The following is a 69199-nucleotide window of genomic DNA, read 5'->3' as shown; positions in this document are numbered from 1 at the left end:
TTCAGTCTGGTTTCAATTCAATTTTGGTTTTTTTTTTTTTTTTAATTTTTTGTCCATTCATGTAGAAATCATGCACAAAACAAACTACAAGTAAAAACCTGCATAAAACCAAATTAAAGTCAAACCTCCAATGGCATGCAACACAAAGTAAATATAACCAAAACAAGTTGGAAGAAATTTCAACCCGAATCAAATTAATGTGATATTTGATCCCAATCCATTGTTTAATATATACTTCAGATATAAAAAAAAAAAAAAATAGCAAATGAGAAACAAAATAGCAAAAACGCAACAAATAAATATGAGAAATATGGAAAACCCCAAAATATGAACAATATGCAAAACCTCAACAAAATAATTAAAAGAAAACCCCATTTTAATTCAGCAAAACCACAATATAAATCACATTCGTTTTGATTTGAAAATTACCTGTGAGAGATCGGAAAATCCGGATTAGAATCTTCCAATTTGGAGGGGTTCCAATTCAAAAGGGGCGAGGGAAAATCATGGTTTGGAAGAAAGAATCCGCTAGGAGGATAGAAGAATATTGGAGAGAGAGTGATTTGGAGGAAGAGAGGAAGAAAGGAGAGAGAGAGAGAGACTGAGAAAGGAAGAAAGCAAAGGAGGGGAGAGAGAGGGTTTGAGAAAACCAAGAGGTGAAATGGGAGTGACGGCTAAGATTTTTAAACTTTAGAAATTTTATAAAGCATTAAAGATTAGAATACCTATAAATAACTTACTCGTACAATTATACAATACAAAATCTACCGTCAGCTTGAAGCAACTATTTCCAACTTGAAGGATAGGGGTTCGAATACACACGTCACCAGGTTTACGTAATAATTTTATAAAATATTAGTCTCTTTGAGAGATTGGGTGGGAGCTAGCTAGTGGGAAAGTTGAAAATTTTAGGTACTTCTGAATTTTCTCAGCTACCAAACACAGATGGGTGCTTGAATTGAACTCCATGTTTCATATTGTGAAAATCTTGATTGAGATGATTTGGAATGCAATCCATACGCTAAGTGGGACGAAGTGGAAAATTGACTTGCTGGGAAGAATTTAGTAACTTTAGTTTTAAAACTTGATATGATTTTCTAATGAAGAGAAAAATGATTCGTGTGAAGTAGTAATAGTGGGGGTGTATATAATATGTCTGTTAGCAGTGAATTACTAAACAAGACTAAAACATGAACTACAACATGAGAAGAATTAACCAGAATTCGTATATGCGATGACTGTAAGAGTATGAGTATGATTCTTACAAGTCTTGAGATAATTGATATTATAAAGAAGTTTAAATCTTATAAGGAATGCAGTCTTGAGAGAAGTTCCAATTGGTTTTGGAAAAGAACTTAGTGTTGGAATTTTATAAGGTCTCATAAGTCTTTATGGTTTGTATAACTTTGAATCCTAGTCCAATTCTGATAGGGAATGGACAGAGGAGTACTATATATATGGTTCAAACCACTGCTCTTGCGAAGACCAGCTTATGCTGTTCTAAGTCCTATTGATTAGAGAAGCCATTGTGATCGTAAAAGAGGAGAAGGTTTCAAGCACAGAGGCTGCAATGGCTTCTTCATCAGGATTGAATAATGCAGGTATGTTTTAAAGGCTTTGGTTCTTAAGTCTGCTCAATGCAAAGTTTAGATTAGTTGTGGTTCAATTGGATGAATTCTTGTTCCTTGGATAAGATGTTACAAACTTGTTCTTACAATGACCAAAAAGAAAAGCATACCTGCAGCAGTTCCAGAACTTGAAGCCATGACGCCAAGCTTTTCAGTGAACCTTCTCTTCTCTTGCAGATGATCAAGAACTCGACTTACAAATAGGTTTAAGTCCCCATATGAGCGTGTGTTCTGTGAGAAGAGAGGCCACTATATATATTTACATATAGTCTTTTCCATAATAGGATTCCCGATTAAAACCCCTATAGGAAACAAATAATTGTTTCCTTGTTCCATAAGAACCGATCGCAATGCTATACAAAATCCTTCTTTGTCAAGGATCAGCATTCCCCTTATTAACAAGACTTTTCTATCAAACTGAATACATATAGCCGGTCCCAAAACTTCTCTATCTCATACTCATATTCTTACAATGTCTTCATTACATGAATTGCGAGAAGATTCAGGATATCATTTCCCTCTCTCTCGTAGACCACAAAAGGGAAGGGTTGGATCAATCAGGGAATAAAGGGCTCGGAGTCCCTCGCAGATCATATGTATCGCATGGCTTTGATGTCCTTGATTGCTGGTGACGTTCCTGGCTTGAATAGAGGGTTGGAGCTTGGATGCTATACGATGGCCTATGCCCTTTATCATTTTCTAATCGGACTTGCTTGATTATACATGGAATTGATTTGCCACTTGGACCTTTTTCTGTGCAGTACCTTATTTTCTCGTGTTTTGCCTTCCCTTACCTCAACAGAACAGGCGGAGCAAGATACAAATAGTGCACGACACTGCAGAAGGTATCTTTTGTTCCCTTGTTCTTTCACGTTATTCATCTGTATTATATTTACAATGGATTTAGTGTGATACCTATATATGTGTGTCTGTGTGTGTTTTGATAGTAGATTGCAATTGAACTATTCTCAGCTATTGTCGGAGATATAACACCATCTGATGGCGTACCGAAAGCAGTGAAGAGCAGAATGGAGCAAGCAGCTTTGGATGAAATGTGCTTAGTTCTTGGTGGAGGGATTAGGGTTGATCATTAATTTTTATCTTCCTGGAACTCTTTTTATATCTGAAAATATTCATTTTCAGAATTCTATTAATTGGAAAAGTTCTTATCTGCAGCTGAAGAGATGAAAGGACTTTGGATGGAGTATGAAAATAATTTGTCCATAGAGTCTAATATTGGGAAAGATTTTGACAAAGTCTGTATATTTAGGCATTTGTATTTAATGTTATATCGACATGCTTCAATATATTAGGCATACAGATGAAATGTCTAATTTAGTTCTTTACTAGAAATTAGGCCCGCGCGTTGACTCAGGAATCAGCTGTTTCAGGCGTAATCGGATGAATAAAACACATTTAAGTTGAATAAATTCAACACAATTATGAACAAACAAAAAGATACACGAGTAAATGAGGTCAATAAGATAAGCAGTTTTGCTTTTATATATATTCAAGTGAGTTGACATATAAACACAGTGTACAATGAGTGGGAAGAAACTGAACGTCTTTGATTAGAAAGAGATGGTTTCCAAAAAAGTTATGTTTCCTTAAGAAATAGAAGAAACATTTAGTTCACACATATAATATGTGTCAAGCAGTGTAGGCAGCCATTTCAACAGGTAATTAAAAATAAAAAGCGTTGAGGACTTGGTCAGGTAGCTAATTTTGTAACCACAACTATTCAAAGGCAAAAATAAGTAGAAGGTTTGTTTCCATACGAAACTGAAGAAATAGAAGCAAGCTGCAGTTTACACATAGTTTGCCCCAGCAGTTAAGACGGCAAAATATATGTCCCGCAGCGTACATACCTCACTTGTGCAACATATGCCTTACACTGGAAAAAACATCAAAAATCGAATTCAAATTTGTAAATCATGGATGGATTTGTTTTACATTTTTATAATCAAATCAAGTGGCAGTGTAGCACGTAAAATTACAAACTTAAAGCAACCGGAGAGAGCAGAAATTAAGATGTAGAGATATCCTCAAACTTACAACATATTGTATGGAAGCTAACCGTAGAGGTTTGTGAAGCAAACTGCGGCATGAGTTGCAATCAATTGAACAAAAACATAGTAGTTTAACTAAAAAATGCATGATGAAATGGATTCATTGTTTTCATGCATGACATAACTCTATATTATTCCATAAGTCAACTTAATATCATTCCAAAAGGTGAAATTAGAATGCTTACTTGTCGTAGAAAGGGCAATGCCACAATCAAGGCATATGGCGAAACTTAGTAACTTGTAGCATTCATTGCATTTGTAGCCGATATGATTTTGCCTGTCTGATGGCATCTGCCAACACAAAAAAGGCCACTAAAGGGATGCCAAGTCTATTTTGATTCTTATGACATGCGATAAATAGAACATATAAATGATGTTTTCCATATCAATAGCATACCAAGAAATGTAAAGGACGCAATACGCGGACCCTCCCTCTCTCTCTCTCTCTCTTGCAAACCCTCCCCGAAACCCTAATTGAACAATGGCAAATGATACCTACCCGGTGACCCACCATCTTGCCCAAAATGGAGAGGACAAAATTGCCCTTTGTAATAGACCATTCCCACCATCGGATTGTAATCTTGGATGGGCAAAAATGTAATTAAATAATTTGAGCCTCACTAAGGGCCGGGCTTCCCAGCCAAAACCAACGCATTTGGGCCTGGCTGAGGGCCGGGCTGCTGACCCAAAACCAACAAAAAGATCAGATTGAAACACTATTCATTTCTACAGTGTCATTTCCAACCTTTCTTTAGACTAAATAAAGTAATGTTGCAACACAAGAAATTTACTCATTCCTACTTGCGTGTGTGCGTGCTGCGTGCTTATATGGGATGACATGAGTTACGCATATAGACGTTTCAGACCTTCCACTATTTCTTCAGATTTCCCTTCATTCAATATGGTTATCCAATTCTGTCCAGGTTGAAATGATTCTGCAAGCGTTGGAATACGAAATGGGTAAAAGTGTTTCATTCTTTTGCTGTAACTTTGTTAGCTTTCTTATCTTCCTCTTTTGATAATTTTTATTCCCAAACAGAACATGGAAAGGTGCTGGATGAGTTCTTCATCTCGACAGCAGGGGGATCGATTTATTTTGATGCTAACTAGAGTAGGAAAATTTGTGATTTCTGCTATTTGTAACTGCTCTTATCTTTTTGTTTGTCTTCTTTTTCCCCATGCAAATTCCGAACCGACCTAGGAAAGAGTTGGGCAGCTGAGATAATTGCCAGAAGAAATTCACGATTAGGCAAGAGTAAAAAATGATATTTCTCACGGCATGGTTCGCAGTCAAGCCTCCTTGTTGAAGTTGGCCGCCACCCTGCTGCACGTTCCTTGTTAACCATTTTTTCGTCTTCTCGCATGAAGGGCAAACAAGGATCTTGTATTCTAGAGCACCCCCAACAGGATTATAGGATCTCCAGTTGCAGCTGTGGAATCAAAGCATACATCCATGGAGGCCCGGGTGAAAGTAAAGGTACGGTAATCTCCAAATATATGAAGCTGCTTCAATCTACCAGCTGAACACCAATAAACACTGTAGTTCTTGTAAACTTTTCTCATTTTTCATTTTTTTGAATTTTCAAATGGTTGGTTTTTCTCCTTCGTATACCGGAAACACATCGATTAGATATGTCCCGGAGTGTATCAAGTTAGAGTAGCCCTGAAAAATGAACTTCTCTTGCAACAAACTTGCTTAATTTTCAGTTAAGTTAGTTTGGTGAGATGGAGGTTGTCAGGTTAGTCTTGTATTGTGGATTTCTGAGTTTAAGTTAGGCGGATTGGGCTTAAAGCCCTTTGTTCTATTTTCTTCAATTTTGGGGCAGACTTTCTAGGAATTCCTGCGCTTAAAGTCAAATGTGACCCAAATCGGTAAATTATCAATTAAAAAGCTTAAGCTCAAGGTTTGGTAATATGGTTTGGTTGACATTTTAACGACCAAATGTTAGAACAACTTTTATAGCATAAATATATCAAGAATGTGGTCTCTTATGCTTATAATACAATACCATTTAGAGAATTTTATATGTGTCTTATAATTGGCACGAAATGTTATATTAAATAGTTAACTGTTTTCATTCAACTCAACCTTGTTACAGAGAAATTTTAATGAGACTTAACAGGATGTAATTGATTTGAGATATTACAACAGACTCATGTAATATCTTAGTTGCAAAGGAGTTCTCCAACTCCTCTATGTCTAGAAAGTTGCACCACATGTGGCATCGTTTCAACAATGAAGCGCAAGAATACGAGGTCGATGCGCGGGGAGTAGACTTTGGGAACCTTCATGTCGTGGAGGGATTTTTCGGTATACCCGGCACACCAAAAAAATTTGGTGTACCCTCACTCATAATGGTGAGGGTGCATCAAAAAAATTTGGTGCACCCTCACTTTTTGTACACCAAAAAAATTTGGTGTACCCGGTACACCTAAAAATTTTCCCATGTCGTGGTCATGGTTGCAACTTGCATGTGTGTTTTCACTGGATTTCGGCTTTTCTTCCCACGATCTTATCACTTGGGCAGAATTGATACTGTGCACGCGCGTGCTTCATATTTCGCGGTTTGCCTTTACTTTTCTTCCCCAAGGCCACGTTGACACCTCCTCCATTCTGAGAAAATTTTCAAAGTGATTAGTTTTTAAGCGACTACAAAAGTACGATATTTATTAAGCAAATCAGAATTCATACAAACTGAAGATAGTGTGCTTAATGGGTTTTGATAAAACCCTTGTCAAGGATTTCAACCTGATCAAAGGAAAAGAGTGTCTCGCACAACATAAAACCTATCCTCAAATGAACAATCAAACTTACAATCCTTCATCGAAAAGAATATCTTGAATCAGATCCACAAAAAAAATGAACCTACTTACCGACTTACCCATTAATCTCATGCAAATTTGATTTAGAAATTCAGTCTAAATAACATTAACCCACATATTAACTTTAAAAAAATAAAGGAGTCATTGAAATTTTAAGCAACAGTAAACACTGAACAATATTTTACATATTAGTAATTTAAATTATGACGAGGAAATTCAAACTAAAATATAAAAGAGAAAACACACTACTTTAATCAATTTACATATACGTGATCATTCTTTGTCGTAGATAAATCACATTTTAGGATTTAGATTTCAGGTCTCAAATGATACGATGGTAGCTTTGAAACCGAGCAATCTCGACGTCAAGATCCACAAACAGCAACCGGTGGAGGAGCTTCACGGGCAGCAGCAGCAGAAAAACGGAAACAGACGGGGCATAATTAGGGCACATGACCTGACCCACCACCTCCTCCACTTTCAAACATTTGACAATTCCGCAGACATCCTCCGTGACAGAGAAAATGCTCCTCCAATTAAATGATAAAATCACAACACAAAATTACTTCTCTTAATCCATGCCGGGCCGGCCCCACCGCCACCAGATTAAACCCGCTATTCAATATATTATATTTCATAGCATCCGATCGCTTGTCCATAAACTAACAGATTACTTTAACCCTGCATGTAGTCTTTCCTTCTAATGTGAACAAAATAAAAGATTATGCTCCGAGATTGTCCTTGTTCCCATCGAGAATATGCATATATGTATATAGGGAGTTTTAACGAATATGTATATTGCTGAGTTGCTGAATTGTTGATTTATAAAAGAGTGATGTTATATATACATATTTTTTATCTTTCACACGTCACATTTCTCAATTTTTAACCTTCAAATTAAATGAATTGATGATGTTCAAAAGACAAATAAACAAAAATATATAAATATATTAAAAAATGTAAATAGCACATTCTTTACAAAATTCTAAATGAATATATATATATATATATAATAAAATAATAAAAAAATAAAGTTGGACTAAGCTGGATGGATTTGGATCATCTCCTGAGCAGGGTCCGAATCCTCCTGACTAGATAACATGGACAGTTGGATTTTAATCCAATGGCTACAATTATTATAACGTTAAAGAAACCCTCTGTTTGTAACCGTTGGATCAAAATAACTGCCCTTATTATCTGGTCAGGAGGATTTGAACCCCTGCTCAGAAGATGATCTAAATCCAAGCTGGATTTGGAGGCATTAAAGAATGTTGTCAAACTCGTGGCTCCAAAAGTAAACTCCAAAAAACTACAGACCACAGGCACATTACAGTGATTATTCTATTTGTTTATAGTATTAAATTGTATTTAAGGACGAAATTAACGTTTTAGGGAGGTGAATATTTTACTAATTTAATTATCTTAATGATAGAATAATTCCATTTTATATGACAGCTTACGTAATAACACACTGCAAAAACTAATACATGTCTCCCATATCTTTTCAAACTTCAAAAAATTTGGGCAGAAAATTTTCCACGGACGTATGATATTGCTCGTGTGAAAATCATTAAAAAATCACAAGGGGAAACAGAATGAAAAGCCAAGATTTTGATAATACTATTTTAAAATATTTTGTTTATATTCAATTAATTGATAGTTATTATAACGTATCAAACTTTATAAAAACAAATTTATGAAATCTAAAAATATTTGAAAGGAAACAAATGGAAAAGGTCCAAAACTCCATAATATTTAAATTGCGCTGACCAAATTGCACAATGCGTTTACGTTGCGTAAAAAGCCAACCACATTAATCTGTCAATAATTATGATTATTTTTTCAACCAAAACAATAAAAGAGAGTTTTAAAAAAAGAAAATACCATATAAATTGTCATCAATAAATAATAATAAGAAAATTTTAACGAAAAAGTCACAATACTGTTTATTTTAATAAAAAATTATATTTTTACACTAAAAATTCAATTATACTACCATTCTTTTTATCTTTTATTTTATAATTTTTATTAGAACTCGAAATTTTCAATAGTCTTTCATTAGTACTGTTTCCTTTCATTAGTAATTACTCTTTCCGAGTCGTTTTCAGTTTTCGCGGAGTACATTTGAGACCCCACAAGCCGTGTGTTGAACTTCCTGTGCAGAGTTGGGAGATAAAGAAGTTTCAAGAGATCAAAGTTTAGGGTTTTTGTTTGGCCATCATTGACGAAGTAAAGGTAAGTCCTTTCCAGATTTTACCATTTGGGTTTTGCTTTTTAGTACCAAGTTGTGATAATATTGCTGCTTCTGCTGCATTTGGTCACTAAAAGTTTGGATTTTTGAGTGGTCACTTAGAGAAAGATTGCTACTTTAATATCTGTGAAATTAGAATTATCTCTCACTCTTTGAAGTTAGTGATCTGAAAAGCCTGTTTGCTGAGTTAGGTTTCTGGGATTTTGATCACAGAAGAATATTTTGATGTTTTGGAGGTGATGGTTGGTGGAGTTTGGTGGTGGGGGAATTTCGGGAATTCCATTTTTTGAAGTTTTTGGAGATGTTGGTTTGACAAAGACTTGAAACTTGTCGCTTGGGTTTTTCTCTAAATTTTGGCTTTTTGTATTGAAAGCTCTGGATATTTGTGAAAGGATTGAAGATTTCGTGATTGATTGAAGGTTGTGGTGTGTGAGTTATATGGTATCCATTACTGGATTTTGGGTCTAGTTAGATGGCAACCACGTCGCCATCTCCAAATTCGTCTCCATCGGCTGTGCCGCCAGCTTCTAATACTACTTTAACATCTCCGTCAACCGCCACACCGACACCGTCTTCTCAGCCGAATTTGGATTCACCAGAGTCCTCTAAGGCAACCACTCAATCTCCGCAACCTGTTGTTTCATCAGCTTCTCCTCCAGCCACATCCTCACCACCTCCAACACAAACACCTCCTCCAACTCCACAATCTGCTTCACCGCCAACCTCGCCGCCACCACCTTCATCCAATGTACCTCCACCAGCTTCTTATTCTTCACCCCCACCATCAACTTCTGGTTCTCCACCCCCACCATCATCAAATCCACCGAAAAGTTCACCTTCTCCGCCACCACCAACATCTGATCCACCTGCAAGTTCACCTCCTCCACCGCAATCTCCCGCACCAGTGAGTTCACCTCCACCTCCACCCTCTTCAAAGCCGCCTGAAACTTCACCGCCACCTGAAAAGTCTCCTCCACCTCCATCAAGCCCCCCCAAAACTTCACCACGACCGTCACCATCAGACCCACCACCGAATTCAGCCCCATCTCCAGCAATTGTGCCACCCATAAGTTCACCTCCACCATCAGCATCAACCCCCCCTGAAAGTTCACCTCCACCACCAGCATCAACTCCCCTTGAAAGATCACCGCCTCCACCAGCATCAATACCTCCCAGAAAAGCACCCCCGCCTCCTAGCCGTACTACTCCAGCCCCACCTGGCTCTCAACCAACCCCTTCACCTGCACCACCCATCATAAGAATGTCACCACCTCCCCCCTCACGGGCTTCTCCACCAGTTCCTTCTCAAATTCCAAGTCCACTAACAAACACTTCCAGTCCGAATGCACCACAAAGTTCAAATTCCAACGGCATTGGTACCGGAGGCATAGTGGCAATTGGTGTAGTGGTAGGGGCAGTAGTGCTTAGCCTCGTTGGATTGATTGTATGGTGCATGAGGAGGCAAAAGAAAAAAGTATCCGGGCTTGAAGGTTATGCTATGCAATCCACTATGGATTCTTCTCCACGATCAGGTACCTTCAATCATACATGACGCAGTTGATTCCTTGTTGTGTTATTATGAATGTGGGATTTTCTGTTTAATCGTATTTCTAAATTTCAATAAGTTCAACATACTATTTTAAGAATATATTTAGCCTCACTCAGATCAGGGTATGGGATAAATTAATCAGCTCATTTAAGCCGTTATATTTAAGAAGGCTTTTGTAACTTGTTTCCAGATTCATCCTTCTTGAAGGCGCATTCTTCAGCTCCCCTTGTTGGAAGCCGTTCTGGCAGTGAGTTCATGAGTCCTCCGCCAGAACAAGCAGGAGTTGGAAATTCAAGACCATGGTTTACTTTTGAAGAACTAGCTAAGGCCACAAATGATTTTTCATCTCAGAATCTTTTGGGCGAAGGCGGATTTGGTTGTGTTTATAAGGGATGCCTACCAGATGGGAGAGAGGTGGCAGTAAAACAACTAAAAATTGGAGGGGGTCAGGGTGAGCGAGAATTCAAGGCTGAAGTTGAGATTATTAGTCGCATACATCACCGCCATTTGGTTTCTCTGGTTGGCTACTGCATCTCTGATAACCGAAGGCTGCTCGTCTATGAATATGTCGCTAACGATAGCCTTTATTTTCATCTTCATGGTATATCTATAACAGAGCTTTTAAGAAACAGTTAGTGATAATGGTTCTGTAATCTCATGTTTTGCACCTCGCAATTTTCAGGAGAAGGTAGGCCAGTTCTGGACTGGGCAACGCGTGTTAAGGTTGCTGCTGGTGCAGCTCGTGGGATCGCTTATCTTCATGAAGACTGTAATTATCTACCCTTAGTTTCTGGATTCTGATAGCTGAATGTTTGGGTTACTATATCCTCATACGATTGTTTTATCGGTTACATAATTTAACTGGAAGTGTTTTGTTGACCAAGTTTGGTTTTATTTGTTTAATGTCAGGTCATCCTCGAATTATTCACAGGGATATAAAGTCGTCAAACATTCTTTTAGATAACAACTTTGAAGCTCGGGTATAGCATGATTTCACTCAGAGCACATTTCAGTACTCCTATATTTTGGTTAGGTTGTAGCTCATGGTTTCCTTCTTTACTTTACAGGTTTCAGATTTTGGACTTGCCAAATTAGCGCTTGATTCAAATACGCATATAAGCACACGTGTGATGGGAACGTTTGGGTATGTCAGCAATCCAGTGTTGGCCCATTTGCTTTCCACTTGTATCAAACCTATTCTTGAGGTTTCTTCTAGATTTTAATTTATACTGTCATCACAAACATACCTTTCATGCCTGATAATGTATGGATTCCGCTTGATTTTCAGATACGTGGCTCCTGAATATGCATCAAGTGGGAAATTGACTGAGAAGTCTGATGTTTACTCTTATGGAGTTGTGCTTCTTGAGTTGATCACTGGACGGAAGCCTGTAGATACATCCCAACCCTTGGGAGATGAGAGTCTAGTTGAATGGGTAAACTTACATCCTCTTTTCATACTGGACATATCATGCTGCAGTGTTTATATGACTTTGCTTCTATTCGATAATAATGTTTTGATATTTCCAGTTGAATATTTTGAATTCCCCAATTTATTGAGTGAGATCTTCTGGCCCTATAGTTTTTAAACAAGGAATGCATTGAAACTCCAGAACCATCTTACAGAAAGAAATCTCAATGCATGAAATCTTTTTAACTGTCTGATTATGCTGTCAATATTTGTCTGGATTCAGGGGGCACAATTTAGTCTCGCCTTAGTTGTGAATCATTTCTTTTTTTTCAAAAGTACGTGGATAAATGCTTAATAAAGATGTGAGACCGTACTTAGGAAATATTTATGTAACAAATTGACGATATGTTTATAGAATGAAATAAAACTGTATAGTTGAGCAACTGAATGTTCTAAGGTCAAACCCAAGCTTTCCTGACAAGAGACGCATTTTACTATCCAGGCTCGGCCGTTGTTGAGTTATGCTCTTGATAATGAGGATTTTGAAGGCGTGGTAGATCCAAGGCTCGAAAAGAATTATGTGGATACTGAAATGTTCAGAATGATCGAGATTGCTGCTGCTTGTGTGCGACATTCTTCTGCTAAGAGATCACGAATGGGACAGGTAATAAGAAGCTGAAATTTTTTTTATAATGTGAATTCATTCACTACACCAGCATAAGCTAACATCATCATTCTCACTGTCCTCAGGTTGTTAGAGCTTTCGATAGTTTTGTTGCTTCCGATATAAACAACGGAATGAGAGTGGGGGAAAGTGAGGCATTTGACTCGGCACAACAATCAGCTGAAATTAGGTTGTTCCGGAGAATGGCATTTGGTAGTCAAAATTACAGTACAGATTTTTTCAGCGAAGACGTATAGTACACATTTGGAGCGTTAAACACTGAACTGAAAAGGGTTTTGCCAGATTGAGCTAGATTTGGATTCGCTCAGCTGGGACCCTGATCTTTCTGCAACTGGAACTGACTGCATCGGATGTATAGAGTGTTCCATCGTTCCTGTAAAGGTCCATTTTTAGCTTCTGCCTATATTATACGTTTATGGACCGCCATTTTTTGCCCCTGTAATTACTTAGCCTATGTATGATGATCTTGTTGCATCCACCAATATTTTTGGTGGTGTTATAAAGGTAATAATTCAATTTTGTTAACCATGGATCCTATTCTTCCCTCTTTTGCTTCCCCTCTTTCACAACTCCATGTTTTGTGATTTATACGCGACAATCTCAGATCGAAAATACGTACCCCTCTTTTTCGAGCTTGTTAAATCAGCCTGCAGGCTGCCCCGTCACCCTCAGAAACGTGGAAATCTTGAGTATAGCCGAGGATATATTCTTACAAGTGTCTCACTCGTCGCGTGCTAAAATATTTGGGGTACAATGTAAACTGGGTTTGCAAATATTAATAAATCTGGAAGTCTTCCCAGAAAGACAGCTCTGTGACAGCTTCTATGGAAATACTTAAAGCTATCAAAGAAATCTTCCACCAAGGAGAAGTAGAAGCCAAGCAACAACAGCTTTTATGTTTCCTTTTCATATCCTAATATTTTAATATACTACAGAACGGGATAAGCTTGTTTTCCGTATTTTAGATTAAATTAGAATATCGCTTGAAAAAAGAAATTCGATTATATTGGATAACCCCTATTGGAAGCTAGAGTTTTTTTTTTTTAATGTTAGACAATGATTGAAGTTATGACTCATGTACAACGCCACATATCATTCCAATTGCTTCACCCTTTCTATTACCTCCCACAAAGGCAAGGAACTTATTCCTTAAACACCACCACCACCGGGGCATGAAGATTTCTTTTAACTGTTTTCTCCACCACCACCACCCCCTTCCTCCCGATTTTCGCAGCCATGGAAGACTGCAACATGATTGCCGCAGACTGCGTCGTGATTTCATGCTGCTGCCAGTGCTTGATCCTCCAAATCACCATCTTCATCTTGTACAAGCTCCCTTGCAAGTTGATCCGAAAGACGAGAGAGTACACCATGAAGAAACTTCAACAGAGAAGGAGAAAGGAGATTATAGTGTTGGATACATGTAAAGACGTTGATTTTGCGAGTGTTGTCGGAGAGTCCATGAGATCATCCATGGAGGCAGGAGGAGGACATAGTTGCAGGCGCTGCATGGAGGAGGTGGAGGAGGTGCTGCAGGAGTTTTCTCAGAGAGGAGAGTTTGGATTTGGAAGCTTTTGGGGTAGGGGAGAATTGGGTTGCTCCCCAAGTCATCATTCACCAAATCATGATCCATTTGATACTAGTTTTGTACAATATCACTTGATTGAAATGGTGGCTCTGTCATCTATTGATCATAAAGCTAGGTAGCTATTCAATCGCAAAAAATCTTACCTGCAACATGTTTTGTATGTTCCTCATTTCTCTGCATTTCTAGTCACGTAACATGTCTTATCACATAATTAGTCGCTTGACAACAAATGTAAAGTGACGGGTATAATCGAAACGGGTTTTAGTAGCCATTGATCAAAATATTGTGGCTCATTCATTTCGTTTTATGATGAAAATGTATGAAATTCAAATGGAACAAACGTTGAAGAAGGTTATGCATATATATGACATCACTTGTTATATATCAAAGGCTTAGATTCTTAAACCTTATCTTAGATCTCGAATATAATGACATCATGCTTATAAATGTCAAATAATTCTTTATTGTCACGCGTCTACACGACCAAACTATGTCAACTATGTAAATATGTTGTCATTGAAGCTCTGCATATTCTAAGAAAATGCCACTTACACATAGATTCCATTCCGCACATTGAATCTCAAATGTTCTTCACCTAATTATGTTAGCTCCAATCATGCGATGGTGACCAAAAGAGTCTGAAATGATTTTATGAATCTTTTCAATCTCTAAAAAAATGGATTGTCGTGGCGAAACCACCAACTGATTCTCTTTTTTAAAGAAGGAAGAAAAATGATTGAACACTCATCACAGCTCGGCCATGTTCTTGATAAAAGCAAAACAGAAGTTGTTAATTAATCAATTAATGAATCCGGCATAATCGAAAGTTTATTTTAGTTAACATTGGACTAAACACGTTAGAATAAGTTTAACTTTTATGGGAATTGAGATCAAACTTGAGTGCATAAAAGCAAATGTATCATCTTAACCAACTGACTTAACTCACATATGTCAGCGCGTTGAATTTATTTCAAAACTTAAACAGACCCAAATCAACACTCTATTACCAAAATAGAAAACACATGTTTAAGTCATAAATATGGAAAGATTTTTCATTGTGCTGGAATACAGACTAAATATACAAGTGTCATGATACAATTAGTAGAAATATTTTTTTCAAGTTTTTAATCAACTGTATCCTAATATTTTATGTACCAAAAAATATTCTCGATACTCTTGAAAAATTTCTCCTAAATATAGTCAATCAACAAACAACCCCTAAGTAGCATCCACCCAATATATAACCTCGTACTCGTAGCAAAAAATTGATCAACTCTTAGCAAAAACGCGTTTTCAGTTTTTAAACTTTTAATCCAAACACAAGAAAAATTAAAACTCAAAAAACCAAAAAAAACCCAAAAACACAAACCAATCAGCGCCCCACACAAAAAACCCCAAATTAAACTCCCAAAAACTCACAAAATTCAAATCGTCTGGATCTATCGATCCCTTCCTTTTTCTTCTTCTTCTTCTTCTTCTCGGCCGCCATTATACTAATGATGGCCGCGCTCGGATCCGATCAGCTGAAGCAGCTAAAGGACATCTTCATGCGATTCGACATGGACTCCGACGGCAGCCTCACCCAGCTCGAACTCGCCGCCCTCCTCCGCTCCCTCGGCCTCAAGCCCACCGGCGACCAGCTCCACGTCCTCCTCTCCAACATCGACGCCAACGGCAACGGCGCCATCGAGTTCGACGAGCTCGTCACCGCCATCCTCCCCGACATGAACGAGGAGATTTTGATCAACCAGGAGCAGCTCATGGAGGTCTTCCGGTCATTCGACCGCGACGGCAACGGCTACATCACCGCCGCCGAGCTCGCCGGATCCATGGCCAAAATGGGCCACCCCTTGACGTACCGGGAGCTCTCCGATATGATGAGGGAGGCCGACACGAACGGCGACGGCGTCATTAGCTTCAACGAATTCGCGACGATCATGTCTCGGTCCGCCACTGATTTTCTCGGGATTTGATAGGGTGTGGCGCGGGTATGATCGGATCTGCATGGTTTGACTTTCCTCGCTGACTTTTATTTTTATTAATTTTTTGTTTTTCGTGTGTGGGATTTTGTGGGCATGTCTTTGATTTCTTGTGGATGAAGGAAAGAAGAAGGAAGAGGATCTGCACAGACAATCATATACATTGAGACATGCTCTCAAGGCCCTCTTAGTTAATTAAGATCAGAATTACCAACTAATTATGAACACATCTTGTAAATTTTTTTGTATAAATAATAATTTGTGTTATTAGAAACGTAGAATTTATTGTTAATCTGCATGTTATTCTTAATGTCAGAATATGATTTGGTAATTCCACGTGAACCTGGTTTCATGCACGGTGAGAGAGATTTGAGAATTTGCATGGTGAGATAGATTCGAGAATCTGTCTTGTAATCGGTTGTATATTCTGTGAGAAGTAAACAGACAGACATATAACTAGAGATAGCTAAGAATCTCTTCATGCCCGGACATTAGAGTACGAATTTACTTTTTGAAGAAAAGGAAAAGGAGAAAATGGAAAATTTTGGTTTAAAACACATAATGGCATTGGATTTTCTTTAATGTTCAAACCAGAGATCGCAAAACAAGATATTTTTCATGCTTAATTCTCACTGCACAAACAGTTTAACAACAACGAAGTCTTATTTCATTAAATGAGATCGGCTATATGAATTCTAGAACCATCACTGCACTTGGTTTTGCGTCAAGTCTTCTATTAGCTTCAAGTACCTTATGTCGTTTCTTGGAGTCTCTTTCAAGCTTTCTTGGGTCGTCCTCTAACCCTTTTGCCATAAGTCTCTACCTCATAATCGCATCTTCTAACTAGAACATCGGTAAGTCTTCGGTTCACAAATAATTCGTTGTTAAAAAATTAATAGCTCGCTTGATAACCATTTCGTTTCAGTTTTTTGTTTTTATTTTCGCTATCAAGAAAAGGAAAAGGGAGAATTCATGAGAACAAGAACAGAAATGCAAGAAGAAAACACAAGTATTGAACCCCGCGATAAATTATTTCACTATGTATTACATACATTGGCCAATGACTCAAAATTTACAATCTCTAAATCTAACAGAGCCGAAAGCTGCTTCTGTACAGAGTCATCTGGCTACAGGGGCCAACTCCTAAGAACAAATTGAACCAAAAAAATCTTCTTGTATAACATATATGCAACCCATCGATGTACAAAACGCAGCGTTTTTCAAAACTTGGGAGAGACTGAAGCTGTATCCTATGAGACCTACTATACCAAAGAACAAACTTACAAAGCTTATCTACGGTTACGATGTCTGTCTTTTACACGGTTGGCCCTCGCTGCTAATCGCGCCGTGAAACCAACAGTCTGCGGCCGCAAAGATCTCTGCCGCACCATGTCACAAAATTCGGGATCATTTGATGTGCCCTCGTAGCGTATCCACTGTATCATTCTATGGTACATTGGGAAGAACCGCATTTGAATGGCTGAGTATGTGAAGTATGGGATTAGAGCGGCGATTGGCACGAAGATTGTGAGGAGCCAGAACGAAGGGGCGGGGGCCAGGGCTTCAATGAAGATTTTGTAGGCAGTGGTGGAGAATGTGGGTGACATGGCGCCGTACGCCAAGAGAAAGAGGTACCATAGTGCAATTGAACCCCAGATGAAGAGGTGCTGTATTAAGGTGAAGTAACTGATGGCAAGTGCCATCTGCAAGTTCACAACCCAAACTGTGCACGTGTACATCGTTGCCCCGAGAATATCCATTCCGGCAGTTTTGCCCTCATTGTTGAAGGCCTGCTGATTTAGCGCTTCCGTGCAGAAGAAGAAAATAATCACGGCAGTTGTAAACCCATTCAACATCCATCCGAATATTCTACGCCAGCTGAAGAGAACATTTTGCACCCCTTCTTGGTATAATAGAGGAAACTGTCACACAAAACAGGATAAACAATTAATACCAAAAGTTTCAAAACAAGGCTTGAAATTAAGTATGTTAATCCGAACAGAATTTCACATGTAACCCAGTGAGCTTACCTTGAGACAAAACCGCGCAGATACATCCTGGTCGAGAACTCCCAAAGCAACCACCGGAAGTGATGAGAAGAATACATTATAAAGAGACAAAAACCAGTCGTTGTATGCAGGCTGTCCAGAAAAGGATGTGTTTGCCTCGTATAAGAAGAGAGTGAAACCAAATGCGATGTTCTTGTAGAAGAAGTAGCAAATCTGCGAGGACAAATTTGCACACGTGAGTTTTAGCCTGTGATAATTTAAATTTTTTTCGCCACATTGTCAAAGATTCTGGTCTCAAGTTTGTTTCATAGAATATGACATGCATACCATTGATGAGATCCTCCTGTAACACCAATGCCCATGGACAAGCAGGAGACGCTCCAAGTATCGAAATTGTGCAATCGCAATATCACTTGACATGACCGCCTGTGAAAAAATAAGCATGAAAAGTTCATGAGAACAAAAGTTAAGAGGAAAATACAGTGAAACAAGAATTAATTTCGGTAAAACAATTGGAAGAATCTGTACAATACCTGCATTCCTTCAACACCACTAATTCCAACCCCGATATCTGCTTCTTGGAGCATGCCCACGTCATTGGCTCCATCACCGATCGCTAGTGTTGTTTTCCCAGTTCCAGATTTTACCAGTCTAGTGACCTATTTTACATTTCACCATTGAAAACAAATTAATTCTTTTCTGAGCATGATATAAGAACAAAACTGCAAAAGAAAAAAATCCTTATGTTATAATTTGTCAGCATACCAGTGCCTTCTGTTTAGGTGATGAACGGCAGCAAATAACAGATGCACAGCCAATTGCAAGATTTAAAAACAAGTTCTTTATATCATCCTCCAAAGCGTAAGCAAGCGATTTTCCATCAATGATCAATGCAAATGCCTCAGAGTTCCCGCTCGATGCTTTAAGCTGAGCCTTTCCCCTATTTATCTGATCGAGAACACTTCCTTTTGACGCCTAATGATGAATCAGCAAATATCGTATCAGCATCATTACTAAGGTACTATTATATTGTTGAAGTAAACTGTTTTACTTCCTTGAGTATTAAGCTACAGATTCCGTTTTCGATACACAAACAAATTCAACTATATGTATATAGTTTCACCTTGGCGATGGCCTCCTTTTCTCCTGCCTTTTCCAACGCTTTAATCTCCGGAGACTCCAAAGTGATTACAATTTGCTTCATTCCTTGTCTAAGCAAGCTACATGCAAACCCAATATTGATGGCAGTCTCCATCTTATCTCCAGTCAAAACCCAAATCTTAATTCCTGCTTGGGCAAGCTTGTCAATGCAGTCAGGAACCTAACCAAAAAAGAAAGAAAGAACATTAATTTAAAATCTGATATCGTCTATAAAGAAACTTCCATGTTACCCCATCAATATATGACTACATACCCCATTTTGTAGTTTGTCCTCAACAGCAGTTGCACCAAGAAGAATTAGATCTCTCTCAATCTTTTCTGTTACTTCATCAATCACTGTTTCACGATCTGCACTAATTGAATTCTTGGCCTTGATAAAATTTTCATTGAACTCTTTGTATTCGTCTTCCTCAAGTACACGATAAGCAAGTATCAAGGTCCTCAGCCCTGCATCAGCATACTCATTTAGATGATCCATGGTTTCTTCTTCAAAATCCGAACCATTTTTGGCAAGCCTTTCAAGCATAACACTGAACAGAAAAGAAGTTATGCTGGTTAGAAAAACAGTTTTAAATTTGCCGTAAGAAGTAAGAAAAGATTCAAGTTTAAGGCAGCAAGCACTTACTTGTCGGCACCTTTGGAAAGTAATAATATTTTTCCTTCCTCACTTCTGACAATCACAGACATTCGCTTCCTTGTGCTGTTAAACTCTAAAACATTGAGAAGGCTATACGTCCTGCAAAAATGACTTCACTCAATGAGTATACTCTCTACATTACTTACTAAGAGTACCAGCACAGATTTAAAAGTCCTAATAATCAGAAAAACAATGCAATATACGAACCTCTCAACTTTTTTGCCAGACACTGGATCCAACTCTCGCAGTGATATGGTTGTTTGCGTTCTTTTGTAGAATTCAAAACCAAGTTCTCTTGCTGCAATCACAAATGCTGCTTCATCAGGAGATTCAGCCTCATATGAAACATTCCCAGTAGCTTCATCAACTTCCGGAATTGCTGTATGACAGATTGCTAATAAACTGAAAAACTTCTGGATGTATTCTGCATTAGGCTCATTAACCCAGTTTCCATTCATGACCCTTTTGTCTGTAAAATTAAAGCCTTTGATGGGTGCCTTTGTTTCAGTAGAGTCCTTGAGATTGTCCCCTCCACTTAGTTGATGAACCAATGGTGAACCATTTCGTCGACCCATAGCCCTCTCAACCTCAGTAAAGCCTCGGCCATAAGCTGTCCCGGCCACAGAACACTTAATGAACTCCATTGAATTGCAGGTCAAAGTTCCCGTCTTATCAGAGAGAATTGTGTCGACTTGGCCAAGTTCCTCGTTCAAGTTTGAGGTACGGGCGTGTGCTGGTTTGTCAGCCTCTTCATAGTACATGTGAACATCTCGATTGATGAAGATGCTCTGAAGAACTTTGACAATTTCTATGGACACATACAAGGAGATGGGGATAAAGTTGCCATACAACATTAGGGCAGTCAAAAAGTGGTAAATTGCTGCATACGGAGCTCTTTTAGCATCAAAGAAAATTCTTGAATTATCTGGCCTGAGATACCACCTTTTCATGGTCCCTTTGTTTAGGTCATCTTTCGTTGCAATCCCAAAGAAAATGGACCCAACAAATGCCATGATAAATAAAACACAGAACAAGAAGTAGATAATTTTATCCATCTTCTTCTCAACTCTGCTTCTTTTTGAAGGAGGGGCGGTAGAATTTTGAATAACCTTTGTGTCAGGACCAGTGAAGATAACAGCTCCATATACGTAGTCTGTATTTCTGAGTTTAGAGTCTCTCAGGAGAAGCTGTTGAGGAGAGACAGGAAATTGTTCATTGTCGAACTCCATAGTTCCAACAAATGAGTACAAATTTGCATTCGGGTCTTCACATTTAACAATGGCTTTAAAATCGTTGAAGTTAGAATCCTCCTGCAAGGATGAAGTTACTTCCAACGCTTGTTTTAACTTTAAATTTGTCTCCCCATCAAGGTTCATGGTCTCAACATAGCAAATTGCATCGTCAAAACTGGATGAAAGCAAGAGGAGGTCTGTCGGAAAGAATTCATCCTTTTCTACCTTCACTATATCTCCCACTCTCAGATTTCTCCACGCAGTATAATTGAAAGCCCCATTACCATCACGTACTTTAACCTTCCGATTGTTCACCTCCATATCCTGGAAAATCATCGCACTTGTGAGATTACGTAGCTGCTGTTGACAGTATACCAGAACCAGAAAATGATATGTAAACTATAAAGCAGGTAAGATACATTGCACAGTCAAATAATTCAGATCGAGCATATCTTCAAGGAAGTTGAAAAATCTAGTTTGGTTATCCTCCAAGCCTCGGAAAACTTTCATTCAATAAATTTCCTCATCAACTCTAACTCCCAAGATAGTTACAGTAAAATTCAACAGTTAAAAATCCTCAACTATTAATTTAAGTCATTGAAATTTTAAGGGACAAGGAAAGAAAAACAACCAAAATGCAGAGCCAGGCTGAAGAAAGAAAAACCAGTACCTGTTGTTTTCGATGCCAATCTTCGATACCCTCTTTCACCATGGTCGCGCCAATCACAATAATAAGAGGGATGATCGCGCTGACAGCGCTGTATGGAGCCAGAGCTGTGAATGCCAAAATACCAGTGACTAAGAAGTAGAAGTTGGCCACCCTTCTGAACTGCTCAAACAAAGATTTTGGCAAGAAAGTAGCAAGTGTATACTTTGTACTTCTAACATAATTGTCTCCGTAATTTTGCATCTGAGCCTCGAAAGATTCCGGTTCATTGCAGTAAACCACTCTGGAAAATCCTGGTCCCCCGATTTGTGAATGTTCATCTCTCATAGAAGATTTACCACAAGTGAAAGAATAGATCTTGCTGAAATGCAGCTTTCTTCTTCTGCCTCCACCCCTCATTTTCTCTCTCTAAGTCCCTCTCACTCTACCACAAGCTCCAACCAACACAAACGCAACTTACAAGGCTAAAAGCTGCTTTTGAATTCCAAACCCTCACTAATTAATGCAACTTCTTCAAAAGGAATAAAATCCAAACGCAGTTTTGAGTATGTATCCTAGTGAAAATAAGAGGTACCAACTTCTGCAGCTGCTTCTTGAAAAGCAATTCCTCAGTGAATAAAAAAAACAGCTTCTTTCTTAAAAAAAAAAAAAAAAAGACACCCACAGCAAGAACCCAGTTCCACAACCCCCCAAAAATTCACAAATATTAAACACAGAGACCCAAGAGTGGGGGAAAATCCCAGAAAATAAATAAAACTTTCTCAGGCAGAAAGCTCAGAACCCCAGTACAGAAAAAACAAACAAATTTGGTATCCGACAGAGAGAAAGAATAAATAAAAACAAAGAATTTTTACAACCTGAATGGTAAAAAAAACCAGAAAAGGCTTACTGATAAGCACCCTGCTTTTTCCCCTTCTGCACACCCAGCTCTCTAATCTGCACACCCAAAGTTGTAAACTTTTTCTCTCAACAGAAGAAACCCACAAATCCAAACCCACAAATATTCAGAAATAAGAGTTGGGAAAGATTGGTTTTATATGAACAATATTCGCGTATTTGAATTTTCTCTAAAAACTGCAGCTTTGAACGGAGACTTGGTTCGGATCTCGCATTTTGACTAATGTCAAGGACGCGCATTTGCCTTCGGTTTTTTCTTTTTTTTTTCTTTTATTTGAAAATTGATTCCAAAGACTCAGCTGCTTGCCCAGAAAAAAAACAAAACGAAGAATAGGGAGGAATGTTTGAAATGGATTTACAGAATTGGAAAAATAAAAGGGTTGATGGGGAGGGTCTAGAAGAATGATCTGGTTAATGGAAATTTTCCGGGTAAGTTCAGTTTCGCGGGAAAGTTACGGGGGGAGCTCCTCGTCAATGGGGGTGACTGTTTTATGCGTGAAATGGTCTTCTCCTTCTAGTCCCTCTCTCTCTCTCTGGAACTTGATTAGAAAAGTCCCCGAAATGATTTGCATTAATCTTCTGATGTAATGATTAATTAGCAGATAACTAATTCATTAATCAGAGGGAGGAGGAGAGGGGGGAAAGTGGAAAGTGGAAAGTGCTTCAAGGAGATTACTGGAAAATTAGGGTTTTTTATTTCAGAGTAAATTTCTTTTTTGATCGGTTTAATTTTTCATAGTTTTTCTTAATTGGTTGGAAAGAAATTTAAGACAAATACAAATTAAAATTAAAGAAAAACTAATGAAAATGATTTGAAAACTTTGAGTTTTAACGAACAAAATAAACAGTAAAGTGAATAGTATCAGGATTAACTTTTTAATGTAAAAATATAATTTTTCTTTAAAGTAAACAGTACTACGGACTTTTCGTGTAAAAATATGATTTTTTAAATTTAAAATTAGGGAAGTCAAACGGGATGGGCGGGGCGGGTCAAGCACTCTTACACCAAAGCACTCACATCACATGATGCACCTTTCTTGTCTTTTTATTTGTTTCAAATTTTTTATGTAATGTTTTTGTACTTTTATAATCCTTGGCACTTTTGTCTGGTTCAAAGACCAAAAACAAAGGCTTTTTCTTCGTCATTCAAAATACAACAAACAACAACAACAAAAAATTCATTCTATTAAATGAGATTGGTTATATGAATTTTATAGTATTACTGTGTTCAATTTTGTTTCAAATCTTTCGTTAGCTATAAGTACTTCATATTTTTTTGAAATCTCTTTCCAGATCTTCCTAAGTATTCATGTCCCCTCTTCTTCGTCAATTCAAAATAAAAGAGGGGAAAAAACTTTTGTTCCAAGTGCCATGAAACACTTGTATTTTTTGAAGTTTAAACCAAAAGGAGTAAAGGATCTTGAATTGTTTATTTTAGAATATATTTTGGTAAATCTAGGGAGTCATATAGAGGGAATTAACCAAAGCAATTCATAATTAATTAAGGAATATGGAATGGTAAATAAAAAAGGTAAATCAAATATTGATGCATCTATCCACGTCGACATGTATGGTAACAAATCTAGCTCTATTAGCAAATAAACTCGGACAATATTGATAGTATTTGGGAAATAACCTATCAAGAAGAACTGAGTTAGAACCTTTTCTCAAAACAGAAAAATAGAAAGAAAAAAAAGAAAAAGAAAAGATGACTCCATGGCTATTGTGTTATGTTGTTGAAACAAATCTAAGTTGACAATTTCCATCTTTTTTAGACAATTATGCATAATTGCAGATTAATTATGAGACAACTAAGGAGGTGTGAGTTGAACACATTGACAGAGAGAAGAATATTATGACGGATTAGTTGGTTAATTGGAATTTAACCAGCTCGCATAGATGATATTGTTGGAATCTCTCGTACTCGTTTTGTGTATGCTACATGCTTTGTAGTTTGCTATTTGGTCCCAACAAAAATGTCCCCTATGTTTAGTAATGAAAGAGACCACTGCGTGCACCGCTCCATGCATTGCATGATCATCGTAACAAATGAAATTACACACGGAACCTCAAGATCATAGAGGAATTTCAAGTGACTCATATCAATCGTCATCTCACCCTTCAACATAAGGATTAGATTGATATTTTACAAATACTTAATTTCGGATAACTCAATTGTAGTGACATAACATTGTTTTGTTTTAAGTGCATACAATTTACTATAATCCGTTACAAAAAATTAGGAATAATTTAATATTTTCAACTTCGTTTGTATCTATGGACGCGCGTGTTAATTAAGGTGGCCGTGCAGATGGAATATTTACCCACCAAAAACCAAAATGGTACGTAAACGTAGCACGGGCAGCAGGTGGCCGGCTCAGAATATGTATAACATGTGATTAGTATTACATGCATGCATGAATTGGGAAAAAGGCAAAAGAAGCCGTCAAGCCCGTGAAAGAAGACACCGTTTTGGTAAGCAAAAACTAAAAAAATTTGCCGTCACAAAATCACTTTCATCAGTTCATCCCATAGGATAGGACCATATCATTTCAAGTCTTCAATCAGTATACATGTATATACACACACAATATATATATATATATATATAGAGGATGGATCTCTCTACTTGTATAATGAAATTTAATGTATGTGTCCTCATTCCAGGCACACTAAAAAATATCTCGATATATTACTGTTCACTAAGGTTATTGACCAATAAGCTTGTGCCATTTCATAAGAAAATTGTACCATGCATTGTATCTTGTTTCATTGGAATTGTCATTTGTGAATCGTCATTAGGGGGATGGTGGTCCAGCATTGGCCCTAAGGAGTTAACCACTATATTCTATTAACCCTTACTCAAAAAAAAAAAAAAAGAAAAAGACAGTCCTCCTTTCCATTTTACATGCTCCAACTATTAGGGTTTAGGGTGAAGAATGCAACACGAGGACTTCCTAGGAGGTTACCTATCTTATTATTTAGTTTCACCTAAACTCGTTTAAGTTTGGAGTTTTGTTGGAATTCAGTAAAGTAAAAACTATTAGGATTTAGGATAAATACTAACATGCATGGGCTCCATAAATATAAGAAGAGCATACGTTCGACAAATTGGACAGAAATTAATTAATCACATTACAATAGGGCCAAAAAGTTTGTTACAGACATATCCATCCATTTCCTCATCCCTCCAACAACCATGTATATAAGAAATTGAATAGTAAAGTGAAAGCAACCTACTACACATATATTTATGTGTAATGGATGGTCCTGGACTGGTTTGGATAAATTATTGTAGATAAACAGTAAATTACATGATGTATTGTTCTACGTATTATTTTTTATATGTCCTCTTTTGTTGACATAGATTAATGAAAAACAAATCTATGTAGATATAATGCATTGTGATCATGCTCAAATTCATTGAAAGTTGCTCGCCATAGCAATAGAAAATAAAATCTCTCATAAAATAAACTAAAAGGATCAATGTGGACGGATCATTTTGTTCTAAAACTAATTTTGAAAGAGTTGTATGGTTTTTTCCGACGAAGCCGGTAACTATGCTAGAAGTTTCGTTCGTAACTGCTGAGTTTCTTGCAGCTCCTGATGCTGCGCAGCTGGCTTTTGGCAGTAAGTTTCCGCAAGTGGTCCTTGAGAATGATGCTCTTCAAGTTGTTCAGAACCTGGGCAGCATGCAGATGTGTTCTACTCCACTGGGCTTGATTGTGGAGGATATCAAGTCTCTTTTGCAGAACTTCGGAGATGTCCGTGTATGTCATATTCGTAAAAACGACAATGTTATAGAGTATAGATTGGCCAAATTAGACTAATTTTAATTCTTGTTAATTTGAGGAGCCCTTAACGTGATCAAGGATGCCCTATGATTGTATGTTTCATTCACGTTAATAAAATTGCTATCGTTCACTTTAAAAAAGAGCTGCTCAAATAATGTTCATCCAAATATTGCATTATCTTGAGACGGTCAGCTCCTAACAGCTATTATCTGAACCCGATTGGAAAGCAATTTTAAGATCCAATTATCTGCTTTGACTAATCAACGTGTGGATTAATATGTGTTAAGTGGATGACATGTGAAGAGCGAAAGCTTCCAATTGATGCATCATTTGCTTACATGACCGGATGAATTATATAGTGACACGTTTTGGCGACTAGTGCAAGAGTGGCTGCTGCAGATGCATTGGGCAACGACTAGCACAAATAGAGCCAAAATTACAAAAGAATAGAAAGAAAAAACATGCAAATTAAGACAAATGCATCAATATTATATATCCTTAGAATATCCCACCCACTTGATTAATGTAACCCCACACAAATTATAGTGCCTTAATTGGAATTGTAACTGTCATGGTAAATAAAGTTTTTATTTTAACATATATTTTGAATTTAAATTACTCCTTTTTTTTGTATAGTTTAGAGTAATAACATTACTTACATTAAAATATATATAAAAATATATAATAATGGGCATGTGGTAGTAAAATTCAGTTATCTTCATTTGGTCTCGACAAAATTATACCTATGAAACAAAGTAACACATTTGACCAAGATGAAAGCCTCACACGTCCACGAGGTGGGAGGTTGGGAATGGACCTCCGATGTAAATCATTTTAGCTTAAAAGAATGAGTGTTTTGGGTTTGTATGCGTAGTAAAAGCTTACCAAAAATTGGTTGAGATGAGGTATTTATAGAAAGGTGGCGGGCCTAGTTGTAGGATTTTGCCCTACACATGGCAGCTTCCCATTAGCAAGGTGAGTTATTCGTAGATGAATGAAGAAAGAATAATCTCAAAGATATTAATTATGAGCTAACATCTTTGGATGATGATGGTAGTATGATTGAGTATGATGAGGATTCCTTACTTGTGTTAGTTGGTCTTCAATTAAGAGAGTATTAAAGATACAATTCGTATCTTTAATGTCTTTGACTTTTCTTTCTTGCTAGGACATAAAGCTTGGTGGTGTTGTAGTTTGTTGCTCAAGCCTCCAATATTAAACTCATGCACGTGGGAATATTTGTAAGTCTTGCCTATTTAATGAGGCATTCTTATCTTTTTAGAAAAAATCGAAGTGTCGTTCCTAAGATTATCTATATAATAAAATTAAACAAATACTTGAATCTATTTTAATTCATTAAAAATTTTAAAAATAATGAAAGATTGCCAATAAACGCTACCTAGTTTAATAAGAAGAATTCATAATTCTTTAAATTGGATTTTAATAAAGATAAATAGAAAAGTAAACCCCAATTACGTGACCTTTTATGATCAGATTTCCTGTACACGTTTTCCCACACAAGGAAAAAGAAAATTCATATGCATATTTAACGCGTGGAAAGCTTCGTCTACGATTTTTCTTTTTTTAGTATGTAGCATGCATTGTCATTCTACTCAAATAAACTTATTATTTATTAATATACCCCAAAACTTGGAGAAATTGTTTTATTGTGCCTGGAATACGGGTTGTTAAGTCTTAGGTTTATTGTTTGGCTTCCTTTGTTAAATCTTGTAATTGCTACTACACATGCTCATAGCTTAGAGTTAGGGTGCAATGCTAATCTAGAATTACTATTGAGGATTGATCCTATCAAAGCACCAGCCATCTTCACTACAAAAGGGTTTGTATCATACATTAGCATATGCATGTTAAACTTATTTTTCTAGATTCCTTCTGTCTAGTGTAGTTGTCTAGTCATAATTTTCGTCTGTTTTCTAACTGTCTGGCACACAAATTAAGAAAGCCCACATGAGTCAACTGACACATTTTTCCGTGTGTGGATCTCTCAGCCTTGATCTGGGAAGGTCTCTTTGGCTTGTGACATGTGTCTCCTTGTCCTTCAGGTCTGAAACATCCAGCTTCCTTTAAAAAGGTTTCCAAGGTTTCATTTGTTATTTGGTTAGGATTTTCACATTTTCAATAAAAAGAGTGCATTTAGCCTAGAGCTACCTCTTAAGCTTCCAAACTGAAACTCTAGCCACAAATACCTAATCACTATTTGACTGGATTCATGTTAGGTTATTCTTCAACTGTTTGACTGGAGAACTTGACTAGTCGTTGAATCCTCATTTCTCGAACACATCATAACATCATATCATTTCATTGATCGTGTTGATCTTGGTACCACAAGGTGATGAGCTCAGGAGGAGCTGGCACTTCGTGAGGACCGAATGAGTCCGTCTTGTGTAAGGCAAGGTTGCACAAAGGTAAAGCTGCTCCATAGATAGGAATCTAAGAATTGAGCTTGTGTGGTCTTTGTATGAACCTTATTTACACTAGTGGATTGGACGCAGTGGAGAGTCCCCAGTTTTTTACCTAGAGGTGGGTTTTTCCGGCTAAAAACTTCATTGTGTGTCAATACTTTGCAAAGTTACCCTTATGTCCATATAATCATTGTTAGAGATAAACTTTGTAGGGTGTGCTAGTATTGACACTTTGTTAACTAAGTAAACTTAACTCAAGAACAAAAGCTAAAACAATAAATGGAGATCATTTGTCTTGCTTTAGCAATATCAGTTTACTTGGTTTATATGCTTGTGGATATCTAACAACTTGTACTTAGTTGACTAATTCATCTGACTAATCAATACAATTACTTCTAAGTTTTTATTGTGGGGTATTCTACTTGGTATCAATTTCACAAGTGGTATACCACGTGTTATTATATAAGTGGAAGAAAGTTTTATTTTTTGAGTTATTACACAAATATCTCATTACTTGTATAGTAACACGTGATGTATTATTCCATGTTCTGAGCACACTGAAAAATTATCTCCAAAACTTGTATACTAGGTCAAGATCTATTTTTTCAATGTATATACTAGATCCTTGGCATCAAAGTCAAGCACCATATAGAAGTTATAACTCGACTATTATTCTCATGGTCAAGCATGACTTGGAGATGGAAAGGCCTAAGTGTTTTTTATTGCATACAAAAAAGATTGACTACGTGGGAGGTATCGGTTTTATATTAACCGCGTTTCGGAACTCGGAAGCTTCATATATGCCTAGTACTGTTAGTAGTGGAATATTCACGATTATTTCATAACCTAAGCTTCAAGAAATGTAACGTGCAGGAGTTATGAGCTAGCTAAGGTTCTGGGTTTGAATAATTCAACTACTTGTTAATTAGGTTGTATTAAAGTGAATTAGCCAGGGAACGAAGGGCCATGCGGATCTTGATGGAATGGTGAATTAGGAGAAATATTTTAATGTGCCGAAAATAAAATTAGGTATGTTAAGTGTAACAATACAATTAGTTATAATTTTTTCTTCAAATTTATAGCTAATTGTATTATTACACTTAGTATATTAGATCATCTTCCTAAAACACTAAAAAATCTCTTGATCAGTTGGCTGCTGGTCGTGTAATATTATAAAGCTGTGCGGGTTACGGGTTCTTTTGCTTTTTCCACCAACTTATATAAACATATTGTGCACATGTATTTTAAATTCTATTGGTCTTCTCAATCAATCATACAATTTATATATGCACACATGTAAATTCTCTTGGTCTTCTCAATCAATCTTATTTAATATTCGCTAAGTCTATTCTCGACGTATGTGCACACGTAATAATGTTATATATACATGCTAATTTGATTCATCCTACACAAATTCTATTATGTTCTAATTTATTTTAGAGAATTTTAACGAAAAGTTTTTGATACTATTTACTTTAACGAAAATCATATTTTTACATTAAAAAATTAATCCTGGTAATATTCATTTTACTTTTTATTTTGACATTATAAAACTTAAAATTTTCGAACTCTTTTCATTAGTTTTCTTTTTATTTTATACTTCAAATTTTTTGTCGTTAAATTTTAATCAATGACAAGAAATTTCAATATACAAAATAGCCTGAAAGATACTACAAATTTTCCATTTATCATACTTGAGATTATGATAATTAGTTAATGTTCCGTTGTGTGGAATGTGGAACAAAGTGGACGCGACTTGCATGTGAAAATAGAAGCAGCTCAATTTCTAATGTGGTGTGCTTGTCGAGCTGATGTTATATCATGCCATGTGTGGTTTGGCAGCCTTTCGTGCCACGCTTCGATGTCTAGAACAGAAGACTTTTTAGAAGGCTTGGATTGACAAAAGAAAACAAAACCAACTAATTCAATTTATTTTCCTAAATCAAATCGCTCAAGACGTGCTCTATTCAGAATCTCTTAAAAGTAAGTTCAATTTGAACTCGGTGATACCTATATGTTTTGTCCTAAATAAGGATAAATAAAGTGTTATGTTTCATTAGGTTTAGGGGTTAATTGTTGTGCAAATTATGTCAATTAAGATTGAGTAAAAATTTCGGATGACAACTAAATATACACCATCCAAATTTGAAGGACATGCTCGTAAAAGAAAATGTATCACTCTTCCAATCCCATGTATAACCCCGAAAACTCTCTAGTACTTCGGATTACAATTTTATATTTTAAAAATTTTAATCGTTATTTTTTGATCTTTGTATATTTGACAAAAAATAAAGATGTAACAGTCAAAACTTCAAAATATACTTAAATAATCTGTATTACGTCTAGAATGAAATCATGAAAGTGTCAATATCAGGAACAATATCCATCAGGTAGAAATTTTTTTTGTGTTGAAGTGGAGTTCCATTAGTTTGATCGAAGGACTTTCATAGAGATTAAGGTGACCTACCAAACATCATCGAAGGCAGAAGGTCTTTTGTGGCGTTACACATCCACCAACCATGCATGGACAAATATGGCAACTTCCCTACATGGGCACTCTTGAATTTGAACAAGTGTGGAAACCCTAGAGGCCAAGTTTATTTTATCTTATAAATCTTTTTGAGTAATGCTAAATTTGTAGACAAGATTTTGCAAATTAAATGATATAGAAGTTGATAATTGAATTATTACTTAATCGTTGATAAACATGTTCTTTTTTTATTGATGACACATCATTTAGTTTTGCAAATTTTGTTTATAAATTTAATCATTCTGATATTACCCAATTTTTTTTATACATGTTACAACATTGGCTCAAGCACGATTTAAATAAAAGAAAACTAATGAAAAGAGTTTGAAATCTTTGAGTTTTAATGATAAAGACAAAATAAAGAGTAAAGTGAATAGTACCATGTTTGACTTTTTAGTGTTAAAATGTGATTTTTCGTTAAAGTGAACAGTACCGTAGGCTTTTCGTTAAAATTTCTTTTAAATAATCATATTATACAAAAATGTTTATATCCTGTAACATAAGGGGGAGAGTTGACATTAATGGATGGAAAATAATTGGTGGAGCTGGTTAATTATGCACTTGCCCAGCTCAGTTGCTTGTTTGGGATTGTTTATGGGGTCAGTAGATTATACAAATGGGGGAAGCAAGCCAAAGCAGTAAGTAGAAAGTTGCTTTCATATTACGATTAAATATTATATTGGTCATTATTTTTTTTTAATTTTTATTTATCCTTTCTGTCATGATTGATTGATTGATTAAAATAGACGATGATAGATTATTGATAGTTAATTGGTTATATCCATCGTGAGGCGATTTGGTGATTAGAAATGAATTTTATGTTTGTATTTTATACAGTACTTTCTATTTTTAATTCTTGATGCATATGAATCACAAAATAGTATTTAAGAAAGATTGAAAAACTTATTTGAATCTTCCCGATTCTTGAAAAAGTAAACTGCAATGGTGAAACCACAACTAATCCCTTTAAAAAAAAAAAAAAAAGTTATCTTCCCACCTTTCCCTCAACTCATCTTCATACTTGCGATAAGCAAAATTAACTTGGTTGGATCCATATTAATTTTGCGTTTGCAAGTTTGAAGATTTCGACTCCAATGTCCTCATAACACCACCTAAGTAATGGTAACGAAAAGTTTGCGTCTTTATGTTGGTTGTTTGCAAAGTTAGTCGTTATAAAAGAACTCATATAAAACTTCTTAGATATTACATAAACAGAGACAAATTAATATGATTTTGTTGTTGATAAAGTTAGTTGGACGTCGCGAGAAGATATTCAAAAGGACCTTTTGATTTGGATAATTCTTTCAGTATATAATATATATGATTACGTGGTATTGGATGAGATTAATAGATAAAATTTTATATTTTTGTGATGCAAACGGCGAGATCAGACACCCTAACACGAATTATTTTGTTTGGACACGGGCTCTTCCTGCAAATTGAATTACGGTCAAAAAACTTAAAATTAATGAGCCCAATGAACAAGAAATTGGGTTCATTTGTTGGTAACTTAGTGTCCACCAAGCATTAAGCCCACTAAAAACCCACACTAACCTTCCATCTAATATCCGGTCCAGAAAATATTGTGTCAAAAACTACTCGGTCCAAACAAATGGTTGAGCGCAAAAATTGACCGAGTTAGTGTTGTACCCAACGAGTCCACTCAATTGTGAATCGTTCTCCTAGGTGGATGTGTTCTGCTCTCATTCAGTTTCCAGCTTAGCAATCTGGAAATATTTTTTGGGTAAAATTAGCAATCTGGATTTTGATCCACCCAAAAACCAAACCTTTCCTTCACTCGGAGCTTCACTCTCACGAACCCTCCAAAACCCACTTCTCAATTCGAAGGTAAGCTTCCTCCTTCTCTCTCTCTCTCTCTCTCTCTCTCTCCCTCTCCTGGTGGATATGCAGAACACATATTTTAGCTCCAGTTTATATTCTGTGAGAAGCCAAGGCTCCCTGTCCTATTCCTTCAATGATTACTCTTACTTGTTGAATGAAAGATTTGAAAGGAACCCAATAAACCCAATTCATTGTTCATCATCCAAATCGTGTTGTTGTTGTAATTGTTGTGAATCTTCAATCCGTAGAGTGCCCATAAACCCGTGTTACTTGTATGGTTTGAGGCAATCCACATTGCTTCAATGGTCAGCTTCTAGAAGGTTGGTTTTGGGTGGCGGGGACCGGTGTGGTTATCGTGTTCAGGAATGTAGGCCTGACTGGGGTTGCTGTGGGCTCCCTTGCTCAGTTAGGGAGAGGAGTGTGTGTGATAGGAGGGGGAGGAGAAGGAATGGGAGGTGTAGTTGTGTGTTTGATGGGGAGGGAGAGGGTGGAGTTTATGATTCGGGTGATCTCGATGATGCCGAGGCTATGCTCAGCTTGTTGAGTGAGGAAGTGGGTGAGGAGTGTTTTTGGAGAGGGGGGAATGGGGTTTCGTTTAAGAGTGTGGAGGTGGAGGGTAGGAGGAGTTTGAGTGGCCGAGGGAGAAATGTCAGTTCATCTAAGAGAGTAGAAGAGGAGAGTAGGAGGAGTTTGATCGGTAGAGAGAGAAAAGCGAGTTCGTCGAAGAGAATGGAACAGGAGAGGAGGAGTTTGATTGGTAGAGAGAGAAATGAGAGTTCATCTAAGAGAGCAGAAGAGGAGAGTAGGGGGATATCAATTGGTAGAGAGAGAAATGTCGGTTCATCCAAGAGACTAGAAGATGAGAGTAGGACGAGTTTTAGTGGTAGAGAGAGAAATGGCGGTTTGTCTAAGAGAGTAGAAGTGGAGAGGCGGAGTGTTGGTGGTAGAGAAAAAAATGGAAGTTCGTCTAAGGGCGTACAAGTGGACATCGAACAAGACAATAGTAGTGAGTGTAACGGTAGGAAGAAGAAAAGTAATGTTAGGGTGAGTACTTCGGAGAGTAATTCGAAGCGCCAATTTGGATCAGCCACAGTTGATTTGAGTGAAGGGGATTTCAGACAGAAAGAAGAGAGGGGAATGATTTTGAGAGGTGAGAATCGTAGTGGAATGAAAGGAGGTTCTAGTTCGTCTTATTACTCTTTGTCATCTTCAGGTGATTTCGGAAGTGAGGCTGATGCTCAGGATAAGCATGGCCTCTTTGGGGAATCAGCTTCAAGTGTGTACGAGGATTCAAAATTTGATATTGGCGGTAGATTTGATGGGCAGGTCATTGAAGATAACAGGAAGTATAGAGACGATTCCAAGGGCAAAGGAGAAACAACAAAACAAAGAAGTGCTGTAGTTGATGGTGGTGTCATGTGGGATTGGAGGAAGAAGACAGAAAAGAAGCTTACAGAGGTAGTAGCTGAAGAAATTGAGGCTGGTGGGAAATCCTCAGAAATGCCGTCAAGAGTGTCGAAGACCAATCTAAGTGAGTTAGGAGAGGCCTCTGGATCCCGCAAGCATTTTGATGATCAGCGAGAGAGTTCATATTTGACTAAGGGAACAAGAGAACAATATAGTCAAATAGGGAACCAAGTTGTTGGGGTTGGTGTGACTGATTCTAGAAGAAAATTTCAAGAGTGCAATGAATCAGAAATCCATGGAAGTGAGGTTGAAACAACTTTCTTGTCCCAGGAGAGACTCAGTGGAAGGGAAGAAAACCTAGCAATAGCTACAAACTTGGTGCAGGAAAGACAAGAGGAACGTCACGACACAGCTGGATATATCGGTCAACAAGAAGAGTTAAACAGGGACCACCAAAAGATTTCAAAAATCTCACAAATTCATGTTGTTGATGTTCAAAGGATCTCTGATAGGCGGAGGGAGACTGATATAAGAAGGATTTATCAGGAAGAAAAAGCAAATATGTTGTCGAATTCAGCAAATGAGACTGACGCGCAACTCCAGGAAATAGGCCAGCAGGTCATTGGACTTGTTGACTCGGGAAGAAAGTCCCCACAAATCACTGAAGTATCAGAAACTTGTGATAGTAATATTGAAAGGGCCAACATTGTTCAGCCTGAAACTAGAATTACAAACCAGGTAGGGCAGTCACACTTGGTTCCTAATCCAAGTGGAGAGTCATCACAGCCATGTCCCAAAATAGACGAGAAAGCTTTTCAGAGAATTCTATCCGGAAAAGGAACCGCTGATGAAAAGCGCATACAAGCGAAACCCAGAAAAGAGGCCCAAAGTGACTCGGGAGAAGCCTCTAGTTTCCAAGCATCTTTGGACGTGGTTTCCCAAGCTACAACGCAACCGCATAATGTTGAGGGGCATAAGAGAAGCCCACGGGCAATGCTGCTGCCTCCCCCTTCTCAATTGATAGCTAGAGGATCGCTGCGCATCGAGTCATCAAGTGGGACGGCAACTCAGGGAGTTTCTGAAGAAATTCTAGATAGTCGTTCGCCTGCCTTGTGTACTCATTCAGGAAAACAAACTTCTGCGTTGCACCAAGAATCATCCTGTGGGAGTGGAAACTCCGAGAATCAGGGGGAGATTTTATACCTCATTCCTGAAGATGCTCTGGGTTCAACTTGTCGTATGGAGAAATCATCTTCACAGTTTGTCAGGGGTTTTGTTCAGAAAGTAAGGCATGAAGTCTCAACTTCTGAAAACCAGAATGAGAATACTGTCTCAAATAGCGGAAATGGAAACACTCAGACTCAAGGGGAGATTTTATACCTCGTTAATCCTGAAGGTGCTTTGGATTCAGCTCACCGTTTGGAGAAGTCATCTTCACAGTTTGTTGGGGAGCTCTCTGATAGAGCAAGACATGAAGTCTCAACTTCCGAAAGTAAGGATGCAAATACAGTTTCTGAAGCAAAATTGGTGCATGAAGGTGAGAAGAATGGGCAAGTGGATTTTAGTCAAAATAGGTCTGAAGACTCTCAGACGAAGGGAAATGACACGAGGCGTTCATCTGTAGGTTCTGGATCCAAGGGGCCTGCAGATGAAATGTGGGATGTGACAGACACATCTGTTCTTAAAACCCCCAAGTTAGAAAAATCAGAGGCTACTACAACAAGTGGGGATGCCGTTGTCAAGAGAACTGGCAGGTCCATATGGAACATTGTTGCAGATATTGTTAGGCTGAGTTGGAGTTCGCATGCTGAGACCCCTCATTCTGCTGTGAAGTTGGGTGGAAGGATTTCGTCAAATGAATCTGCAAGTAGTGAGGCATGGTTTTCTGGCCATGAAACCGAGGACAACAATGAAAAGAACGCAAAAAGGGAAAAGGACCTGCAACACCAGCTGCAACCGTCTAAATCATTTCCTCAAAGTGGAAAGGACAAAGTAAGATATCTTGAAGCAGGCACACTGCCTTCTCCTAATAAAGAAGAAAGTGAGCTGACATCAAAAGTCATTTCTACATCTTCTAGTGAGAGAGCTTTGGGTTCAAAAGAGAATCAAAAGAGTTTTCGAGGTTCTTCTGGCATTGAAAAAGTGGAGTCATCTCAACCACTAACTGCTAGTGGCGTAAAGCCTGCTGTTGTTGAAGAAATTTCAAATGCCAGTAACATTGTCTCCGGAAGTGGGTCAATGGAGCACATGGACCAATTTGGCAGTCAGAAGTTGAATGAAGGAGTATCAGACAATGTGCAAACGAGTGGGGAATTGAAACAAAGAAAGTTTCAGAGGAGTACGCAAGTCATCAGAGACAGATTTGACGAATGGGAAGAAGCACATACACTTGAAATTGAACAAAGAAAAATGGATGAAATGTTTATGAGAGAAGCACTTCTCGAAGCTAAGAAGGCTGCTGATAATTGGGAGGTACCTGTCGGGGCTGTTTTGGTACAACAAGGGAAGATTGTTGCACGTGGATGTAACCTGTGAGTTCTTTTAGCTTATATGTATATTTTATAGTTAAATGCTTTCTTCTGGATATTTACACTGATGTGTGTATCAGAGTGGAAGAATTACGGGATTCAACAGCCCATGCAGAAATGATATGCATACGGGAAGCTTCAAATGTTCTTCGGTCATGGAGGCTTTCGGTAATTTCTCTGTTATTTAGTTGTTAGTACCCATTTCAGTATATATATACATGCATATTGATGATGTGAATGGACATATTCTAGTCATGGAATCATGCTTTTCTTCCTCTTCATTAAAAATTTCCTTCTGGCTTCTGTGTCTGCATGATGACATTGCAAAGTTAGAGAGCAGTCTTTCTTTTTTCATTAAACATCAAATATCTGTATTTCTATTGGATGTTAAAAAGCTCCCTAAGTTGTAAAATGGAAGCGATGTCAGTCACATTTATCATGAAATTTATAACTGTGGAAGTGTTTTGTTGACATTGGTTTATATGTAACTCAACTTACTACTTAGCGATGAAGGAAGCCAGGCCATCCCACCTTAGACTTAACTCTTGTCTTCTGATGTCTCAGGAGACTACTCTGTATGTAACACTTGAACCGTGCCCAATGTGTGCTGGAGCAATACTCCAAGCAAGAGTTGACACTGTTGTATGGGGGGCTCCAAATAAGCTTCTCGGAGCTGATGGCAGCTGGATAAGGTATGCGAGTTGTGTCCTTCGTAACCTCGAACTGGATAAGGTATGCGAGTTGTGTTCTTCAATTGCTCCTTATCTTATCAACCTGTAAATATGCTTGCAGACTTTTTCCTGATGGGGGTGAAGGAAATAGCTCGGAACACTCAGACAAACCAGCTCCTCCTGTCCACCCATTCCACCCAAATATGACAATCCGACGTGGCGTGTTGGCATCGGATTGTGCAGATATAATGCAGCAATTCTTCCAGCTGAGGAGAAGGAAGAAGGAAAAGCAAGCAGACCCGGCAGCAGCACCCCCGCGTCTTCATCGAATTTCTCTCCATCCATCAAAGTTACTTACGAAGATGCATCGCATCTTCCACATAATGTTCTGTTTGTAAGAGTTCAAAGACACTCAGTTTGATGAATGTACAAATCTGTGTCGAATTTTGGCGAAATTTAGTTCTCTCTCTCTCAGTTTGCCCTAAAATTTTGCCAAAATATGTCTACTAGTATAATTAGATTTCACTAGTGATCCGACTATGACTACATCGTGCATGATGTGAAATGGGAAAAAATACTAGGAAATTATAAAAGCACTTTTAGGAGAAGCACTTATCAATTTGTTTTAAAAAAACTATATGAATTTTTAATAAACATTAAATTGCAATTTTAACAAAAGCGTGTGCCAAAAGAACTTACAGAAACCTAGCATTTACAAGCAAGGCCACGTAAATGGGGTAATGCTCTAGGGTACTTTCTTGGGTGAGTATTCAGTACTTCGGATATTTTAACCGTTAGATCTTTGTTTGAAAATACAAAAATAAAGATCTAAAAACGGTTAAAACACCTAAAGTATCTGATACATCGGAGCACCCAAATTTTTTTGATGTTCTAGATAGTGTCTTTCTTTTATTTTTATTTATTTTTATTTTTTTTAATATAGCTTTTAGGGGCATTTTGATATAAATGCCTCAAATTTGAATTTTTTTAATCAAACATCTATAACTTTTAAACTTTTGATCAAACATTCTTCTACTAATTTTTAATTAAAAATTATGATTTTTATTGTATTTAATTAACCAACTAGTTCAGAAAATAATATCACAAATATTCTAAAATCACCACAAACATCCTATCTTATCTTATCATAATTTGTTCAAAATGAATTTTTCTTATTCAAATAATTTGTTGTTTTAAATTCTAAAAACACATAAACATCCTATTGACATACAATTATGAAATATAACATGCACATATATTGAATATAACGTACCAAACAGATATATTAAATATAACGTACCAATCATTTGGTACGTTATTGGTACATTATATAAATTTAATTTGGGTACATATTAGTATTTTGGTACGTTATAAAATATTGCTTTTGGTACGTTATGCAATTCTTTATTTAGTACGTACCAAGTTATTAGTACGTTGTATTATCCTTATTTTGGTACGTACAAAACTTATGGTACGTTATGTGTAAGTTGTGTAACCCAAAAAACTACATCTCAATTTTAATTATAAACGACTCTTGTTTTTTTATAATCTATATAACATGTTGAGTTGGAGATTGGAAAAACTATATCTCATCCAATTAATCTTGAACCCCAGTAGATATAATTGAATCCTTAAATTGAGGAAGGGATGAGATTCCATAAAAATAGCAATAAATTAATGAATATTATTGAGTGCATTTTTTTTTTACATAGAAATGAATTTAAAATAATTTATAAAATACTTAAATTAAGAATATACCTGGAATATAAAGTTTAATTAAAAGTAAAAACATTTTAATCAAAAGTTGAAAAGTAACATATGTTTCATTTAGAAAAATCTAAAATGAGGTATCTAATTCTTATTTATCCTAGCTTTTATTCATGATATTCGCTTGGATTATTGTTGGCCTTTGTTTGCCCATCCTTTGTTTTAATCACGGTGCCTCCTACCTCTCTTTGACAGTGAGAAATTACCAAATGAACGATAAACAAACAAATAAATGCCGTGCGGTCATCTGTGCTTCATAGGGGAGTAACTTGCATAACACAATACTGTCATCGCAACGTTCCATGTTACGAAGGGTGTTGAATTGAGGATTGAGGACCTTGCTTTCAGAAAGGACTGAACACCTCCTACCAGAGTTAAGCTCTGCTGTTAAGATCAAAAATAGATGTATCTTCTACATTGGTGCCGCGAGACCCTTGTCAATTTCTTGGCCAGCTTCTCAACTTCATTACCAACATTTGCTTGCCAAATGATTAGCAGAGAAGTTCCCATCACATGAAAATTATATCTCTCCCCACTTCTATTGTTTCACCAAACTGCATTTTTCTCTCCTCACAAACGTAATATATAACCGACAACCCTCCAATGCTGTTCACTGGAATTCGTCTTCCAAAAATGGTTTCGATTTTGCTGGCTTTGGTTTTATGTTGCCTCAGCTTTCAAGTAATCCTTACCGGTGCACAGACACCGGCAGCCGCACCCTCTACTTTACCAGCTGCAACGCCCCCGCCTACTACCACACCAGCTGCACCGGCTACTCTGCCGACTACAACCCCACCACCTTCTACTGCACCAACCGCAGTAACACAACCGCCTGTAAATGCAGCACCAACCCCACCAACCGCCACACCTGCATCACCTTCCCCTAAGGTAGCACCATCCAAAAGCCCAGCAGTCCCACCCCCGCTACCCCAAAGTCCACCTGTGTCAACTCCATCACAGCCACCGAATCCGCCGCCATCACCACCTGTTTCGACACCAACATTGCCACCTCCTGTAGCAGCGCCACCTGCATCTCCAACACCAGTTCAAGCTCCAGCTCCTGTTAAAGCAACTCCTGCACCGGCACCAGCTAAAGTAGCACCAGTGCCCTCACCATCAAAAGCACCCCCAGTATCGGCGCCGGCACCAGTTATTGTGCCACCAGCTTCACAACCAGTGCAAGCACCGTCACCTGCTCCACCCAAACACAAGGGGAAGCACAAGCACAAGCACAAGCACAAGAACAAGCATCATCATCATCATCATGCACCAGCACCTGCGCCAACTGTACAAAGTCCCCCAGCACCACCTACGGTGACAGATACAGAGGACGATACAACACCGGCCCCATCACCAAGTTTCAATTTGGTAAAGAATTTAACCAGTTCTTACTCTTATTACCATAGAACACCATATTTGCATGACGGAGCTCAAATTTTATAGATGTTACTTGACAACTTTAAAGTTTTTTCTATGACCCCTCTCTTTTTTGTCTCGTAGAATGGAGGAAATGCACTCCATCTGAAAGGAGGGATATCAGGATTCTGGGTTACGATCGGGTTAGCAATCACTATACTGCTGGCAATGACAGGCTAAAGTTCTTATCAATCTTAGACGTTGAACTATGAATTTATTGGTACAATGCCAGAAGATTTTTTTTCAAGAGAATATATTGCAAGAAGATGATTTTTTCATATGTACAACCCTAGATGTAAGAATCAATAATACTAAAGATGAACGATCAACGTTTACCACTTTTTTGTTTACTTCGCGTTCAATATATCAAGGGAGATGAATTCCAACAACCACCAAGAATTAGTTTATCACAAAGACAACTCAAAGGTAGCATAATGAATTCAATGTCGGATCGAACTTCATCCGCATTTGTATCCACGTCGAAATCCTCCCTTAAGTCATACACATACTCAACCACAAGGCCAAGATTATTGCACGTGGATGTAACCTGTGAGTTGTATTAGCTTATGTGTATATTTTATAGTTAAATGCTTTCTTCTGGATATTTACACCGATGTGTGTATCAGAGTGGAAGAATTACGGGATTCAACAGCCCATGCAGAAATGATATGCATACGGGAAGCTTCAAATGTTCTTCGGTCATGGAGGCTTTCGGTAATTTCTCTGTTATTTAGTTGTTAGTACCCATTTCAATATATATATACATGCATATTGATGATCTGAATGGACATATTCTAGTCATGGAATCATGCTTTTCTTCCTCTTCATTAAAAATTCCCTTCTGGCTTCTGTGTCTGCATGATGACATTGCAAAGTTAGAAAGCAGTCTTTCTTTTTTCATTAAGGTATGCGAGTTGTGTCCTCCTTCGTAACCCCTAACTGGATAAGGTATGCGAGTTGTGTTCTTCAATTGCTCCTTATCTTTTCAACCTGTAAATATGCTTGCAGACTTTTTCCTGATGGGGGTGAAGGAAATAGCTCGGAACACTCAGACAAACCAGCTCCTCCTGTCCACCCATTCCACCCAAATATGACAATCCGACGTGGCGTGTTGGCATCGGATAGTGCAGATATAATGCAGCAATTCTTCCAGCTGAGGAGAAGGAAGAAGGAAAAGCAAGCAGACCCGGCAGCAGCGCCCCCGCGTCTTCATCGAATTTCTCTCCATCCATCAAAGTTAATTACGAAGATGCATCGCATCTTCCACATAATGTTCTGTTTGTAAGAGTTCAAAGACTGTTAGTTTGATGAATGTACAAATCTGTGTCGAATTTTGGCGAAATTTAGTTGTCTTTCTCTCAGTTTGTCCAAAAATTTTGCCAAAATATATCTAACAGTGTAATTAGATTTCACTAGTGATCCGACTATGACTACGTCATGCATGATGTCAAATGGGATGACTAGATTTTGGGACCATCCGGCAAAATTTTTTTGAAAAAATACTTGGAAATTATAAAAACACTTTTCGGAGAAGCACTTATCAATTTATATTGAAAAACTATATGAATTTTTATTAAACATTTAATTGCACTTTTAACAAAAGCGTGTGCCAAAAGTACCCTAGCATTTACAAGCAAGGCCACGTAATGGGATAATGCTCTAGGGTACTTTCTTGGGTGAGTATTCAGTACTTCAGAAATTTTAACTGTTAGATCTTTATTTAAAAATACAAAAATAAAGATCTAAAAATGGTTAAAACGTTCAAAGTACCTGATACATCAGAACACCCAATTTTTTTTGATGTTCTAGATAGTGTCTTTTTTTTTTTTTAAATAAAACTTTTATTCATGATATTCACGTTGGATTATTGTTGGCCTTTGTTTGCCCATCCTTTGTTTTAATCACAGTGCCTCCTACCTCCCTTTGACAGTGAGACATTACCAAATGACTGATAAACAAACAAATAAATGCCGTACGGTCATCTGCGCTTAATAGGAGAGTAACTTGCATAAGACAATACTGCCATCGCAGCGTCCCGTGTTATGAAGGGTGTTGAATTGAGTATTGAGGACCTTGCTTTCAGAAAAGACTGATAGACACCTCCTACCAGAGTTAAGCTTTGCTGTTAAGATCAAAAGTAGACGTTTCTTCTACATTTGTGGCGCGAGACTTTTGTCAATTTCTTGGCCAGCTTCTCAACTTCATTAACCACGTTTGCTCGCCAAATGATTAGCAGAGAAGTTCCCATCACATGAAAATTACATCTCTCCCCACTTCTATTGTTTCACCAAACTGCATTTTTCTCTCCCTTCAAACCTAATATATAACCGACAACCCTCCGATGCTGTTCACTGGAATTCGTCTTCCAAAAATGGTTTCGATTTTGCTGGCTTTCGTTCTATGTTGCCTCAGCTTTCAAGTAATCCTTACCGGTGCACAGACACCGGCAGCCGCACCCTCTACTTTGCCAGCTGCAACGCCCCCACCTACTACCACACCTGCTGCACCGGCTACTCTGCCGACTACAACCCCACCACCTTCTACTGCACCAACCGTAGTAACACAACCGCCTGTAAATGCAGCACCAACCCCACCAACCACCACACCTGCATCACCTTCCCCTAAGGTAGCACCATCCAAAAGCCCAGCAGTCCCACCCCCGCTACCCCAAAGTCCACCTGTGTCAACTCCATCACAGCCACCGAATCCGCCGCCATCACCACCTGTTTCGACACCAACATTGCCACCTCCTGTAGCAGCGCCACCTGCATCTCCAACACCAGTTCAAGCCCCAGCTCCTGTTAAAGCAACTCCTGCACCGGCACCAGCTAAAGTAGCACCAGTGCCCTCACCATCAAAAGCACCCCCAGTATCAGCGCCAGCACCAGTTATTGTGCCGCCAGCTTCACCACCAGTGCAAGCACCTTCACCTGCTCCACCCAAACACAAGGGGAAGCACAAGCACAAGCACAAGCACAAGCATCATCATGCACCAGCACCCGCACCAACTGTACAAAGTCCCCCAGCACCACCTACGGTGACAGATACAGAGGACGATGCAACACCGGCCCCATCACCAAGTTTGAATTTGGTAAATAATTTAACCAGCTCTTACTCTTATTACCATAGAACACCATATTTGCATGATGGAACTCAAATTTTATAGATGTTACTTGACAACTTTAAAAATTTTTCTATGACCTTTTTCTTTTTTGTCTCGTAGAATGGAGGAAATGCACTCCACCAGAAAGGAGGGATATCAGGATTCTGGGTTACAATCGGGTTAGCAATCACTATACTGCTGGCAAAGACAGGCTAAAGTTCTTATCAATCTTAGACGTTGAACTATGAATTTATTGGTACAATGCCAGAAGATTTTTTTCAAGAGAATATATTGCAAGAAGATGATTTTTTCATATGTACAACCCTAGATCTAAGAATCAATAATACAAAAGATGAACGATCAACATTTACCACTTTTTTGTTTACTTCGTGTTCAATATATCAAGGGAGATGAATTCCAACAACCACCAAGAATTACTTTATCACAAAGACAACTCAAAAGTAGCGTAATGAATTCAACGTCGGATCAAACTTCATCCGCATTTGTATCCACATCGAAATCCTCCCTTAAGTCATACTCAACCACAAGGCCAAGATTATCAACTAACTTGTGATACTTTTGACACCCTGCACACTGATGAGAAGCAGTGCTAATTAGTCACATGAACCCAAGACTTGTTTCTTACTTTTAGATTAAGAGAACTAGAAGCAACGTTGAAACCGATCGTAGAAAAGTATCAAAATATCAACAAATTGACAGAAAAAAATTTTAACAGGTTTTTCATCATCAAGAACAAACAACACTGAATCTTATATCAATCAACAAGAGGAATAAGTACCTGTACGTAAATGAGCCCCCGCTCATAAGCCAATCGATTGACGAGTCTATTTGTCCTTTCACCACACAAATTACAAGTAAATTTCACAAGCAAGCTTCTTCTTGGAAGTTGTATGTCAATCGTAGCATCCTTCGAAAATTCGAAAAGGGCATCCAAGAAATAGAACCCAAGTTAAGAAGTTAACACATCCAAGCAATGACAAAACAAACACATACATTGATATGATAATATATGTCACATTGGTCTCAAACAACTTGTAAGAAAAATTAAATGACTACGAGCAAAATCGATACGAAAAAGACAATGATTCTATAAAATTACACTCGAATCGCATATTTTTTTGTATACCGTATTCGGATTATTGGGTTCCCATTCTGCGTCCGTCTCAGAATTGCCACTCATCAACCCAGAAACGGCCAGCACCACATAGCGCTGCTTTGGTGCTACACCTGCCGTATGGGAGATTCTTGAGCTGAAATTAAAGATTTAAACTTTAGCATAAACATATATGTGGACGAAGAAAAATGAAAAATTGAAAGAAACCCAGAAGAGTAAATTCACCAGAGGGGGTTTCTTCGTCCGTGGGTTGAGGACCAGGAGAGGCCGACGGTAGGGTTTTTCTGGGAATCAGAAAACGGTCGGAAAAAGGAAATGGGTTTATTAGGGTTTGTTATGAGAGGCAAGAGGGATGGAATGGCGGGGGAGAAAGCGCAGGCGGTTGGTGTCGCCGCCATTGATGTAGCTCTGTAGACTGTACGCAATTTTCTCTGTTTTGTTTCCGATTGCAGTTGCAAGAATGTACTTGCTTTTGGGCTTTGATTATTTTGGGCAAATCAATTGGGTTTTTGCCACGTGTTATATGGAAAAGGCTGAGTTGCGCAACCAACGGTCCTTAAACCTTCAAAACCCAAATTATGACACGACCCAACTTAGATTCAGAAAAATTTATCAAGTGAGACCGTTTTGATCATGTGACTTACTGATAATATGCAGAAACTAGTTAACCACGCAATCACTTGTATTTTAGTCTCATCCGTCCTCTGATTAACTACTCAGCATTTTGAGGTTCCAATGGAACAAGAACAGAATCTAAATAGCAGCAATGAGTGAACTGTACAGTACTAATGTATTTGCACTTTGCATCAATTTTCTTTTCCTTTCATTGATGAAGGAATTTTTTTTTGTGTACAAGTATGAACAAATGTTCTCCTAAAATCCCGATCGAACAAAAAGAGATTACACAGTTGATGTGTCTTATTACACCAACTTTGGAACGAGCTTTCAACAAGATTCCTCCTCTTGGAAACATTTGTTTCGAAAATGCCTAAACATCGAATTCTACATGCAGCTGTTGCCAATGGGGCATCAGTCCTGATCATCCACTTCATGAAAAGGCAGTGGTACTGTCTTAACTGCTCTAAACTTGCCTGCATTGTTCAGATGTTCATTCTCTAACCTGTACCATTCGAACATATCATGCGTTGGAGATATTGAAATCGAAAAAGGGTAATTTGAGTTTCATGTCAAATTCTGCATATGGCTGAAGATGCAGACTGATAAGAATAAGAATCGTAGGAATTTAAGGGTTTTTCTTTACCTGAAAAAGTTCCACAACCCTCTTCTGACGACTTCAAGAGCTGCCAAAAACAGCCCGGTTACCCTGTAATCTACATGTCCAAAACTTGAATGGAGAACAGTTTGCATCCAAGCTAGCCTGAGAATAAGGTTCAATCCCTGCATTGATAGCATCCAAAACATTCGTCAAACACCGGATTTGAAACCCGATAAAATTTATAACCTAGAAAGAAAACACAAAAGTTGTTTCGATGGTGTACGTGCAACTTCTCAGACAACATCTAATCCTTTGCTGTCATGTTGTCCTCATTGAATAGACTGGGAATCTTTTATCATGACATTTACCAGAATTTTATTTCGAGAATATGTTCGTTCTCGGTTGCTTGCCACACAAGAAAAATCTTGTTCTCCAAATTTGTGATTTATTTGAGGGGGTCATGGCAATTACCATTGAGATGTAGTATATGAACTTTTGGCGAATCATTAATTCGTTCCTAAGCAAAGGATTCTTGGAATTCATTTGCAGCAAACCCCAATCCTTTACAAAGTCCCAATACAATTGGTAAATTGTTGCGAAAGTCGATATGATCACAACAAGACAGAGCCACCCAATGCTCCCTTCTTTCTCATAAGCTACTTTAGCTACTGCTGCTAACATTGCTGAGACATATTTGCCTAGATTCACAAGGTGGCTTGTCTGTCCCTCATCAAACCACCGCCGAGCACACTGAAATCCAATTTAACAAAATCTTTGTCAGATGTCGAAGAAAAGAGACGGTAAAGATCATAGCAGATAGCCAAAGAGCCTAATTAGTATACCTGCATTGCTCTCCAGTAATAAGGTAGGAAGGACACGGCATAAGCAAGATCTCGGTAATGCCCCGCCCTCATGCAGTAGCCATAGTCCTGAGTTTTGTAGCTCCCGGTTATGTAGTAACACGTCACATACTCGAGGTTCCTAAGCATCGGAACCTATTGAATACAGATAAATCTATTGTTATGACGAACCGGAAAAGTTCATAACTTGAGAAACGAATATATTTGCTTTAGCGCTGAATGATACCTGACTACAAAGTTGATCTGCCATGAAGAAGTCCAGCATGACAACCTGCAGACAGCAAACAGAAACTAATTAGAAATATGATTTAATTGGTCTAATATGGTTTTAGCTGTTACTAAAAATGTTTTGTTTTAATCATGTTGAAGAGATGCAGTACCTTGTACAGAGGCGACAGAATGATATTTCTTAGGACACGAAGAAGGCGGAAACGGCTTGATCGGTAAATGATGTTGAAGGGGCACACAAGTAGTAGTAAAAACATCTGCACATGGAGAAGAAAAGTTAAAACCTGATTAATATTTACTGTAAATATGGATTATTTGATCTTCCTTTTATGATTTATCATGTCATGAGTGGAAGAATTTACCAACAAAAGAAGGCCAGGAATTGCTTGAACTTGGGCATATGAGTAGCCTTTTGTTAGCAGTAACAAATGAACACACAAGACTCCGACCACAGTAGCCAACGACATGGTGCAGATCAAGAACACATCTCTGTACTTTAGCTCCTTCGTCTGGGACAGTTCAAAGATGAAACTGTAATTTATGCGCGCCTTTCTCCACGCGAAAATGTTGCAGCCGTATAAGAAGAAGTGTAGAAACAGTAGGCTGAAGATGCTGCAAAAACAAAACAAGAGTTTAGTTCTTTAGCCTCTCCTTGTTTACACCAAAGTATCAAACATTTTAAAGACTTGTTCAAATTATTTGCGGCAATGCTTACCTAAGTACAGGGTAGGCAGTTTCCATGTAGACTGAATTTGGCTGCCGTTTGTACAATCCCGTGATATGAGCCATAATGACATATCCAATTAAGAGTGCGATAAAACATCCCGTAAATAAACCTGATAATTATAATTAAAAAAGACGAGTCACATGAGTAGTTAGTCATTGTAGTCCAATGTGTCACATATTTATTAGTTTCATATATTATGTATAAGTACAGGCGTTCACAATGTAATGCAACCTATATTTTGTGTTCCACTTCTTTTTTTTTGCTAGGCAAGAAAACAAACACCATTACCAATATTCCCGTTCGATATTATGATTTTTACTCGAAAATTAATTTATAAAAACTGAATCTACTCGGATCCTAACTAATTACGTTGTTCTCTCTCACCACTTGGACTAACCTTGAGGACTTGTGGGTTCTTAAGCAGTGTACATGCGAGTAGCTCGGTTCCGCACCGAGGAAATAAAATCTTGCTGCCCTCTAGAATCTGGATGTTGATGTCCCTTTTTAGGGTTCTACCTTTGTACAATAAAAAAGTTGTCCAAAAAATAACAATGGCAGTAGCGACCTATGCTTTATTTCCCACCCAAAAAGTCGACAAGGCACAGCCTTGTGTTTCAAAACCCTAGTGGGCTATTGGGTCCGTACACTTTTGGTTCCTTAATCTTGTATGGTCACAAAGTGGAGAATTTTTAGTGGTATCTGAGTACACGGTTTGGTACACAAGTATAGTAATATAAGTAGTTGGAAACTTGAATTTTTTTAACCAATTGTATTATGATACTTGACGTATTAAACTTTATTCCGCACACGGAAATATCTCTTCACAAAATGAACAAACTTTTAAGTTCCAGGGCTAAAGTTGTGTAAAGGAGAACCACTTAGGTACTTTAATTTTTATCTTTATAAAAATGTTCATCCAAATTTGTTGTAATTTGGCATAACATACCCCTTGTGGTCACTTTTCACAAAAATTTTGTACCTACCAATGAAAAACGTTACAGAATGTGATTCTTTACGCTCAATCGGTTTAAGATACTTCATGGCCTTTCGCCGGTCTTCTTCAGCAAGGTGTTTGGTGAAAAGCTCCTCAACTTCATCTCCTAAGTTCATCACCTGTCATTTTTTAAACTAATAAGCAAAAATACTATTGACCTGCAAAGTTTACTTTTTCTAGTTTCCGTATCAGACAAGCATATCTGGGTTCGATTTTTATGAATCTAATGGCATCCATTGTGCAGTCATAAACTGCAGGATCAATGGCCACTTGAAATTGTCGGGAAAATATTTGGACGAAATGATAGAAAGTGGCCAACATTTGAGCATGATCCAATCAAAAGATCATGCAAAAATTTACTAAAAAATAGCTAGCATGATGGGAATCAGATACTTCGCGTTCGAAGACGTTTTATGATTCATACAACCTACTCTGCTTAGTGGAATAAAGCTTGATTGTTGATGTTATTCTTCAAAAATTCAAAAAATTAGGGTTTGTCAAGTACCTTATCTGAGCTGTTGAAATAGGAACTCTCCACAACTTTTAGATAAATCGGAAGAACTTGTTTTCCAGTGACCTGAAAAAGAAAAGAAAAAAAATCAATTTAATTACGTAAGCAAAAACCAAAGTGCAAATTTAAAAAGATGAATTAAAGGTTATGCATTTTACTTACTTTGTCAAACTTCTTTAAAATCTTTATAAAAGCAAGCATGTTCAAGTTCCTGAAAATTTGACAACACGTAAGCTTCCCCTGCATCATCGAATAACAACTCCAAATTTGTTCATCTTTTGAACTAAAAAATTTTACCTGTAAGTTTTGAGGTATCCCAACCCTTTGTAGAGCTCGACGAAAGCTCCTTGGATCATTTTTTCCGCATGATGCAACTTAGTTTTGTTGATGTGCAGCTTACCACCGTCTGCGCCGCATTTTTTCGAGGACTGATTCACCAGATCTTCCCAAACTATGTAACTGATCGCTGAGAAAGTGCGCGACGGGGTTGTTAGAGGAATGTTTATCTTCAAGTTCTTCCCTTGGAAGCTGAAAGAACGACTTGACATGCTCCTTAGCTTTCCACTATCTTCACTTTTCGTTCTAATTGATTTTCCCAATTCACCGGATATCGTGCCTTCCGAGTATGCCACTTCATTTTTCTCCAAGTCTTCTGTGCAGTCTTGCAGCTGTTCTTGCTCTGTTTTATCCTTAACAGAATCCTCATCTGTATCCAAGGAACAGAGCCATCAGAAACTAAGTATTGATAATCGCTTTTTCGATTCTATAATTTTGGTAAAGCATAAAACGATTTAAGGTACGTTTAACGAAATGGATAGCAAACTAGAAATAATATAAATGGAACACAATGACAATTTGTTCTAGCAAGCGTCAATCTCCGATTTGCTAAAGGAGGTAGTGAAGAAAAATATTCAGAGAAACAATCTAAATGGGATATGCCAAAACGTATAACTAAAACATGTACGATGTATGCGTGTGTGTATATGCAGATTTTGCACATTCGACTGAAAATTAAGACGAAATCGAAGATTTACCAGATGTGAAGGAGCCTGACATGGAAATATCCTCCTTGGAATTCAGCGAAAAAGCTCCTTTGCCGCGCTGTTTCTTGAAGGCGGTTTTGAGCTCAATGAGTATGTCCGTTTGTTTCTTCAAGGACTCCCCTCTCTCCATGAACTCTTTCTCCTTTGTTCTGAAAAACTGATTCACCTTGTTGAGCTGAAGGTCGAGGAATGAGAAAAACTCTTTCGCAGCATTAGTATCAGCAAACTGCTCTAACAATTCAGTCTCATACATGTCTCCCTTGCTTGCTGATGAGGCAAGCTTCTTGTGAACCTGGTACATAATTATGAGACGCACATTAATTCATACGCATTCGAAACATGATTTAAAATTTAACCAGAAAACAAACATAATAATAGGGTTCGGAAGAGATAATGAGTACATGTATGATGTCATGTTCTCTATGTGGATGGCCAAAAGGAGTGAACTTCCTAATGGAAGTGATGAGAGTGTTGGATAAAGACGTGCTATTTTGGTGATTAGTAGGTGAGTTTTTGTTGTTGTTAGAGTTAAGGAGATTGATTTTTTTGAGGTCCTTCTTGAGCTGCCAGTAATTGACGAATGCATCCTTCCATTCAGGGACGAGCTGCCCTTCGAATTGCTTGGAGAACTTCACCATTTTCTCTCTTTGAGTTTTGAGTTCCGAAAGAGAAGGATGACGAAGAAGCTCTAGCTCTCGTTGTTATTTATGGGGGTTGGAAAAAAAGGAACCTTTTATCGATGTCTCGTACCGAATTCCCTAAGAGCACATTCTAAAATATCCTTTGCTTTTATATCATCACCATATGCTTCCTCCACTTGAAAGGTTATGGTAACCAGCTTCACCGGAAAGTAAACCGAATCGCCACCGGATGCTACGACTATCTCGGCCAACTTGTGCTCATGAAGATTTTAAAATGGTGGGAATTTAGAGTGGCATGGAGAGGGGAACAAATCCAATTCAAATATATATAGGGAAAAGAATAATAGCTCTTATAGGATGGCATAGTTTGTAATTAAGGAAGATTAGCAAAGTTGTTGTTTTTTTTTTTTTTTGTCTCCTTAATTACTACCAATACCCTTTGTTTCTCAACTATTATGCATATGATCAAAGGGTAGTTTAGACTCTTTAGAAGTTGGAAGCTGCAGTGGCCCATAAGATCTGCTTAATTATTTGTGAAAGTGAAGCTTATTGGTTAAAATATTTATAAGCAGACCCAGGTTAGCTCCAATTAGACCAGCCTGATTTCCACTAATTGAAGCTAACTAAAGTTTCAATATTTTTTCTTGCCTTTCATTAAGCAATCAATACTTTTATTTGCAGTTTATAAAGTAGAGATTATCATCTTATACAAGATCACCGTGATCATATATATTTGAGTTACTTCAAATATAAGCAACATTAAAGACTTCAGGTTGCAAACTTGTAGACTTTGTTGTATGGATATGCATGCCAAAAAAAAAAAAAAAATTATGTCCCTAATTTCAGGAACCAATGTGAAATGGAGAATGAAAATAAATAAATGTATATGAATCCATTGTTGTAGAAGATATGTGTTAGCATTTTGGACAGAGGAAGATCTTGTATTCTAAATGTTACATGTTCACGATGAAGCACCTGACATAATATGCAATGAATTAGGTCTTTGAGGTTCTTGGGAATTTTGAAACGTAATTTACATATGATAAAATGATTTATATTAAACAAAACGATTGTTATATTATTTTAAAATAAGATATGAACAACTAAATACACTGGCACATTCTAATACATTATCAACAAATTAAGCTAATTGGAAGTACCTCTACTACTAGTGTGGTGGGTTTTATTTTAATAAGTTCAATGACTTAGGAGAGATTAGCTCTTTGGTAATGGTCGCGTGCGAGGCACATATCCCCTTCCGTAAGGGTGCGAACTATTACACCTAGATACTATCACATCCCGACTCGGGCTCCCACCACATCCCAGGCTCGACTCCACCGTAGCACAATATTATCCGCTTTGGGCCCCGACCACGCCCTCACGGTGAACTCACACGAGAACTTCCCAATGGGTCACCCATCCTGGGATTGCTTTCTCGCGAACTCGCTTAACTTCGGAGTTCCTACAGAACCCGAAACCAGTGAGCTTCCAAAAAGCCTCGTGCTAGGTAGAGATGAGAATATACATATAAGGTTTACATGATCCACTCCTTTGGGCGATGTGGGATGTTACAATTCACCTCCCTTAGGGGCTCGACGTCTTTGTCGGCACACTTTCGGCCAGGGATTGGCTCTGATACCAAATTGTCACATCCCGGCTTGGGCCCTCATCACATCCCGGACTCGACTCCACCATAACACGATATTATCTGCTTTGGGCCCTGACCACACCCTCAAGGTTTTGTTTTTGGGAACTCATGCGAGAACTTCCCAGTGGGTCACCCATCCTAGGATTGCTCTTAGGTGAACTCGCTTAACTTCGGTGTTCCTACGGAAGCCGAAGCCAGTGAGCTCCCAAAAGGCCTTGTGTAGGTAGAGATGGAAATATACATATAAGGCTTACATGATCCACTCCCCTGGACAATGTGGGATGTCACAGATAACCCATGCATGTCCCTTCTCCACCATTTTTATTAATAAATAAAAAAGGAAAGTAAACAGAAAAATTATAAGCGGGGGGGTCTAAGCCAAAACCCACAATAACCAAATGATCAATGAAACCAATAATAAGGACAAAAGGAAATATCACGAGCATGGGTAGAGGCAACAAAGTCCGGAACTGTAAATCACCAGTGATAAGCATAACTATCTGCCCAAAATAAAGCTAAATAATTTGTAACTTGATTTTCATTTCGATAAATATGTGTACACATAAATCACATTAGACAAAGTCAGCCATAGTAGGGTGGTGATTGTAATAAGAGGCTCCATATATGTGATGATGATATATGTTCTATTCCCTTGTTCTAAATCCACTCCATTGTTGCCAACTTGTCAACAAGATCCCAGCCTCCCACCAAACTACAAAAATAAAAAAAAATAAAGACCCACAGCCGTTGCCCGAGCTATAATATTGTATTTTGCCATTTTTTTTTTTCTTGTTCTTAGACATGGATTGCAACATCAACAGTATAATTGTGGAAAATTGACAGCGTCGCTAAGAAAAGATACCCCTTTTATTTTCTTATGACATCCGTATAAAAGCACACTGTTCTCCCCTGTGTGTTTTCTGTTCCATGCATACATGCCCTTACACACAACCAGTACAAATAGTTTATTTTTTCTTGGTAAAAAAATGGTAGTTATATTATGCTGGCTTACTTTCTGTCCCTTAATTTACAAAATTATACCAGATTTTTGGTTTAAATTTTTATATGTATATATAGAGAGGGACAAGTGTGAGTTAAACTGTGTGACTTATATTGATAAGCTTACAAGGTAATATATATTGATGTCATTAAAAGATATGTAACATCTTATCAATGACATCAGCATATTAGTTTAACATTGTATCAACGGTATATTAGTGTAACGTCGTATCAACAATATTGGCATATTAGTGTAACATCATATCAACAACGTATTAGTGTGACATTGTATCAACAACGTATTAGTGTAACATCGTATTAACATCATATTAGTGTCAACGATATAACAGATATGTCATATCTCAACTACAGTCGAGGAACATCCACTTATTAGGGGTCATGTTACCTTATATATCACTTCATATGAGAACCTAGAACCTATTTAGGTACAATTGTTTAAAATGAAGAGACATACATCTCAACGTGGAATCTCAGTTAAAGGGATGAGAGAAAAAAAAGTTACACATGAAACCTAAGCCTTTAGGTATATAGAATATAGAACCAATGAAAATCCATGGAAATGATGATCTGATTCGGATGGCATATTTGGTACTCCTTGCAGAGTGACTCAACTCATCTCTAGTTCTTTCCCTTCCATAATTAATTACATTATCATCCTTCTCCGATGCGTAGCTTAATTTACCAAAAGAGAGGAAAATATATATATATATATATATATATTTGACTATGCAATTCGGATTTAATTAATTTTACCTTTCCATGAGAGTGCTGTTAATTTCTTTTAATCAACTAAAACATCTGCCTTTTTTCCCTAATTAATTGGTGTTACTCACTGGTTGCCGATTAAGAGAGGACTAATTGCGAAACTTTAGTAGGTATTGCTAGGTATTTGTTCGGAGAAATTTTGTGACTATATATAACATGTAAGTACTATCTATGAAGCTATAGGTTTCCTAAAAATTAAGACATGTCACAAGATTCGGATTAGGGCACAAAATTATATGCTGGTATTTCATTTTACCCTTTTTTACTCACCACAAGTACATGTATTGTTAATCCTGAACAGCTAGGGCATTTTTGCACAAGGTTGAGCTCATCAAATCCATGTCGTAGATAACAATATGCTTCCCATTTTCCAGAATAAGATGCTATTCTTCAATTATGCACACCCTTTAGACGTACAATTTGCCCTAATTATATACATGTAATGATAATAAACAAGTAAAGAAAAAAAAAAACAAAAGAAAAAACTGATTTTCAAATTTGAACAAGATGATTATTCTCTAAGGCATACGATGCTTGGCTATGGCTCCGAAAAAATGCCTTGAAAATTAATCATGTTAAAAAAGAATATCCCCCAATAACTTAATAAAATAATAATCACCTCAGCGAGCCATGCCATCCCATCCCTCATTATCTCTTCAAAAAGCACTGGTTGCTGATTCAGTGAGAGCATATACTTCAATGAGTACTAATAACAATATTGGTTAAATGATAAGTGCTAAGAAGACTCTTAAAACGTTCATAGATTCTTTGACACCTTATGTTTTTCACACAATGTTTATACTGCTTACATAGAAATTGATGTTAAACTGTGAGCTGACAGAGAGTCCATGGAAAGTCTCACTTTGAGAGAGTTTCCTTAACGTTTTTCTAGTTTCTACTCTTTGGCTTGTAAGGAGTAGAGGTTGACCTAAGCCGCACCATTACTGCTAGGGTAGGGCGCCTCAGCCTCTGAACCGTACGTGGGATGAGTTTATGCCTTATATAGCTCGGGCCGAAGACCGGAGGGAGTTTGGGAGAGATGGGAGGGTGGGTGTTTTTGGGTTTTTTTTTTTTTTTTTTTTTTTTGGGGGGGGGTGGGGGGGAATTGTACAGGAGTATTATCCACCATGGAACTTTTGGATATAAGGCTCGGGATTTTTTTTAATAATGGAAGATTTTGTTGCTGCTAGTATATGCTCTACTTTGCACCCTAACCCTACATATATGCATTACTTTGCATCTTACATATGCATTGTCATCCCTTAGCTTTGAAATGTGAGGCAGAAGGCAGAATGCAGAATTTGATTCTCTTAAACGTGTTAAGAACCATCTAAATTTTCTCTAGTTTATTTGGGTATAAATTATAATGAAAAGTTTGATATGGATGTATGTGAAGTGTAACTGAACAAGTGACTGCCGGTACCATATGTCGGACTTTTAACGAAATTAATCCACCTTATTAAGGATCAAATCCAATGTTAGGCACACGTATAGCCCCAGTTAATTGTTTAATTAAGCCTAACAGTTTATGATTGCTAGAAACTGACTTGGAATATATTCTCAGATTCTTGATCGATCAGGATCATTATCTTCCAGGGTGTTGAAAAGGAAGGTATAATACAATAATGGAAATGGTTAATCTGATTCTTTCACTACCAACCTAATGAATTAGTACCATATGTCGCCCAAGTTTAATTGGAAGTACTATACATTCTACTTGTACTTAATTAAATTTCATCCCAATAAATAAAGTTTGAATAAGCATATATAAACTGTGTAGCTCAAACTGTTAAGAGTGTTTACCTTTTAATGAGATTGTTGGATTTTTTTTTTAAAATTATTAAAGAAGAAATTCAACTATATATCAACCATGCATCACATCATGCACATAGTCTACAAAATATGATTTAAGTACATGATCATTCTATCGTCTCCCTTATATAAAATATGCTACACCATGTCAATTCCTTCTAGCCATCAGAATAATATGCTGAAAGCAATATACTAATCGTGCGTTATAGTTAGTGTCCACCCCAGAAGTAGTTTATAGTTTTTATACCTAGTATATATTATAAGTTGCTGCATAGATTGAGTACTAGATAAGAGCCGGCTTCTTAGTTAAGGGAATATGACTAATGCTAGGGGTGCAACTCAAATCGGTCGGGTGAGTTGGATGGTCAACTCAACCCTAACTCAACATTCTTAATTCTTGTTTGGATTGGGTTTAGATTCATGTCGGTTTGTTTGGGTTCATGTTTAAATTGAGTTCAGGTTTACCTAACTTTTTTAAGTTCAATCTTGCAATACATTATTTTATAAGATAAATCTCAATTTTTGATCAGATAATGTCCAAACTATTTAAAATTCATTTACACATCATCATCTATACAAAAGATAAACCAAATACCGCGTAACACATTTTTAAAATTTCAACCATGCAAAGTTGAAATTAAATTACACGACAATACTAAAGTTTTAACCGAAAGTAATGTCAAAGCAACATATCATTCATTATTGAAATGAAAACAAACAACAAACTTCAAGCATAGCCACTTAATACTACGGTCTAGTGATATTTCTCTTCACTTGTAAGTGAAAGGGCTTAGGTTCGATTATCGCCAAAGACGAAGTTGAACCATATTATTATGGCAAGCCCATTGTAGTCCTACCCCTTAGTGTAAATACTATTGTTTGTTCAAAAAAATAAAAAAAAAACAAACTTCAAGTCTAGCTGTTGTACCTAGCTTATATAATATAAAATTAGATGGGTTAATATGTGCATGGAAAATTCAAGCCAAAAATGGTTGGATTTGGGTTGACATGGGTAGGCAACAACCCAGCACAATCCAACGAATAATTGGGTTGAGATCTGGTTGGTTGGGCGGATTTTTACTTCGTTCTAACTCGTCCAATCAGATTTGAAATCGAATTGTGCACAAGTGAATTCGAATTGACCCAACTCAAATTGCATCCCTTAATTATTGCTTCTTTTTCAAGAAGATGCATAGTATGACTATTAAATATATACGCTCCCATGATCCAAAATAAAGCTCCCTAAAAAGGAAGATAAAATAATTGGGAATTAGAAGCTTCCGGCTGCCTAATTTGAACAATTTCCACTATGGCCTAATTTGAACAATTTCCACTATGGCTTAATTGGGCCAGTTTGAGGTTTGTTTGAAACTATATACAGTTAAATCTCCCTATTAGTTGAGTTGAGATGAACAAAACTATATGGTACTCAAGAAAGTTTATATATAGAACGGTATTGTACATTAAAGGGTAGGGGATTTGAGTTAAATCAAATTTAGGATCTAACTTGATCACCATTCACATGAGTCGAATTTAAGACAAATAAAGTTAAAAATTTGGGATATTGCCTGCAGTCTCTTCCATTCAATCCAATAATATATCAATTTTCATTTTATTAGCTTGTTTGGTGGATGCACATTACTATTAGAGGTCCTAATCTTTTTAAAAACCAATTTTGTATGATTGGCTTGGACGTCTTACTCATAAAAATCAGTATATTTTTAAGTGGATATATTAGTTTAGTCGATGAACCTAAAAACTGAAATCATGCTTCTAAACTTTTTTACCTTTTATGGTCGTGTGTTTCTAAACTTTTTTTTAAGGGAAGTTTAACAAAAAACTCTCGGTATTGTTCACTCTAACGAAAAATTACATTTTTACACTAAAAAGTCAATCCTGGTACTATTCACTTTACCCTTTGTTTTGTCCTTATCATTAAAACTCAAAGTTTTCAAACCATTTTTATTAGTAAGTTTTCAAACCCTTTTCATTAGTCTTTCTTCTTTGTGGTGGTCATGTGCTTCTAAACTTTATAGCTTTGTCAGTTGCCACCACTTGAATTTGGATAAGCGCGCGTAATATAATTGCATGCCGAAATCCATATTTTGACTCTGAATCATGTATGAGAGATGGATGACTAACGTGTTCTTACGGATATTTGCATACGCATGCACCTTTTAAATGTTTTCTACGTGCACGATTCATCAGCCAAAACGATCCGCACAATCATAAAATTAACTTGTACTGCCACAATTAGCAGTTTAATTAGTAGTTTCTCCGGCATGGTTTAGCTTATTAATCAGTCATGATCAGATCAACTAAAGTCTAATCTCTTTTGGCCTTTTTATCTCAATACTAATTTAGTAATTTGAGATAGAATGCTTATTTAATTGACGTTTATGACCGCATTCAATTAATAGATATACTTACCTGATGGAAGAACCCCCACTTACATGCGATAGGAACTGGAAATACAAGTCGCGTAATGTAACATCTTACGTGTCATAAATGGAATATGATTGATATGTCCACTTCTATAATATAGTAACAATAAACTACACACGTTTGATTTGAGTAAAATATTAACATCACGTGGCCAAGTTCAGAGTACACTGAAAAAAATTGTGCTGACATGAGCAATGACTTAATTTCTATAATTAATTATGTGGCTAGTTAAATTCGACTTGCCCATTATCGAAAGGACCCAGCACCAGAATTGGTTAGTTAGGATGCATGAATCCCTGTGCGGCTAACTAGAAAAAATCAGACCATATACACACCAAGAAAATCCAAATTTTAATCAAGATAATTAGTGGTATACAGACTAAGCATCCATTAGGAAATCCAAATTTGATCAGCTGAATGGTATCTTGTTCTCGGTTGAACTACTATTTCCATCATTTTTTCTCTCTTGGGAAATTTTAACACGATTAGGGGAGGATTGAAGATGGTTATCATTTTTCAAAGAAAAACCAGTGGTCAACTAATCTTTTCTAGCTAAGAGTATGCTTGAGATTAGTTGGAGTCAAAGGTTAGAGAGAGTAGCACACATTTTAAGGGTTCGTTTGAATGTACTTTTAAAATATCTGAAAGCGCTTTTAGAGAAAATACATTTGGGTCCCAAAAGCACTTGAAGTGCTTTCTGCAATAAGCATCAATTATGTGCTTCTTCCAGGAAACACTTTAAGTGATTTTCCAGGAATTACTTGCATTTTTAAGAAGGATTGTTCCAAAAACATTTTTCCCAAAAGTATTTTCAATTATTTTAAAAGCACATCCAAACGATATATTAAGTTTGTCAATATGAAAACGAAAGGTAATAAGTGAAAACCAAATAAAAGATTTAATTAACGTATTTAGTTTGTTTGCATTTAAGCTCAAGGGCCGACAATTTCCATCTAGGACAAGGTGGATACATTTGCCAATCAGTACCATAATATTGATTGAAATACTTAATTGGCTGCCTACAGACAAATTACAAAGGTTAATTTTCTTGATGAATCAATCAATATACATAGAAACAATTAATATATTTGTGAATCACACGATGATAATCAATGCGAAGTTAATATCTTTATGAATCTTTTTAACCTTTAAAAAATGAACAACCATGACGAAACTCTCCAACTACAATCGACTTGTTTCCTCTTTTTTTGTCTTCATAAATCTCATCTGTGTATAAAAGGAAAAAGACCAAGTCAACTTGACGATAGAAAAGTTCAGATATTGACAAGGGCAACTTACGACTCCTGTAATGGACTGCATGCGTTTCCCCACACAATCAAAAAGTTGCTTGGCTAATTGAATTACGCTAACAAAAAAAGATCAAAAAGGAAGTAGCTAGGACAGGTTAGAGTTCACTTTTAATATATTAGTGGGTTAATTACTATAAAGATAACATAAAAATCATTGGACGGTCAGTGTAAACTTTAACCATCTTCGTCACAACTAAAGTGAAAATCAAAATCAACCTCTTTGTGTTCTTGTAATGTATGGACTTTTCACAATAAACTTCTCAAAACTCAATTTCTTCTTAAAAACATATAAAACAATACAGTGAAAGAAAAGCCCAGACTGAGTGTTATTGTTGTGACGGACATTAACATTTAATAGGTAAATAATTTTTGTATTAACTTTACAAGTGGTGAATTGCCTTAGTAAATTGATCAGATTCAATTTGTTGTGCTCTATATACTCAAATTGTCCCCATTTCCTTAGCCTTAGAGCATCTCTAATTAAAGATGCAAAATGTATTGAGATTGGCGTTTTACATTTTCGATTGACCGTCCGAAGAAATATAAACAGAATTGGAATCCCAAATTTAGATCTCCCTCATTTTTGTAGAACTAACATTTTTGACATTTACACCTCCCATAAATGTAAAATAAAATTTAAGTGTGACTTTTACTCTCAAATTTGCATCTCTTCATTGAAGAAGCTCTTATCAACTACCTTACAAAAGTACGTTCAACGTCTTTTTAAAGTTAAGAAAAAAAATTAGCACTAATTATATAAGTCTTAATCAAAATCACTCATCGAATCACGTTCAATCTTTCTCTTCTCGAAAAGTGGAGGCAAATCTTAGCCTGTAAGGATTCAAACACTTGAGCTAAAGGCCAACGCAGAGTCAGTCTGTTGTCACACGTCACTGCCCTCCCCATACGCAGGGAAACCACAAACCCTTTTTAATCACTTCGACATGGAAGCAACAACAATAATGCACCTGAACTTGACTTCCAAATGCTCCAATATTATTCCACTGCAGATTCAAACTGATTAGTTAGTCTAAGTGCATTGGACTGTTAGCATGCCCCATTTCCTCAGAGTCAGAGAATGTTGCTTAGTTGGTCTCACCAAACCCTAAGATATGGAACACAAATTATACAACTATATATGTATGTATTTATAGGTGTGACTTTAATGTCATGTATTTTTTTTGAACTATTAAATTTGATTTCCACAAGATTTTTATCTACAACGGTTTTGATCTTTTATTTTAATCTATGTCAATCATTTTTTGGTATTACTTAGTGCTAAGTATCTATGCTAGTTATTGTAAATGCAAATTTCCGCCGTCTTCTCCTTTGACGAAAATACACCTGCAAAATAATAACACCTAAGATTAAAGCCAAAAGCCTCACGCACCCACGATGAATGGGGAGGGCTTTGGCCAAAGAATCTCCAATGCCAAAGTTAGAATTCGAGAGAGAAAGTATTTAGGAATTTTTGGGGAGAGAATGGCCTAGCATTTTAGTGGGAAAACATGGCTATTTATAGGGGAGTGACCGGCCCTATTTGGAGAATAAAGGCTGGCCAAATATGATCAAATTGTGAGTGTAATTGCAAGATATTATGTGAAATAATATCTTGCAATTAACTTGACAATTAATCTCAAATTGAATAGGAAAATTAGGAGTTACCTTTTGAGTGAGGATTTGATGAGGAGCTATAAGAGGGTTTTGAATATATACTATTTTGATCACCTTTGACTCTTCCTTGATTGAGTCGTTATTGTCCGTTACATGGGTGTGGGAATCCCGGTGTGTCTTGAGGGTAATTTTGTCCTTTTTACCCAAAAGTACATGTGTCGTCTCCATAATTTTCTTGATTATTTTTGGCTCCACAAATGCCCCCACACCTGCTGGGTTGCTCGCAGGTGTAAAGATCTCCAACTTTGATGTAGATTCCTACTTGGACTTGGAACTATATTCTTCTAGGAAAGGGAAATAAATCGCTTCCAAAGCCTATTTAGGTGTACCTTAAGTAGGGGATTAAATCAACTTCGGAGGGCAATTATTTATCCTTACAAGAAAAAGAGAAAGCTAGAGGATATTTGTTCTCCCTCCCCTAGCATTTTTCTTTGCTTGCTCATGCAAAGAGCCGTCTTCCGTTGATTTTTTTGTCCTCTCTGCGCCGCACCAATGTAGGAAAAACTTAATTTTCTTTGTCTTTTCTTGGATGGTGCTGCCACGAGGCAGCCGCCGGGGCGGTGTGACACGTTGGCTGGTAGGGCCAAAAGTCGGCTTAGCATGGGTCAATGAGGTAGTGTGGTAGGGGCCACAACTTATGTTGTTCGGCTTGACTGAAGCCAAGGGCTGGCTCAACATGAACAGAGGAAGTGGCGTGGCATGGGCCACAGTTTGGGCTGCCACATCTGGGTTACTTGATAGGAGCATATTCATGCGACTTAAATGGCTTGTTCTCGTGCATTTACGTTATGTTTCTCTAGTTATTTTAGTCCTTTATGCTTCTTTTGTGTGTTTTCAGGTTCTAAGGGCTTAAGGAAGAAAAAAGATGCATTTTGGAGCATTTTGGAGCAAAATTGGGCTTGGAATGGATGACATATGATTGGAGCCAAAATGTTGGACGAATTTGAAGGCCTTGTATTCACTTTGGACATAAAACAAAGGGCCTAGCCCATTCTCTCTTAAACCAAGCCCTTTGCCATGCATTTCCTTCCAATTCCAAAGCCCACAATCAATTCAAATGCCATGCAAATCCATATTCAACACCCTAAACTACAAGCATGCATCATCTCACCAAGCAATCAAACAAGCCACATGCATGTCCCTTTAATCATTCAACCACATTCCCACTTTCCTAGCTAACCCTACATGCATTCTTTATTCACTCTTCATCATTGCACCACAAATCATTCACCCACATGCACTCATATTCCCATTTCCTTTCCAACATCTCACATGCATTTCCACCTTCCTACTTCATCATTTCACCACATTCTCCCTCTTTAACTCACATGCACCCAAACAAAGCCAACCTAGCTAACCCTACATGCATTATTTATTCACTTTTCATCATTGCACCACCAATTCACTCACATGCATTTCCAACCATTCACACCCCTTTAATCATTCTCCTAGCTATCATTCACATGCTCTCCCATCCATTTTCTCCCTATATGTTCCCTCCACTACTCCTATAAATACCCTTGCACTCTCATCATTCAAGGCATTCTTCATCTCATTCACAACACAACACTCTTCAAAATCATCCATTCTTCCCCCTTTGGCCGTGAGTTTCCCTTCCATTTCTCCTCCATTTCTTCCATTTCCATAAATTCTCCAAACCATTCAACACACCAACAACATCCCTTAAACCTTGTGCTACAACAACGAGGAAGAGAAGAGTGCCTAAACGTTCATACAATTCAAGTTTTGAGTTGTTGGAATGTTTAGGTGTTTCTTTGATTTCAAAGTTTCATTTTAATTCTCTTTGTTTTGTATGTATGGAAGAGAAGAGTGCTTAAACGTTCATACAATTCAAGCTTTGAGTTGTTGGAATGTTTAGGTGTTTCTTTGATTTCAAGGTTATGAGGAACTAAACCCCCTTTAGGTAGGGGGTGATTCGAAACTATGTTTATATTTGCAATATGAATTGATTAACTTTCGTTGGAATTTCATAAGTTGTGGATTCAATTTGTTTAACCGTTTGATTGATAGCTTATTTATGAATGTTTATTAAGAATGCGCGCTTAATTTTCATGCATAAATATGACGCTAGAATATAAGTGAATTTCACCTAATCGTTATGAACTTATATTCACAAGTAGTGGAGGTTGCTTATAAACAATCGTGTTAAACATATTCTTGGCACGAGTTTCATGCTCATCATAGTAACGAATGCCTCGTCAACACTTATAGTTTTCATAATGCTTAATGATCTTTGATTGTATCTTTATTGTGCTGTTCACGTAAAGGACTTTTGGAGAATGTTGTGAATTGCGTTGCGCAAACCCATCCAATTCATTAACTTAAGGAAAACTTGACGGTTAATTTAAGCGGACCTAATTAATCCGGAGTGTTGAGTATCATAATTTATCGAAAGACCAACTGAGAATCAATCTTGTATGCAAGTATAACATGTGTGGAGAAAAACCCCTTAGCTAGCCTTCATTCCATTCATTCCATCACAATTTCATATTTACATTCCGCTCAGTTTATTAACTTGTTTTGTTATTTCAATTTTCGTCAAATCAAAACTTTTCCCCCCCTTTTTACTTTCTTGTTCTTTAGTGCTTAGAATCTGTTTAGTTTGTGTTTTAAAGTATTTTGAATCAAGCCATAATCTTAAATTCGTCCAAAATTAGTTTTGAGTCTTTTGGTTTGTCTTAATGTTTTAACGTTTAGTTTCACATTCTTTGAGTCTAGTTTAGTGTTTTATCTTGTTTTTACGTTTTTGAATCAGTTTACAAGGTCTTAGCAATCCCTCCTAATCCCCGGTCCAGAACGATCCCTACTTATACTTATACTACAATTGACAAAAAGAGGGTTTAATTTGTGTGCATATAATTTTCGCATCAAATTTTGGCGCCGTTGCCGGGGATTAGCAACTTTGCTAGTCCCTTTTCTTTATTTTTATTTTATTTATTTATTTATTTTTTTTTGTTTTTCGTGCATTCTTATTTCAGATTCTTAGTTTGTTTGTTTTCTTGTTTTTCAGGTACTGTGTATGACTCGTAGCTCTCGGCCTATTATAGAGAACATCTCCGACTTTGACGGTGATTTTGAACGCACTTTGAGGAGAACGAGGAGTCAACAAGAGCCACCACAACATGGGCTTGAAGAGGACGAAGTAGGTGTAGAAGAAAAGCCCACTGACCAAATTTTTGAAGAAGAACAAGCCACAACAAGCTGCCCAACAAGGAGGATTTAGGCCAAACCCCCCTGGGTTTTATTCCAAGCCGTATGCACCCCAACAATCCCAACAACCTTCGACATCATCTCATTCAGGTACGTCCTTGGAAAGTAATCAAGCTATGCAATTACTAACCTCTATTTCGCAGGGGTTGCAAAATCAAAACAACCGGATAGAAAATAACGAGAAGGAGATGATGGATATGAAGAAACAAATGGGGCAGATTTCTGAGTTCCTTGGACAGATTAGAGATAAAGGAAAGCTTCCTAGCTCAACCACAGTCAATCCAAAGGGAGGATTCGAATCCGCCAAGGCCATCACCCTAAGGAGTGGAAAAGAAGTTGGGACCGAGCCAAACAATTCCAAATCTGCCCAGGAAGTAGATGAAGAGACGACACAACCTAAGGAAGTGTCTAGCTCACCCACGGAAAGAGTGAAAAACCCAATGCCGCAGGCCTCCAATTACCCTAACTCGGCCAAATCAGGTGATTTAAGTTCAAATTCATGTACTTCACGTCCTAATCTGCCCAATGTACCTTTTCCTCGCAGGTTCATGCAAGAAAAAAAGGAAGAAAGCGAGAAGGACATTCTTGAAACGTTCCGGAAGGTGCAAGTGAACATACCGCTTCTCGATGCAATCAAACAGGTTCCAAAGTATGCTAAATTCCTCAAGGACCTATGCAATACAAAGAGAAGAAGGGCAAACAAAGAGGTAGTTAAGGTAAGCGAGAATGTGTCCGCTGTTTTGCAACGTAAACTACCTACCAAGTGCAAAGACCCCGGTAGTTTCACGATTCCTTGTTTGATTGGACATAATCGTTTTGAACATGCCATGCTTGATTTAGGTGCATCCATAAATGTCATGCCTTATTCCATTTATGCATCAATGAACCTTGGCGAGTTAAAACAAGATGGCGTTATAATTCAATTGGCCGATCGTTCTAACGCTTATCCCAAGGGAGTCCTTGAGGATGTTTTAGTGCAGGTCAATCACCTTATTTTCCCCGCAGATTTCTATGTTTTAGACATGGAGGATTCAAGCCATGCTCCATCATTGCCAATCTTGCTAGGCCGTCCCTTCATGAAAACAGCAAGAACAAAGATTGATGTGTATACGGGAACATTGACCATGGAGTTTGATGGGGACATTATTCATTTTAATCTTTCTGAAACCATTAAACATCCAATTGAGGACCATTCTTGTTTTGCTATTGATATTGTTGATTCTTTGGCACAGGTGCATTTGGATCAAATGAACGAAGATGCACTTGAAGTAGCCTTAACCCACGGCATGCAATCTGACCATATTACCGTACCCCCTTGTGATGAAGTACTTGAAATGGTCGCTGCCCTCGAGTCATTGCCCTTCCACTCTGGTAAGTCTCCAATCTCACTTTTAGATTCGGTTTTGACTAACAAGTTACTTCCATCAACTGAGCAGCCACCTACACTTGAGTTAAAGCCATTACCTAGTCACTTGAAGTATGTGTTCTTGGGCCAAGATCAAACGCTACCAGTCATCATTTCAAACTTACTCACGGCTCAAGAAGAAGACAAGTTGATAAGGGTGTTAAAAGAGCACAAATCTGCCATTGGATGGACTTTGGCGGATATCAAAGGCATTAGTCCCACCACGTGCATGCATCGCATCCTTTTGGAGGAGGAAGCCAAGCCATCTCGTGAAGCTCAACGTCGCCTTAATCCACCTATGATGGAAGTAGTGAAAAAGGAGGTTATAAAATTACTTGATTGTGGTGTTATATATCCTATTTCTGATAGTCGTTGGGTGTCACCTGTGCAGGTTGTTCCAAAGAAGTCTGGCGTCACAGTGGTGAAGAATGAAGAACAAGAGCTTGTCCCCACTCGTGTTGTGACTGGTTGGCGTGTTTGCATTGATTACAGGAAGTTAAATGCCATGACAAGGAAGGATCACTTTCCATTACCATTCCTCGACCAAATGTTGGAAAGGTTAGCCGGTTATGAATTTTATTGCTTTCTTGATGGATATTCCGGATATAACCAGATTGTGATCGCTCCAGAGGACCAAGAGAAGACAACATTTACGTGCCCCTTTGGCACTTTTGCATATAGACGCATGCCATTTGGCTTGTGCAATGCTCCGGCGACGTTTCAACGATGCATGGTGAGTATATTCTCTGATTATGTGGAGAAGATTATTGAGATATTCATGGATGATTTTAGCGTGTTTGGCAATTCATTTGATCATTGCTTGAATAATCTGACTTTAATCTTGAAACGTTGTGTTGAAACGAATCTTGTACTTAATTGGGAAAAATGCCACTTCATGGTTAAGCAAGGTATTGTTCTAGGCCATATCATTTCTGAAAAAGGCATTGAAGTAGATAAATCGAAGGTAGACCTTGTTCGCCACTTACCCTCTCCAACTTCGGTTAGAGAGGTTCGTTCGTTTCTTGGCCACGCAGGTTTTTATAGGCGTTTCATTAAGGATTTCTCCAAGATTGCACAGCCACTATGCCGGTTACTTCAAAAAGAGGTGGTTTTCGAGTTTGATGAAGCATGCTCCACGGCATTCAAGCACTTGAAGGAAGCTCTCACTTCGGCTCCTATTATCACACCTCCAGATTGGAGCCTTCCATTCGAGTTAATGTGTGATGCGTCGGACTATGCCATTGGTGCTGTTTTGGGACAGCGAAAGAACAAGCAACCCCACGTGATCTATTATGCTTCTAGGACACTAAATGATGCTCAATTAAATTATTCAACCACTGAGAAAGAATTACTTGCTGTGGTTTTTGCATTAGATAAGTTCCGATCTTACTTACTTAGTACTAAAGTTGTTATTTTTACTGATCATGCAGCTCTCAAATATTTGCTCACGAAAAAGGAGGCCAAGCCTAGATTGATTCGATGGATGTTGCTTCTACAAGAGTTTGACATTGAGATTCGGGATAAGAAAGGCGTGGAGAATGTGGTGGCTGACCACCTAAGTCGAATGGTACATGAGGAAGTAGCGCCAATTTCTGAAACCTTTCCCGATGAGCAATTAATGTCTATCCAGGTAAGTGAGCCTTGGTATGCTGATTTGGTTAATTTTCTGGTGTCTAAGCAAGTTCCTAACACCTTAAGCAAGGCTCAACGTGATAAATTAAAAAAGGATGCACGTTTTTATGTTTGGGATGACCCTTATTTGTGGAAAATATGCCCTGATCAGATTGTGCGTCGTTGTGTTCATGAATCTGAATTTAATTCCATTTTGAGTTTTTGCCATACATATGCATGTGGTGGACACTTTGGCACACAACGCACCGCGTTTAAGGTTCTTGAGAGTGGTTTTTATTGGCCTACATTGTTTAGAGATGCTAGGGCTTTTTGCTTAACATGTGATAGATGTCAAAAGGCCGGAAGTATAGGCCAAAGAGACCAAATGCCGCAAACCCCAATCCTTGTTGTTGAAATCTTTGATGTTTGGGGTATTGATTTTATGGGTCCATTCCCTATGTCTTTTGGTTTTACGTACATTTTACTTGCCGTTGATTATGTGTCAAAGTGGGTGGAAGCTAAAGCCACCCGAACTAACGATTCTAGAGTTGTTACAGACTTTGTGAAATCTAACATTTTCTCTAGATTTGGGATGCCTCGAGTGCTCATAAGCGATGGTGGGACTCATTTTTGCAACCGCACCATTATAGCATTGCTCAAGAAGTACAACGTGATGCATAAGGTTTCCACACCTTATCACCCCCAAACCAGTGGCCAAGCCGAAGTTTCAAATCGAGAAATCAAGCAAATCCTGGAAAAGACCGTTGGACCGAATAGAAAAGATTGGAGCTTGCGCTTGGAGGATGCACTATGGGCCTATCGAACGGCGTACAAAACGCCCATTGGTATGTCCCCA

The 69199-nt window shown here is 37.6% G+C and overlaps 10 protein-coding genes and 2 long non-coding RNA genes across 13 annotated transcripts in view; 8 read left to right on the top strand and 4 right to left on the bottom strand.

The window, feature by feature from the left end:
- LOC125471408 overlaps positions 1 to 679 on the bottom strand; it is a 3998-nt gene extending 3319 nt beyond the window's left edge. Inside the window, exons 1-2 of the long non-coding RNA XR_007253584.1 lie at positions 430 to 679; positions 1 to 98 (exon numbers count right to left, since the gene is read on the bottom strand). The exon at positions 1 to 98 is cut by the window's left edge and continues 2625 nt beyond it. This is a non-coding gene — a long non-coding RNA (uncharacterized LOC125471408). The remainder of the gene's footprint in view (positions 99 to 429) is intronic.
- A 916-nt stretch (positions 680 to 1595) lies between these two features.
- LOC103947379 (5'-deoxynucleotidase HDDC2-like) lies at positions 1596 to 5610 on the top strand. Its single transcript, XM_048571662.1, has 8 exons — positions 1596 to 1601; positions 2160 to 2281; positions 2436 to 2473; positions 2601 to 2710; positions 2792 to 2884; positions 4621 to 4657; positions 4737 to 4778; positions 4878 to 5610. Exons 1-8 carry the CDS (start codon positions 1596 to 1598, stop codon positions 4961 to 4963), a joined length of 534 nt encoding a protein of 177 aa, XP_048427619.1. The 3' UTR covers positions 4964 to 5610.
- A 3017-nt stretch (positions 5611 to 8627) lies between these two features.
- Positions 8628 to 12941, top strand: LOC103947345 (proline-rich receptor-like protein kinase PERK9). Of its 2 annotated transcripts, XM_048571983.1 has the most exons (9): positions 8640 to 8755; positions 9145 to 10303; positions 10511 to 10921; positions 11003 to 11089; positions 11230 to 11300; positions 11388 to 11464; positions 11609 to 11756; positions 12234 to 12395; positions 12482 to 12941. In XM_048571983.1, exons 2-9 carry the CDS (start codon positions 9244 to 9246, stop codon positions 12650 to 12652), a joined length of 2187 nt encoding a protein of 728 aa, XP_048427940.1. In that variant the 5' UTR covers positions 8640 to 8755; positions 9145 to 9243; the 3' UTR covers positions 12653 to 12941. The 2 variants fall into 2 exon arrangements, with proteins under 2 accessions (XP_048427941.1, XP_048427940.1); XM_048571984.1 differs by lacking the exons at positions 12234 to 12395; positions 12482 to 12941 and having other exon boundaries at positions 8628 to 8755; positions 11388 to 11525.
- Positions 12942 to 13443: 502 nt separating this feature from the next.
- LOC103947329 lies at positions 13444 to 14301 on the top strand. Its single transcript, XM_009358234.3, has one exon. It carries the CDS (start codon positions 13653 to 13655, stop codon positions 14121 to 14123), a length of 471 nt encoding a protein of 156 aa, XP_009356509.1. The 5' UTR covers positions 13444 to 13652; the 3' UTR covers positions 14124 to 14301.
- Positions 14302 to 15226: 925 nt separating this feature from the next.
- LOC103947331 (probable calcium-binding protein CML16) lies at positions 15227 to 16257 on the top strand. The gene has a single exon (XM_009358235.3). It carries the CDS (start codon positions 15501 to 15503, stop codon positions 15975 to 15977), a length of 477 nt encoding a protein of 158 aa, XP_009356510.1. The 5' UTR covers positions 15227 to 15500; the 3' UTR covers positions 15978 to 16257.
- Positions 16258 to 16993: 736 nt separating this feature from the next.
- Positions 16994 to 23166, bottom strand: LOC103947332 (putative phospholipid-transporting ATPase 9). Its single transcript, XM_009358236.3, has 10 exons — positions 21693 to 23166; positions 19998 to 21346; positions 19779 to 19889; positions 19407 to 19683; positions 19116 to 19313; positions 18758 to 18967; positions 18526 to 18651; positions 18320 to 18418; positions 18014 to 18205; positions 16994 to 17905 (listed from the first exon to the last, which is right to left on the bottom strand). The coding sequence occupies exons 1-10, from the start codon at positions 22086 to 22088 to the stop codon at positions 17273 to 17275; spliced, it is 3591 nt and encodes a 1196-aa protein (XP_009356511.1). The 5' UTR covers positions 22089 to 23166; the 3' UTR covers positions 16994 to 17272.
- Positions 23167 to 33758: 10592 nt separating this feature from the next.
- LOC103947334 (tRNA(adenine(34)) deaminase, chloroplastic) lies at positions 33759 to 38236 on the top strand. Its single transcript, XM_009358240.3, is given in 5 exon segments — positions 33759 to 33791; positions 33794 to 37113; positions 37191 to 37278; positions 37675 to 37802; positions 37903 to 38236. Coding segments are annotated over 5 exon segments (3846 nt in total). The 3' UTR covers positions 38180 to 38236.
- Positions 38237 to 39884: 1648 nt separating this feature from the next.
- Positions 39885 to 41314, top strand: LOC103947333 (lysine-rich arabinogalactan protein 19-like). The gene is made up of 2 exons (XM_018647488.2): positions 39885 to 40916; positions 41049 to 41314. The coding sequence occupies exons 1-2, from the start codon at positions 40152 to 40154 to the stop codon at positions 41142 to 41144; spliced, it is 861 nt and encodes a 286-aa protein (XP_018503004.2). The 5' UTR covers positions 39885 to 40151; the 3' UTR covers positions 41145 to 41314.
- Positions 41315 to 41684: 370 nt separating this feature from the next.
- Positions 41685 to 42338, top strand: LOC125471270. The gene is made up of 2 exons (XR_007253552.1): positions 41685 to 41869; positions 41973 to 42338. It is a non-coding gene; the product is annotated as an uncharacterized LOC125471270 (long non-coding RNA).
- Positions 42339 to 43211: 873 nt separating this feature from the next.
- LOC103947336 (lysine-rich arabinogalactan protein 19) lies at positions 43212 to 44440 on the top strand. Its single transcript, XM_009358242.3, has 2 exons — positions 43212 to 44055; positions 44188 to 44440. Exons 1-2 carry the CDS (start codon positions 43306 to 43308, stop codon positions 44281 to 44283), a joined length of 846 nt encoding a protein of 281 aa, XP_009356517.2. The 5' UTR covers positions 43212 to 43305; the 3' UTR covers positions 44284 to 44440.
- LOC103947335 lies at positions 44409 to 45615 on the bottom strand. The gene is made up of 4 exons (XM_009358241.3): positions 45428 to 45615; positions 45215 to 45338; positions 44867 to 44995; positions 44409 to 44661 (listed from the first exon to the last, which is right to left on the bottom strand). The coding sequence occupies exons 1-4, from the start codon at positions 45598 to 45600 to the stop codon at positions 44554 to 44556; spliced, it is 534 nt and encodes a 177-aa protein (XP_009356516.1). The 5' UTR covers positions 45601 to 45615; the 3' UTR covers positions 44409 to 44553.
- A 309-nt stretch (positions 45616 to 45924) lies between these two features.
- On the bottom strand, positions 45925 to 52141 carry LOC103947338 (phosphate transporter PHO1 homolog 1). The gene is made up of 14 exons (XM_009358244.3): positions 51183 to 52141; positions 50773 to 51073; positions 50036 to 50444; positions 49901 to 49949; positions 49733 to 49804; positions 49217 to 49346; positions 48222 to 48342; positions 47869 to 48118; positions 47659 to 47763; positions 47505 to 47549; positions 47261 to 47413; positions 46890 to 47168; positions 46464 to 46600; positions 45925 to 46322 (listed from the first exon to the last, which is right to left on the bottom strand). The coding sequence occupies exons 1-14, from the start codon at positions 51417 to 51419 to the stop codon at positions 46232 to 46234; spliced, it is 2379 nt and encodes a 792-aa protein (XP_009356519.1). The 5' UTR covers positions 51420 to 52141; the 3' UTR covers positions 45925 to 46231.
- Positions 52142 to 69199: the final 17058 nt, after the last annotated feature.

This window comes from the organism of the source record quoted next, unplaced genomic scaffold, assembly GCF_019419815.1.
Source record: "Pyrus x bretschneideri cultivar Hongxiangsu unplaced genomic scaffold, Pyrus_bretschneideri_v1 Contig6, whole genome shotgun sequence".
NCBI lineage: Eukaryota > Viridiplantae > Streptophyta > Magnoliopsida > Rosales > Rosaceae > Pyrus > Pyrus x bretschneideri.
Note: the sequence above shows the minus strand (reverse complement) of the source record. Positions and strands in the feature narration are given on the sequence as shown.

Bases quoted from the DNA above. Each gene is read 5' to 3' on its own strand.
- LOC103947379 (XM_048571662.1), top strand. The intron at 2,711-2,791 runs GTTGATCATTAA...TAATTGGAAAAG, and splicing joins TTCTTGGTGGAGGGATTAGG to TTCTTATCTGCAGCTGAAGA. The intron at 4,779-4,877 runs GGGGATCGATTT...CTTTTTCCCCAT, and splicing joins GTTCTTCATCTCGACAGCAG to GCAAATTCCGAACCGACCTA.
- LOC103947345 (XM_048571983.1), top strand. From the start codon at position 9,244: ATGGCAACCACGTCGCCATCTCCAAATTCGTCTCCATCGGCTGTGCCG. The intron at 11,090-11,229 runs GTAATTATCTAC...GTTTAATGTCAG, and splicing joins CGCTTATCTTCATGAAGACT to GTCATCCTCGAATTATTCAC. The intron at 11,757-12,233 runs GTAAACTTACAT...TTTACTATCCAG, and splicing joins ATGAGAGTCTAGTTGAATGG to GCTCGGCCGTTGTTGAGTTA.
- LOC103947329 (XM_009358234.3), top strand. From the start codon at position 13,653: ATGGAAGACTGCAACATGATTGCCGCAGACTGCGTCGTGATTTCATGC.
- LOC103947331 (XM_009358235.3), top strand. From the start codon at position 15,501: ATGATGGCCGCGCTCGGATCCGATCAGCTGAAGCAGCTAAAGGACATC.
- LOC103947332 (XM_009358236.3), bottom strand. From the start codon at position 22,088: ATGAGGGGTGGAGGCAGAAGAAGAAAGCTGCATTTCAGCAAGATCTAT. The intron at 19,890-19,997 runs GTTCGTATATTG...TCATTTTTGCAG, and splicing joins TCTGGCAAAAAAGTTGAGAG to GACGTATAGCCTTCTCAATG. The intron at 18,419-18,525 runs GTATTGTACAGA...ATTTTTTCACAG, and splicing joins GTGGTGTTGAAGGAATGCAG to GCGGTCATGTCAAGTGATAT.
- LOC103947333 (XM_018647488.2), top strand. From the start codon at position 40,152: ATGCTGTTCACTGGAATTCGTCTTCCAAAAATGGTTTCGATTTTGCTG. The intron at 40,917-41,048 runs GTAAAGAATTTA...TTTGTCTCGTAG, and splicing joins CATCACCAAGTTTCAATTTG to AATGGAGGAAATGCACTCCA.
- LOC103947336 (XM_009358242.3), top strand. From the start codon at position 43,306: ATGCTGTTCACTGGAATTCGTCTTCCAAAAATGGTTTCGATTTTGCTG. The intron at 44,056-44,187 runs GTAAATAATTTA...TTTGTCTCGTAG, and splicing joins CATCACCAAGTTTGAATTTG to AATGGAGGAAATGCACTCCA.
- LOC103947335 (XM_009358241.3), bottom strand. From the start codon at position 45,600: ATGGCGGCGACACCAACCGCCTGCGCTTTCTCCCCCGCCATTCCATCC. The intron at 44,996-45,214 runs GTATACAAAAAA...GAATTTTCGAAG, and splicing joins AACCCAATAATCCGAATACG to GATGCTACGATTGACATACA. The intron at 44,662-44,866 runs GTACTTATTCCT...GCTTCTCATCAG, and splicing joins GGGGGCTCATTTACGTACAG to TGTGCAGGGTGTCAAAAGTA.
- LOC103947338 (XM_009358244.3), bottom strand. From the start codon at position 51,419: ATGGTGAAGTTCTCCAAGCAATTCGAAGGGCAGCTCGTCCCTGAATGG. The intron at 49,805-49,900 runs GTAAGTAAAATG...TTTCTTTTTCAG, and splicing joins TTTTAAAGAAGTTTGACAAA to GTCACTGGAAAACAAGTTCT. The intron at 48,343-49,216 runs GTAGGTACAAAA...TATAATTATCAG, and splicing joins TTCTGTAACGTTTTTCATTG to GTTTATTTACGGGATGTTTT.